The sequence below is a fragment of the Lepeophtheirus salmonis genome, chromosome 6, assembly GCF_016086655.4.
Source record: "Lepeophtheirus salmonis chromosome 6, UVic_Lsal_1.4, whole genome shotgun sequence".
NCBI lineage: Eukaryota > Metazoa > Arthropoda > Copepoda > Siphonostomatoida > Caligidae > Lepeophtheirus > Lepeophtheirus salmonis.
The window spans coordinates 17412638-17484726 of record NC_052136.2 but is presented as its reverse complement, the minus strand read 5'-3'; the positions used below and the strand labels follow the sequence as shown (position 1 = coordinate 17484726).

At 30.5% G+C, this 72089-nt stretch overlaps 1 protein-coding gene across 1 annotated transcript; it reads left to right on the top strand.

The window, feature by feature from the left end:
• The first annotated feature begins 18310 nt into the window (after window positions 1-18310).
• On the top strand, window positions 18311-70180 carry LOC121119955 (uncharacterized). Its single transcript, XM_071889177.1, has 6 exons — window positions 18311-18930; window positions 62694-62959; window positions 64521-64649; window positions 69408-69592; window positions 69666-69800; window positions 69865-70180. Exons 1-6 carry the CDS (start codon window positions 18774-18776, stop codon window positions 69992-69994), a joined length of 1002 nt encoding a protein of 333 aa, XP_071745278.1. The 5' UTR covers window positions 18311-18773; the 3' UTR covers window positions 69995-70180.
• Window positions 70181-72089: the final 1909 nt, after the last annotated feature.

The following is a 72089-nucleotide window of genomic DNA, read 5'->3' as shown; positions in this document are numbered from 1 at the left end:
GTTTTGTAGTGCCCATTCTAGATATATATCTACCAAACCCTAATATATATAAAAATTTGTTAGTAAATTCTTATTTACATAGTGTATGTAGACAACACATTTACGTTTATATTTATGGGAGTCAGATAATTTTTTCAATTATTTTACTTTTCTCATCTCTATGTTTTCAATCCATAAATAAAATAAATTGTAAAAATCTAGGTATTCCATAAGGATTTTCAGTACCTTTGTATTTGCTTACATTAAACTAGCACTATTTTTCTTTGTGCGTTAAGTTGTATTCAATATTCAAACTAACACTGAAAATATCGACTTGTACTCGACCTTAAAGACTCATCACTTGACTGGGACTAGTAAGAAATGACTCCTGCTGTTGCATGATCCATTCAATCAGCTAACTTATAGCTGATTGTAAATAGACGTAACTTTAAACAGATATGCAAACATTTCGCATTAAATAATAATAAAAAAATGTATTGGGAGGCAAGAAGGAAACGAAAGCTCAACTGATTCTCACTCTTTAAATGGCCTCAAAATTCATTACAAATGTTTCACGGACCATTAAGGCTCAGTATATTAAATAAGTAACTTTGACTCAACCGAGACCGAAACTGATTTCAAGAACTACGACAGTTCCAAATGTATATATTAATTGATTTTTTCTTGACATTTTCTGTAAATCAAAGAAAAATTGAAAAACAAAACAAAACTAGAGTCTGTAAAAGGTTGTTTTGACGTGAAATTACTTAAAAGAAAATTGTGCACTCCAACCAATACGACAATCCCCAAAACACCTACAAAGGCCTTAAATCCAAAGTAACAGTTTGATTTAAGTAAAAATTCTTAGATAAAGCTCTTGGGTTTAAGGATTCTATCAATGAAAACAATTATGTGTCTTATGACAATATTACCATATTGTCTAAAAAATGTCGTCAAACAGATAATATTTTGAGACACTCTTAATAAGGAAATTAATTTTATTTTTCTGCCTTATTAATGATATTAAGAAAATATAATACCAGTTGTACACAAACTCTTGACACTTCATGGGTTGTTAGCTCAAATATAAACAATATTATTACGAAATAGGATACAAGTATATACTAATTAGAGTTTCTTATTAATAATTAATTTTCCCATTTCGAAAACACTAGGTAATAAAGCTGAAGTCAGTAGCTTGTTTGCTTTTGTAAAGACAGAAAATTAAGTTCTGCCAAAGAAAATAATCATATAGATTGCGCTTCCATCTGTAATGAAAAAAAAAATCCTACATTATTTTTTGCCAAAACAGAATTGTATTACATCGTTAATAATAAATATGGCTAAATTATTTTATTTCTGAAAAAGTTGAGACAATGAGTTCTACTAATATCTGGAGTAAGCCAAGTGTATTTTTTATGGTTAAAAATCAAATGGCAAGGCCTACTTGACTTTATACAATATTATTCCATTTTTATTTCAACAGCATCATAAAATCTATGTGAAGTTATGTGTTACAATTAATATCAATCAAGGCAACATTTTTGAACATAAATAAAAATGTTTTTGTATTAAAAAAACTTGAGTAGAGTAAGTGTTTCAATCTAAAAGTGATAAAGAAACTACCCTTAACATTTTTCTACAAGTCAATTACAAAAAGTAAAATTAAGATCGAACATTTTATCCTTGAAAGTTATGAAACATGTCAATGACTTTTGAATAGAATAAAAGAAGAGGGGGAAGATAAGAACATTTTCGTTGCCCTAGATGGTACAAAAGATCAAGGGAGGTCAATGAAGGCAATATTGATTCGCTATTTGGAAGACCATTTATGTGGAAGACCTTACCTTATTGACTTGATTGATATTGAGATTGCAAACGCAAACAATGTAAAGAACATCGTCATGAGCTTAGTTTATAAGTTATTGGGAGAAAATTTTGTCCCGTGCATTCTTAAAGTGTTTATCATTGATGCCACCTCGTATTGTCTCAATGCAGGAGAAGATCTTCGAACAAATCTCCCGAAATTGATTCACTTTACATGTATTGCTCATGGATTACATAGGGTTTCAGATATGGTTCAACAAAAGTTTCCTCTAACAAACAAACTTATTTCCAATGTGAAAAAGATGTTTTTGAATTCTGGAAGAAGAAAGCGAGTATTTCCTGGTTAATACAAAATTCACCTGCCTCGATCACCAATTATGATAAAATAGGGAACTTGGTTAAAAGCAGTGGAGTATTACTACTATCAATTTGACGTCTTCAGAGAAAACTTTAACAGCTTTGATAAAGATTTGCCATCAACCAGATGAGCACAAGAAGTAATTAGTAATTATTCCTTAAGAGAAGAAGTCGTATTTTTGCAGGAAAATTTTCGTCAAATACCTTTGGCAAGATTTGAAAGAAGAGGCATTCAAGACCAAGTTAAAAGAAGTGCTTCAAAAGAACCCTGACTACAGAAAACTAAAGGAACTCTCAACAAGTGAAAACCTTATATGCAAAAATACTCCAATTGTCAATTATGATGATGAGAGAGTATTTAGTATGATGAATATGATCAATACAAAAAGGAGGTCCAAAATTAGTACTAAGAAATTGAGGGAATTATTGATCATCAAATGTAATGAATGTTTTGTAAACATTTAAATGTCAACATGTACATATTAACAAAAACTTTTTAAATAATATATTCCTTATTTCCTCATTTCTATTCTTTAGATTTTGTGCCAAAATTTATATAGTCATCCTTTAGGGTCACTAAGATGTAGTGAGTACACTTCTTTTAATAATGGTTTTGATGTTCTCTAATTAAACAACAATATATTTCGTCTAATAATACAGAATATATAGATTATAATATATATGTAGAAGTTGGACTTGTTTGGATGATATTAATTATTCATCATAGTACCTTGTAGTATTTTTCTTGTTTTTTCCTTTTTATTTTCGTATGAAGGAATGATCATTTTTACTAGGTTAAAATAAAGATATTTAAATCTTAACATACATATATGTTGTAATCAATATTTACTTTGAACTCTTTATCCAGCAAAAATACATTAATACATACTTCACATATTCTATTACCACCATCATACAATCTTAATTGTGCTTCTCTATACTTCCATGAACATTAATACTATTTCTATCTTACAATAAATTATAACTTTTCTTGATAGTATTATTTGGATTGAATAGTACCAAGTAACATCTATATTTTGGTGAAGGAAGTTAAACATAATATCCAACTCAAATATCCACTCAATGTGAAGTACTTTCATACGAAAAATGTTATGTACCTCTTTTTTATTTATTTTTTCCTTTAAAGTACTCTTGAAATAATTAAGAGCATGATAATCTTTTTCATTGAATACAAGAGAAATTAAATTGTTACTACGTAAAAGGGGCATAAATAATAATTATCTACTTTTTAAGGTGGTTAATTCACATTTACATGAATATTAATATCAGGGGCGTCTGCAGTGGAGGAGGCTTTAGGTCCCTCCCCAATTTCAAAAATTGTCCCCTAATTTGCATAGTCGTGTTTCTAGGATACTTATTCCGTGGACAACTACAATCCTTCCGAAATAATATGGGAACAAACAGCTAAAATCTCATTTTTAGCGTTCAGTGTTACTCGTTAAAAAAATATATTATATATATATATATCCATTCCATTCATTGAAAGCACGTTCTATGGAGCACCGTTCAATTTTGCACTCTGTTCACAAGTTTGCAATCTTTGCAAGCTTGTGAACGGAACGAAGTGCAAATCTATAAAAGAATACCTAAAGCTAGGTATACAATAAGTAGGTTCATTTAAGACTACTTTATTGTGGGTGCATATGAGTCATTATTGAAATTAATCTGTATATTATTTTAAAAAGATGTTTCAAGATTAGTTGATTTTTGTGCTGGTTATTTAACGACTTTATTCAAAAATATCATGATAAAAGGCAGAAAAAAGTTTAAAATGGTTTTCTTTGGAAAAGGGGATTTACATTAACACTAGATAAAAACTTTGTTTTGTATTACTTGTAGTCCATTTAAATTGGGGCAAAAATTTATTATGTTCATCGTGTTCCCATTGGTCTTCGTTTTGATCCTGGTGTATAATATGTCGGGCACGTTTATTAACATCTACCATCACCACTTTCTCTTTCTAATTATTCTTCCTTTTTTTTTCTCTCTCTCTTTCTTTCTATACCAAGAACTTTTTTCCCAAGACTCACTAGATACTTTTCTATGCTGTAACATAGAAAAGTATAGATATAGGAAACTAATGAATTAGATACTTCAAATTTTTATTTGTCTAATTTTTATTTGAATGAGTATGAATCCATGAAGTAGCTAAGAATGAATTATACTGATTTTTATGTATTCAATATAAACCCATGATATTTTTTAACAACCACTTCTACCACCCTGATATAAATAAAATAGCAATTTTTGAATTATATATTAAAGTTTAATTTATATCATAGTATTTAAATCAATTAAGTAAATTAAGATAAACGTTTAAAATATATATCCATAATAACAAGCAGATTTTTCTATAATATCCTTCAGTTCACTTCCGATAAACATCTAATATACTTCACCTAATGAGATAAAAAATATATAATCTTTGTACAGCAATAACATGATTTATTTTTACCTTATAATTACCCAATACTCAACTCCTTATTTTTTTGTCTAATTATCAGAGGTACAGAGAAGAAATAGTTACTAATCTGTATTTTCTCTTCAATCACTTTTCTCGTACAGACACTTATAGTGTATATACTTCAATAATATGATCAAAAATGTGATGAAAAACTTTATTGTTGATAATTTATTTTGCCACATATACTGCCCTTGAGTGGACTCCACAAAGACTCAATAGTCTGATTATGAGCTCCAGTCAAGGGGTCCACAAAATTTGTCTTATGCACCGCAGTAAAGTGCTGCATACCTAAGACTGTACCCACCTATAGGACGCCCAATCGTCAGACATGACAGTAGTTCCGGGTTCGACGTACTTTGTGAGTGTCAACAGAGTAGCCACTGTTCGGTCTTCCACCTCAACCATGAAACAATCCCCACTATCTTTATCAACCCCCCTCAAAAAAAAAAAACAAAAAAGTGCCCTTTTTGGTATGATACTTCGTCTTTCTGAACTTGGAATCGTTTATCTCAACAAAACCCACTTAATCTTACAGGATGGTTTTCAAAATATTTTTAACAAATTTCACTCAAAAAATTATACCAATCTACAACTTTGAATTTAGAAAGGCCTTGTTGGTCTGCAGTAGTAGAAGCCGTTGATAATATCGACCAATGATAAATGATCATAATAGAATGTTTAAAAGAAATGTGACTTATTTCAAAAATAGTTTTTTTTACATTCAATATATTTTCCTACAAGATGCCAGGGAACACCTATATTAGGGGATGCCCCCATGCCTTACAATTCCTGCTACACAAACAAATCACAAACGATAGAAAAAGTACTCAGGCTTGAAGCCCCCCCAATCGCAGCTTCTTAGGATGCAAAGAGCATTGGAGATATCTGTACGCATGTTTCCTCAACTAAATTCACGAACAGACTGAGACTATGGGGAATTATGAGTATAGTAATGACTGTTGGTGTACTTTGAACGATCCAGATTATCATGTTGATGTATTTATGTATTGATGCATTTTAATATATTAGGTTGCTGTAGGATTAATATCTAGTTGAGTCTAGGGAAAAAATAATTTTTTTCGATGAGCTTGCTTTTGATGTTTCTGTATTCTACAAATAAAATATTTTTTGTCAAATATTTTTTTGACGGAAGGGTATATTTCCTATCAAAGGTAAAAATAAAGTCCCTTAAAGATGGTTCTACAATAAATGAGAGAGGCAAAGTCCCTTTTGCCAGTATTTTTGAGAGGTTTTTATTAATGATTTTCCGTCTAGAGCTCTTAAGAGGATATTTAAGATCTCTTTTTTTAGTTGCTTCAACTTTTTCACGCTCAAGCCATGTGTATTTAGATGTCGATGTAGTGACGCAGTTAAGCTGTTACTGCAATTTTTTTTTTTTTTTGCAAAAAATGGACATTGATATTTTCCTTGTTTTATAAAATGCTCTCAAACAGAAGAAATTTTTGGAACAAGTCTATAGGAAGAATGAGACAAAACATCCGTTAACTCGTTCATTTTCTCTTCAGAGCTTAATGTAGTTTCCGCAATTACAGTAGCTGAATCATCATCCTAAATAAATTTAAGACTATGAAGTGATTAATATTTATGAGCCGAAAATTAACAAATCTAAATCATTTTCCATGTAAATACTTTCAATATCTAGGGGATAAACTTTTGAAGTTCTAGCAGGAATATTGTCTTCAAAATCGAATGAATCTATTTTAAGTGTTTCAATAACTTTTTTAAACAAAAAAGGAAATTAATAAGTCAATATTTTTATTCTTATTGACTCACTTACTTTAGACTGATGGAGAGTCGGTCCAGTTCATTCAGTCCAGACCGACCCAAAACTACCTAATATGTCCATGGAGAACAATAAAAAAGAGTAAAGAAATGAAAAAAGATTATTCTGTTCATCATTCAATTTTTCCCATTCAAATTAACGGTACTCATTTTTCTTTCAATATCTAGGCCTGAATAATACATGCATAAAAATATATCATGATAAGTTTAAATTTAATCTGGTTTATTTCAAAAATCGGATATCCAAGTTGGCAGTTTATTTAAGTCCTTGAACCTATTAAAAAGGACTTTACTGGGTGATTAAAAAAAGGAGAAAAAATAAAAATTTATAGCATTGATTAATTGTAATCAACTTACACTTGATCATGACTTTCATGAAGGCTTCTACTTTTAAATGAAATTTAAATCAATATAACTTATAATGAATACTGATAATCAGTATTTAGTTCTAAAAATTAGATGTAAATACTCTTTCAAGAAGTAAAATACATTATTGAGTTTTCGAAATAAATAGAAAACATAATTGCTCTTCTAATATATTTCTAATAAAATACTACGAAAATATTCAGTGGTACAAATTTATCCAAACACACACATTTTTTTAAACTTTGGTTAAAGTGCCTTGAAATAAAATTATTTTTTTAATGAGACAAAGGTTCTTTCAAATACTTTGGTCTGTTAGTGTAGTTTTTTTATTTAATCAATAGAGTTATTGCCAGAATTCAGGACAAAAGTCATACGTATAACTTGGACTCAAGTTCAAATCCAAATTTTTGATTAGAAAACTTGAGACTTAACTTGCCAAAAGGATAAAGAACTATGGATTATACTTATTTATTGACTTTAGTGACTTGATAATTGATTTGAATTAGAGTCCTTTGATTTTAAGTGATTAAAATAATAGTAATGAAAGTCACAAAATCCTGTTAAGTAATTTTAGCCTTAAATAGTGATACTCTTATAATATAATGGCGTAAATGAAATTCTTAGATTACTAGCTTTCAAAAGAGTTGTGACATGTGGGACTTGCTATTAGGACGAGAATAAGATTAAGTAAGAATATAAAACATTTACACTTCATTTGAGTATTAAGAACCAAAGGAGGACGAAACATGCTTTCTTGTAATTGTTTTTTGACAGGGCAATTCGAATCCACGTTCTTTTGACACCATATATTTTATCGCAGAATAAACTAAATAACAACAATAAAAAAATGAATATATCGTTATTTTCTGAAGTGTGTAAGAACATAAAAATAGTAACCTTTTCAATAAAATATAAGAACCTAATTATAAAATAATATTTTTTTCTATTTAAACTCACACCTATTGATAAATAATACACTATTTATGCATTGAGTATGAAAAATTCCTATGCAATTCCTCTCTGCTACAAGACAGAGTGGAATTTTACATTTGCTAAATTACCATTTACTTTTCATTCAACATTGTAGAATTTTCAACGCAACTGATTTAGTAGCTGTGGTTCTGGGAAGTGGACGATATGGTCCCATCAAATAGGAGCGTAAGTTATAGACTTCACCTCTTTTACTGAGGGTCTTCTTCTTTGCCCTAAAACCACTAATAGTTCATACGATAAAAACAAAATATAGATTGAAGTTCAACTTAGAAGAAAATCTCAAAAGACACTTCACATTCGTGTATTCAACTGAACCGGCAAATGAAAAAACACAATTTATTGGTAATTAATTCTCTCTTTTACAAAGTATTTCATTAATATAATAGATTAATCTAGAACAACATTAAACAAGGCCATAGTTCTTGAAGCACACTGGTCCATATTATTGCAAACCGATATAACAATTTTTGGGTCAGACTGGACGAATCTCAGATATTGATTCGGTCTCAGGACTGAACAAAATATAACAATTTCAGACTGGTCTAGGATTTCCAGACTGAACCCCAACACTAGATGTCAAAGCAACAAGGAAATGCACAAGTCTGGACTTTCTTAGGTATTCAGAAACAGATCTTTAACATCTTATCTGACAATTTACACTATTTTTTAGCAATTAACAATATTTAACTTATAATTGAACATCACGCAAAATAAGGGTCAGAGCTTCTAACTACTTGTAATGGTTCTATTGGCCTACATTTGTTGGTTAACCTTTCCATATTTTTTCATCATGCTTTGTTTGATATAAAACTTTCAGGGTCAGGTGACTATATTGATGGTTCTTAAAAGCTTTTAACGAAGCTATGTAATTATAAAAATAAATTTTATAATTATTAATACAAAGTGCAAATTTATGGATTGAAACAGTGTGTTTAAATGTAGATTATAACCTATTTAAACATAATGAAAAGTAGTTAACTTCTCCATAACGTTTATGAATAAAATGATTGATTATACTAAATAAATTACATATTTTGTTAATACTATCCTTTCATTTAGCATCTTAAATATTAAAAAACAGGAATAAAAAGCTCATAGAAACTTTTAAAAGTGAAATTTGAACTCCTGACAAATAAAAATGGAGGATCATAAAAGATATATTCATTTCTACTTTGATGTGTATTCAAATCTTGTGCATGATGTTGAAATTACATCTCAAAAATACAGAAGAAAGACAATTGTGATTTTTTTTGTCAAAAAATGGTAAAATTGAATTGTCTTGATTGGCAAAAAAATAGAAACGAAGAATATATAACATTTTATGCGACTTAGAATTACATCTTCTTTTTTTATCGGGATTGTTCATATTGAATTAATTATTCTTTAAATATAATATTATTAATTCATCTTGAACTTAAAATAACTATGGTGTTTTATAGTAAACATTTAAGAGTGGGTCATTTTGACCCGTAAGCCAAGGTGTGTGTGTGTATAAAAAGAAAAAACAACACATGGGTTAAGATAAAATCGGGTTTAGGTAATTTTGTTGCATATATTTTCATCTCTGATAGTTTTTCTCTTATAGATTTTACAGCATGACATATTCGCCGCATTTAATGCCTTAAATGTAAGAACTTTTATCTTTAGAATGAACGGTCTGTGATCTTTAGGACTCGTCCCATTGGACTCTTTAGTTAACTGTTGTAATAAAACAAACATTAATTATATATCTTTGTTATCAAATTTGTTAAAAAATTTTAGCGGAGTCACATCTCCTCCTTTATTAAGTAACCTGATGATTTTATATATTTCAAAAGTAAGAAAAGGAAAAATAAGTATCATCAGGTTAATAAATAATGATTGACGTCGATCCAGTGTTTAGCCTTTACTATTTTTTAAATTTATTCAATGCCAAAATAATATATATAACTATGACTTAGGTACCACAAATCAATGATAAAAGACTTGAGGGAAAGATGAGATAGATGAAATTGAACAACAATATCTCATATATACTTATAAGTCTATTTTTGGTGTTATCACAAATGGAATCCAAAACGGTCGAACAATTCAGTCTGAAATTTAGCAAGTTGACGTGGCAAATAAACAAAGATGTTCCTATGATATTTTATTGGGGCCTTGAATTCATTAAGAGGCTGTTTTTGACTGAAATAAAAACTCCCTTCGTTTTTATGTTTCTATATATATTTTCTCACTTTTTTTCAATTTTTATCTTGTTCTGATTTTTAGCACATATACAACAGTAAAGACTAGTGGTAAATTTGAATTATAATATTAAAAGACAGTGAATACATCATGCAGAAAAATCGCCAAGAGGCGAGAATGTATGCAGGTAAAATAAATGTCATAAAAATTAAATTTTTTTATCAATGTCTTCATTTTGAAACTTTACTTGCCGATATCTTCAAACAATTACATCGCTCTTATTACAAGGATTATATCAGTCCTTTATTTGAGACTAAAACTCTTGTCATATTCAGTCCTTTATTTGAGACTAAAACTCTTCTCATATTCAGTCCTTTTTATAAATCCTTAGAAATAATATCAAATTTTTAATGGCAGTCTATATTTTAAGCATATTTTCAAAAAAATTATAGTAAAGTACTTAAACTTACCAATTCAATCATCTAAATAAAACTTTAAGCATCTATCATGAACCAGAATAATGCGAAATGATCTTCAATTAAAGTAGAAATAAATCGGTAGACGACAAAAGTATTAATGTATTGATTTTGAAAACTTTAATGGCCGATATCACAAAACCATAGTATTTTTTGTTACTAGATTTATATTGGCTTATTCTGGAACTTAAAATCAATCCATTCTCTGTTATCTACACTTGAAAAAAATTCCAAAATTTAAAGCCCCTCTTTCAATATTTTGACAAATGTCATATTAAATTAAGTTATTCTAATAATTTAATTCGTATAGGAAAACTTTAAGCATTTTTCATGTACAAATGTAATTGCTCATAATTTAGTATTAATTATTACTAGGTACACGATCGAAATAGATTAATGATGACGTCATTTAGCAAATACAAATATCTTGGGTGGTTTTTTGAGTCCAATTTGGATGTTTTCTTTAATCATACAAGAGGTTAAAAATTTAGAACCACTCCACTTAAATTTTAACTCCATATCCACAATATATGACTGTGTGTTCCAAGTCATTAATGTCAGTAATCGTTTTAGAATTACAGCTTTAAAGGTATTTCATACACGTCTTTGTCCAGGGTCTGATTCAATTATAATTTTTATAGAAAACTGAAAAAAGAAGTGGAGATACTCTTTGATCACAACAACTTAAAACCTTTCATCCATTTTCTAAGCAAACATACTTTTCCACACATTATGTATGTACCGGGAGCGGGGATCTAATTGTCGCCAAAATATTTTTCTACAAAAAACAACACAAAATATACATTTTTTAACTTTTTTATTGAAAATCAAAACTATGACAAGCATATAGCTATAGAGTAGCCATTCATTCGATATAATCACCGTTGGTATCAATAACAGCCTCAATAACGGCCTCAATACGGCCTCTGAACCGGCCGCAGGCTCTTCTGACCATCTCATTGTCCATGTTGCCGAATACCTCCTTGGTGGAGTCCATCAGGCTGGCCTTGGTGCTATGGGGATGTCTGTTGGTATGTCTCTCGACATAGGCCCAGACAAAATAGTCCAAAGGATTAAGGTCGGGAGAGTTAGGTGTTGCGTCTTGACGAGGGAGAGACACAAGCTTATTTATAATAGGAGAGATCCAGGATGACCGAGAGAAATGAGGAGAAGAATTCACGTGGAGGAATAATGTAACACTGTTTATAAGATCATGTGTATTCTAACTATACTCTAATATATTTACAAAAGACGAGACTATTTATAACACGTAAAACACAGTACTTATAATACATGGACGAATATACAAGAAGATAAAAACATGTAAGGAAATATTAAATACATAACATCACCCCCCAAGCACCAAATCCATGGCGGTGCTTACACAGGTTCCTCTCCATGAACAGCAGCCTATAGATCCGCTCCATCCATGTCCAGGCGCGGACAAAACATTCTTCCTTGTACTGCAAAACTTTATCTCCATAGACGTGCCGTGCTCTCAGCACGTGCACCGGAGAAAGGAGGACAATACTCCTCATAAAGGTTTTAAGGACCCGAGCACCTTGCTCGTCCCTGGGAGAAATAACATTCACCCTTGTTGAGGTTTTAAGGACCCGAGCACCCAGCTCGTCCCTGGGAGAAATAACATTCACCCTTGTTGAGGTTTTAAGGACCCGAGCACCCTGCTCGTCCCTGAGAGACATCTTGCTCGATGTACCCTCATCCAACTCGGGATGATCCAGAAAAGAGACCGTTCCACATCCATTAACCAATGATGTGAACGGGAGAGTAGGAACAGTAGAGAACCAAAATTGCGTAGGGATAAATCCATTTTTAATTATGTGGTCCCTGACCCGGACACACACTTCACTCCTTGAAAGTGACCAAGGTTCTCTTCCTTCCTCCACGAGGCCCAAACTGAGGCACAGTCCATATTGCTCCGCCTTCCGCAGACGAACGAGCGTTCTCCCCATCGACGAAAAAGGGCTACCCAACTCCAACAGGGCTAGCTTCGCCGACGATCCCACAGCAGGGAGGTCACATGATCCTGATCCCATCCTCGTCGCCAATGTTGCGTCTTGACGAGGGAGAGACACAATCTCATTTATAATAGGAGAGATACAGAATGACCGAGAGACACGAGGTGAAGGAATGACGTGGAGGAATAATGTAACACTGTTTATAAGATCAGGTGTATTCCAACTATACTCTAATATATTTACAAAAGACGAGACTATTTATAACACGTAAAACACAGTACTTATAATACATAGACGAATATACAAGAAGATAAAAACATGTTAGGAAATATTAAATACATAACATTAGGAGGGCACAAATCCTTGGTTACGACATCATAACAATTCTCAGTTAACCACTGCATGGAGATTTTGGACACATGGCAGGATATTCTCAGATACACAGTCCCTTATTGTTTTCTCATGGCAGCCCAGATCCCTCGCCATGGCCTTCATGGACCTAGTAGGGTCATCCTCAACCATCTTCTTTACCTTGTCAACAAAGTCAGTGTCCCTGACCTTCCTGTCGCCGCCCTCCTCCTTGGGTGCCCTCTTTATGGTGGCATCAACATCCCAGGTGTCCTCTAGCTTCTTACGGATACGCTGAACAGTCCGTAAATTCACTCCTAAGATTGAAGCAATCGTTGAATTGGAGATTTCACCTCCATTATTAACCAATGCCATGACTACGGCGGACCTCAAAAGCTCCTCGTTCCACTTATAGCTCTTTATCTCCTCATATGATGACGGCATGATGCTAACTGAACTACGTATCGTCAGTTGACGAGAATGGCTTTCCTATTTAGTAACCAGTTTTTTATTTGATAATGTCGTGTTCAAGTTATCAAGGTTTAAAGTAAGCGACAATTTAATCCCCGCTCCCTGTATAGTGATGAAAATCTGTTGTAATTTTTTGCTGGCCTCTTCTTTTCTTTAATTTGTAATCTGAAGAATAAATCTTATTTTCCTTAGCAGTGGTCATAATTCTTTAATTCCTGAGTAGTGAACATCCTTTACAAAATAGATTCAATTATATTGAAAAACTGATTTGACATTCGTGTGTGCTCCTAAAAGACGGAGTGTAACCCTGAAGTTTGTTGCGGAGTTATAATTGTAAGTCCTCGTTGGACTCAGAGAAGATTTGGGGATAGACATTGAAGTCCAAGTAATTCTAGCAAAATTCCTTGTTCATATCCTTTTCTCCTTCCTCCCTTGTCAGAGCTAATTGTAGTTGATCTATTAAAATGTCATGAGCATTGTTCTTTCTCTCCTCCAGAACAATCTTCAAATTGTAAGGGTTACCAAGTTGATTTTCCGTTTTTTTAACATGCATTATTCATTATTTTCCATTTTTTAAATTATAGTAGACATTATTCTAAATATTTTTAAACCATTTTTCTAAAGCTAATCTATGGAGCAAACAGGGAAAATGACATACAAAAATTTTGATGTTTTCCTTCTGAAAAAAAAAAATAAATAAAAAAAAAAAGATACATGCTATACGAGGACCATAAAATATTTATAACTTTTTTCTTTTCATGTTTTTATTGGATAATTATAGAGAACAAAAAGAATACTCTTTATGAGTAAAAAAAATGTATATCAAAATTATTTTATAGGGTATAAAATCTAAAAATTTCTTCTTAGAATCTATTTTTACTAAATAAATACTTTTTGTCTTTTTTCATAATTTGATCGAAATATGTGTCCTAAGATGACCTCTTAAGCATAGGTCAATTTCATACCATATCTTAACAATCGAAATTCAAAAAAAGTTATAAAAACTAATCGTCCTATTGTTCAGGGGGGGGGAGGAAAGTTTTGTATCTATAATAAACATTCCAGGAAATTGTTATTATATCGTCATATAATAAACGTAATTATGTGGATTCATGTTAAAGCCACCTCATTGTGCCCATAAAAAAACTTCATATCGACCAAAGTGAATGGGATTGCGTGAGTAGCACACTACTCAGAAATATATCGAATGGTCTAAAAATTTAATTTCATAATTCGTCTACATAAAATATTTGCCTTTGTTTGCATATATGTATACTCGTATAAAAAAGTTTATGGCATATGTTAGTTTTATTGATTCTATTAATTCTTCTAATTTTTGTGTAAGTCTTGAGAAAACTTTCACATCACTAATTGGATTTAACGTAGGAGTTATGAAATAAGAATACTTTAATAATAATAAAAAATGAGTATAGACATTATACTTATTCAACCAACCAACCAAAACATTTATTTTCAAAACAATTTTACGTCATAATATCGGGTTTGTCAACACAAAAGTAAGCTAGAATAGTTTTTTACAAAATTATATTTGTATAGATTGATGAATAAGTTAACGGCAATTGATATTGACAAATATTTCTGATAAACTTTATGGAAGTGCTGCACATTGACCTTAAAAAACCAAAAATTCAGGGTCAAAATTAAAGGATTATAAATTAAACCTCTTTTTATGAAAGACCCAAGCATTGAAATGCAACGCAAAATTGAACGGCGTTTAATGAACGTAATGGATTTTGTTTTGTTTTAAATGCTAAAAATGAGATTTTAGCGGGTTGTTCCAATAGTATGTATATAAAAAAATCAAAGTTTATATATTTTTTTAGTTTTTTAAATATGATTTAAAGGGCTGATAAAGCAAAGACAAATGCTTGGGAGATCTATTTTGCAATAGTGTATACCCTAGGATGGTGGACGGCACAGGCTCTACATTGGACAAAGCTCCAGGTACCATCTGCAAAAGGATTTATGTAGGCTGAGAAGAGAGGCCACAAATCGTGTTTCCAGAAATCGGAAACATTCTCCTCGAGTATTGCAAAGACTCCTAGCATCATAACTGAGTGTAAGAACTTAGTTTGGTTTACTGGAGCAATCTCATCGACCGCGTAAGGGTAAGTAACGGTTGTTCCTATAGTTTGTCGACTACGTCTACGGTCCAGTTTTTCTTGTCTCGTTGCTGTGCTGGGCGCAAACAAAATCGGGTATACTTTATCTTTTGGCCTCCATTTCGACAATGGATGAACCGAATTTAGTCAGTTGTAGTTCATTTGAACGCTAATATTTACCGAAATATTATCTTGAAACATAGATTTTTATGAGGTTTCCCCAACACTATCAAAGTGGAAACTACGATTTACTGTATCTGGTACTACCTTATTATTTGAACACAGAACGAAACAAATAAATTGAACGAAACGCTGTACGGCACACCAAAATAGCGGAATGCTTACAAGTCTGTCGGTACCAATGACAGTATTATTGATTAAATATAGGGTTTAAACTATAAATAAAATTCTTAGGTATATTAATTTATCCCACAAATTTGAATAGAATCCCCATAATGGACTGAAATATGTATACAAAGTATTGATATGTACATATGTATCCATATATATATATAAGATATGATAAAAAGAAATCCATACTAAATATATTATCTCCTAAGCAAACAAAAAAGTACTCACATCATTGTTGGATTCCACCATTTCCATGTGTTATCTTCATTTTCGACAATTGGCCTTCTAGAGCGTAGTCCATCTTTGATATCAAAATTACCGGAACGGAAAAAATTAAACCAAAATTGAGTGTGATTGGTTGTCACAACCGTTAACATTACTTTCATTTTTACCTTTATAAAAAAACAACTGTAAAACTGGTGCCATCTTTGACGCAATTTCAAGCAATACTGAGTCGAACAATCACAAAACTGTTTGAGAAATATTTTTAGCAAGAAATATTATCTTTCTTACACCATCGAGTGTAAACTGTTCACACTTATACAAAACGAAATAAACATTTAAAAGTCATCTATTGGAAAAATAAGGGGTTTCTCGTTGATAAACCTATCATAATGAAAAAAATAAATTAGTCTTCTATCCTTATCTTTATTTTTGTTAAAAATCATTTTTGTGTTAGCTTACTACACGTTTAATCATATAGTAAACGTTTTTACATCAAAGAAAAGCCCTAGAAATTCACGAAAACCACTCCAAATTTCATCAAAAAATGGGGTAGAAATAAAAGTGGTCTCAGACTCTCAGACTAAATAATAAATAGATGTGTAGAAGGGATTGCATTATATTTAAAAAGAAATCCTATTCTTATGTACCGGTGCAAGTCATTGTTTATTTTTTGAACAATTATTGCAGCTTCTATAAATAATACAAATAATTACAATGCCATGATTCCTTTCAATGGCTAAACATATTTTTTTGTCTCTTTCTTGTGATAAAGCTTCAAGGCTATAAAAAAGACGAAAAAGTCTTTGAACAATGTACCTACATCAAAAGAAAATCAAAACTTGGATTATTTTCTGTTCTTAATCAAGTTAATGGTTTTTCTACAGTACAATTATAATTATATCTATAAGCCCAAAGGATTTTAGTATGGTTCTAAACTACATAGTTTCTAAATTAAGTATGGATATCCACATGTTGTCTTTATGTTATCCCATCAACACAAAAGATGACACTGTATCTATCAGCTGTTTTTTTTTTTTTTTTCATAAGGGTCAGAATTTGATAAACTTTTGAGGGGTAAGTGAAATTGCTGAAAGGTCATTAGTAAAATACAAGGTATCTATTGAATTTAGCATTATTTTAAAGTTTATAGAAATACAAGGTTAAAGGTTGCTAGAATTTTCAATTCGATGAATCGTACCGTCTGCTAAGTAAGATCGGCAGATTTTGACAAAACACGTAACCACTCATATTTTTTGACTTCACTATTGATAGAATTTTCAATTTAATGTATCGTACCGACTGTCAGGCAAGAAGAACAGATTTTGAGAAAACACGCAACCACTCATACACTACGATGTCAATATTAAAAAGTATGGTGGAAGTGAAACATCAGTTGTACACGCTGTAGGGTATAACCTTGTATTTCTATAAACCTTGCATAATGTGATAGGAATCTCCAGTAGCATTTGGGTAGCTTATTATTTTAATGAGGCGAGGGAGGCAAAAACTACCAAATTGAGTCATAATTAAAGCCAGTACAACACTTTATTTTTAATTATATTTCATCCAAAATATATTTTGGACTATATGATATAATAATATTTTATTTATCAATTTCAAAATATCCTCCCAACTAAGCCACGCGATTTCTATTTTGGAAATAAAAATAGGGTCACCCTACTATATGTACATTAGGGTTTTATTGGTCATTAATATGGAACTTAAAATTGGTTACGTCGCCTATCTGGTCCAGTCCTGTCTCGTACTTGTTGTCAGTCCTCACAAAACTTTCCAATTTTAAAAGTACCTTCCATACTAATATTATGCTAAAGTACACCAGTCGACCATTTAAATAATTTGGTAAACATTCAAGCATCTTTAAAACGTGTGGATAAAAGTCTTAAGACTATTAAAATCATAGAAGATTGAATTATTATGACGTCACTGGTATATGTATGATGACTTCATGTATCAAAGATTTTTCGATAGACACTTTTTGCGGCCGATTGGGACCCGTCCTTAAAATTTAGGACGGTACATCATATAATGGGATTTGTACATACCTAATGTACATAGATACAAACATAATTTTCAGACCGCACATTTCAACTAAATACATTCAAGTTACTCATAGAAGTCAAACCTTTGGTTGCCTGGGAATTAAGGGAGTGTGACACCCCCAAAATTTTCGCGTTCAAAAAATAAATAAATGTTTTCATCTTTTTTTTTTTTTTTTTTTTTTGTAGGAAGACTTCTCATCCTACGCACTCCAATCAGATGATGATGATTTCAACAATCCAACACACGCAAAGTATTACATACATATGAACAGAAAAAAGTAGGTCCGTGTGTGTATGCAATGAATAGCAAACGAAACGTAGGAGCGTGTGTACCACCTCAAGTCCACTAAAGTATAATCTTTTTTACAGTAGTCTTACTAATAGTAGTTTTTTCTATTCCCGCTTGTCAGGGACCGTGTCAGTTTGTTACCTACCTATGTGAATCTAAGGAGCCTTCATCCTCCTTTTTCTTTTCTATTCCTCCTTCCCCCTCTTAGTGTTGATGTACATATCCTTCGTAGTCATTTAAAGTGTATCTAGGCAGCCTTATTTTCGTACAACATACATACATAGAAGATACAAAGGCTATTACTCAAATTTCGGGAACTCATTTCTAGTGGATGGATTCAGCGAATTAATTGTCAAACTTTGGGCCATAGTATCATTTCAAAGTTAGACTATTAAGAGTTTTGAAAGCTTTAACTGAGACGAAAGTTTTGTCATACATAAAAGTGATTTTTCTAAGATTTTTTATTATTCCCATCATGGCAACATCCTTCGGTTACGTACTTCTCTGTATGAGAAAGGAATTGACCAAAAAGAGAAAAGGAAAAAGGGACAAACAGCAACAGCATGTTGTTAATAATAATAAGGAAGCCGCAGGTGTTGAGACGGGGACTCAAACTTCAGCTTTTAAAAAAGGTAGGTTATTTTTGCATTTTATGTAGATTATGCTGAAAGGTCATTTTTGATCATTGTGGTATTGTGTGTGGGATACTGAAGGACTCTCATTTCTAATCAAATACTTGGGGTTTCCTCCAATAAATATAATAATTAAACACTGAAATTGAATAACCGAGAAGGAAGTGTTCCAAATATGCAAAAAACAATTTCGAAGAATATCTCAAACCGGCCTATGACGCAATTCAAATGGATTCTATATTTAATAACATGTGATCATATTATCATGTACGACTCGAAAATACATTTTTCAGGGCATAAAAAAGACTAGACACTTGAGATTCATACATATCCTTGCTAGGGATTCCTACTCTCGCCTAATAACCATGAGGCATTTAAATGTTATTGAAATGTTGCTTCCGACTAAGCCCCGACTCCATCTCAAAGAATCTAGAGTCTAGACTTGACACAGACTTGTAGAAAATAACTCGTAAAGAGCTTTATAAAATATCAAAGCATATACTATATATTTTATGAAAATCTATCATGATCTAAAGGACTAATATTATTATCAAACTATCACCGATAGAAGTAGATGCAACCACGTCTCTGAGGTTCAGTGATCTTTTATGGTCCTATAGGCTGTCACGATTAGTTTCATCTTCAGTTAATGAGGATTAAAGGGCAAGTATCTTTGTATGTAGCTCGTAAAACAAAGAAAGTATTGACTTACTCACATCTTATCTTCTGAGTAAATATTTAATCAAATCAATTAGTTCCGTATAACTAAACAAAGTTATTTTATCTAATTATCACATGGTTAATTGAGTAGAGAGTAACTAATAACAATTGACTCAAGTATTTACATCAATACAATAAGATATATGACACAAAAAACTATACATTCATATATCCATACAGATCCTTTTTAAACGTCTTGTTTACTACAATTGAAATGTGATACAAATTAAGAAATTTACTTCAAAAATAGACTGTTACGCGAACATTTTCACATATTTAGATTCATACCTTAGGTTGTATGTACACTGTACATAATATGTAAGTGGGCAGAAAATACCGTTTGCTCTCTTATGTAATAGAGAATCAATTGTTCTCTCTTAGAGGTATTTAGCATCATCATGTAATTGACCTCTTCATGCTATGTAAGAAACTCTTTAGGAATCTGTAAAAAAAATCCAATATTTTTTATAGGTAGGTCAATACATTTAATTGCTTATTGCAATTAAGCATCTATCTTAAGCGTTTCGTAATATCACGCAGTTAATAGACAAACTATACAACACATGCACGAATTGTTTCAAATCTGTAACTGTTTGAACTTTCAGATATAGACTTACATATATTCATAGTACATAATTACTTGTGGATGATGCAACTTTCTGAATAGTTTGTTTGTACTTAGTGATGAATATCCTCTAATGTATATAGCAAATAAATACGCAAAAAAGCAAAAAAATTCACAAAGTAAGAGAGAATTAAAGCTTATGACATGAATTCATGCATGATAACAGGAGGAGGGATAAGGCAAATCCAATGTAGGTGCATTACAGTGGTATAGTTAGGATTTCAGAACTGGAGGAAAGGATAGTATGCATACTAGTGATGTGTTGGCCCCAAAATGCTGGCAACCCGACCTAAGTCATAAGGAAAAATTTGAATCAGAGGCCAAATTCATTCCTAGGGGCATCCGCAGGGAGTGAGCTGAATGAGATGTAGAGCCCCATAATAAAGGAACTTTTCTTTTTGCCAGAAAATTTAAACATTGATTTTTCTTTTTAAATTTAATGTTTGAAATTTTATTTAATTTTTCAATTTTTTTCAAGAAAATGTATGGTAAATAGGTATGAATTTTTGGAATTTTTGTAAACAGCTGTGGAATTTTGAAATTATTTTCCAAAAATGTAATTTTTTGAACAGCTGTGGCTTTGAATTTTTTTCGAAAAATTTAATTATTTGATTTTTTTTTCAAAAAATTTAATATTTGAAATTTAATTTAAATTCCAAACACCAAGCCAAACCCCGCTTCCCAATGATGACCTTCATCAACATATCTAAAAAATATCTTTGACATATTAATACTTATGTTAATGGGAATAACAATTTATTAACCAACTATTGGAAAGAATAGCGTAATTGTCAAACTACCATTTTATTTTGTGACTTTTCATTTCATTTTTTGGAGGTAGAAAGTATTAGAGATGCAATAAAGATACATAAGTATGCGACTGATATAACCATGTATCAGATATATTTTGGGATATAGTTAGTATTTAAACCATCGTTAAACCTTGCAAATAAAATTAAAAAACTTCACTCTAATTTTATCAAATAGAAACTTTTCATGCTCTAAATATACATTAATGAATACTTTAAGAGATTGATTGGGAGTCAAACCAACCATAAGAAAATATGATAGATTATGTTGATTGACGTACAAAAAAAACCTTCAATTATCTCTTTCAAAAACTGGGTAAAATCGGTCTTAAGATTATTGAACTTTAGGCTCCTTAAGTTCTACCTTTAATAAAAACACACCGCATAAAATATTTTTAAATTCTACTTGGCCACATTAAGCATTTTGAAATGAGAATATTATAGAATAGAGTTATAAGACTATGGAAAACAACGCTAAGCATTCATTTTTGTTTTTTCAAGAATGAATTGTTTAATATTATTATTGTTAACTTGCACTTCCTTGAAAATATGTAGTTGTCATTTTAGAAATACATGGTTACTAATGTAGAAATATTGCTCTAATACCTTAAGATAGCCAAGTGAAAGAAATTGCATCACTTCAATGGGATTCAAAACTTGTGTGTACTAGGCTGTATTAAAACCCCTCATGATATTCAAAATACTTTTATTTCAAGCACACTTCTTAGTAATATAGATTTGCTTTATTAATATTAAGATTAATCCAACTAATTATCTGCTCTACTTTATGAGCACACTCAATCATAATACCCAATAGTTAATACAAACAGCTCGAGAAAATAAAAATAAATGTTCATGTTGTCTACGACAAATACAATTGCACACTAAAAAAAGGCTTTAGTATATGCTAAATATATGACTCTTCTTTGTTTTTTTTAATATGAGGCAAAAACAGGCTCGTTAATAAACCTTACTTACAGTTACTTTAATTTTTTTTTTTTTGGTTCATTTAAAAAATCATAAAACGAATTTTACTTTTGATTTTTCAGGGGGAATTTGTCCATCTGGTTTAATCACTATATATTAACAACTCAGTCTTTAACAAGGTGTCCTTATAATAAAAATTATGAAACGTTAGTGGAAGCAATCAATAAAAATTGAACGATAGTTCCATGAAAAATATTAGTAATTAATTGTTAAAAATTATAAAAACTCATGGTATCATTATCTAGGGACAGGTTATTTTCTTTTTTGTACGTAAATTTATATATTTTAAATCTTTTCTTCAAGAAAATAATTTTGAATCCTCATTTTTTTAAGAAAATAATGTTAGACGCAGCTATTTTTTACGTTTCGGTGCAGGACCTGGCAACATTTTGGTTTTATTGTGGACTGAGATAAATATGTTATCTGCGTTTTTTTAATAGATATTTTTTTATTGTTTTTTTTTTTTTAAATTGTATCTATATTTTTAACAAAATACTGTGATAACTTGTTTTGAAAACAGTTTTCGACTCACGTCATTGTGTTTTGAATGCCTTCTACCTTGAAATTGTCAGAGCCATGATTAAATAAATAAATTGATACTAAAATTATGATCTTGAAAGCATTAGTAGCAGTTTTGAAGATCTGCAATGTTTTAATAATGACTTATTTCTTCATTTTATGAAATTTCTTTAGGATTGAGCCCTTCTTGAAGGATGATTTTTTCTAAAAATTGATATTAAGTTTATGCACATAAATCCAGATCTCTCTTGGACTAACAGAATGGAAATGTTTGTCAAAATTATTCCAATATATTATTATAATTTGAAGTTAACAACGTATCAATTTATCATTCTTTGACAAGATTAGAAGGGATCTATTTGAAGAATGAGTTTCTGAGTGTTTATTTTCAAAAATAGAAAAATATAATCAAAACAACTGTAATGAAGAATTCAAATAATTATTTTCTACAGGAAGGCTTTGTTAAATGGGATCAAAATGGTATCTTGTGTATGTAGTATAAGTTCTAAGTACGTTACAGTGAGAGGTCTACTCCCTAATTGTTGTCTTACATATGTATATTATATGTTTTACCGAAGAAGGGAAATTAAATGTATCCAATTTCTTTCTTTAAACCAAAAATACAATTTTTAGATAATTTAGAATTTTAAGTTTTTGAAGTTGTAAAACTAAATTGCACTTTTTTACCATATTTTTACTCAGCTCCTGAAGAATAAGTATCAATTCTGGATGTTTTGAATTTTTGATGGCACAATAAAAGAAAAAAATAATTGTTTAAGCATGTTGAGTATAAATTTATAAAATATATCACTTTTGGGGGGGAAAAGTTTGAGAGATTCAATAAAGATTATGGACTAATCTAAAATATAATTTCTCAAAATGTGTGCCAAAGTACATTGGTGCCCTTTTTGTTGTGTTATAATTACCTCCCAATAGTTACCTATTATAAGCTTTCAATTTTTTTTTTTAAACAATGCTGGGGATGTTTAAATTACCTTTTCAAAATCGAACTTGACTATAAATTTAAAAATAAAATATTTTGAGGAATATGTTGGCTATGTTTCCTTTGTACAATGTGCATCTAAGCAGCAGGAGAATTTAAACCTCATTGCCTAACCTCTGAATGTCTGGACGAGTGAGTTAATAAATATTTTCCATCGGAGTCTTATGTAAAGTTTAACTAGGACCTTAATACTTGGATTTCAAGCAGACTGGAAAGTGCAGGGCACTCTTGAGTGCAACAGTCGAAGCAACTGATAAGAGCACACCCTTAAAATGATATGTGAAGACATGGAACTTGACAGATTTTGAATATTAGCAGAAAATGAGTACTTAGTGGTTTCAAGTAAGGCATCTGTCTGTTCTGAGCTTTCCAACACTGATATATGTACATCAAAAATTAGTTCAAAGTCGACTAAAGGCAGTAAAACAAGAGCTCTGTCTCTGCCTATCATTTATCTTTGCCAATAAAAAACAACATTTCTCTGTTACACCGGCTCACGTCTTCAATGGATTGTGAATCACACTCCCTCCTCTCTCAGAGTTGTAGACATTGGCATTGTCCTTTTAATAATATATATAAAGGGGTGCCTTGAAATTTTAAATTGAAAAAAGTTTGAAAAACACGAGTCTTAAGCAATCAAACATCTCTTTTTCTGAATTACTAATATACATGCGGTTCAACAATATAGCGACACTTACATTTGTGACGTGTCAACATAAAGCAGGCTGAAATTGGCATTTTTAAAAAAATCAATTAGTTAGAATAAATAAATTAACTTATTTTCTATAGAAAAATCCTTTATTCTCAATTTCTTCTTTCTTATCTAAGCCTTCTTTTATGTTAACACGTTATATTTTAGTATGTTTACAAATCGATAGCATACTTCTTTTTTCTAAGTATACATAGAAATCATCCATCAATATGCCTTCTCTACTTTTATTTTACAAATTAGATTAATTACATTCTGATGAAGAATGAAAATTAAAACAAGGAACTATTTTTATGATTTTTTAATGTTATTTTTACATTTAATGGATAAAAGTTTCAAAATTGTAATAAAATTGAATGAAATGTGAGCTAGGTAGTTTTAAAGAATTATTAATATGTATTAAACGTAGTTATAAAATGAGTGAGTACAATTGATGGCGTAACTAGTTATAGACAAAAAAAAATATGATACAATCAACTATCAATCAATAAGGTATTTGTGTAGGTAGATACATTAAAAAAAACCATTTTCATTCCAAGGGATATATTACGCTTTTGAAATACAAACAGACATCAATTTTAGTATAGAAAATTGGCTAATCTTTATGTTTTAGTTCCCACTAATAAAAGCGTATTTTAATAAAATAGTTTTCGTTATCATCCATGAGCTTAGGTTTATATATTAATATACTTCATAGTAAACTGATACCCTTTGTACCGGAAGTTGCTGGCGAATGCAGATATATATTTCAGAGGAGATTTATCTTTGTTTGACTTTAATCTTCTTGATGACAGCATATGGACACGTATTGAGGCTAAGGACTGCGAGAAAAGGAAAGTCTGTTTTCAAAATTTTGGTTTTTGTCACAATTTGAAATAAATAATTGGTCAATTTCTTAAATTTGTCTTCTTTAATTAAATAAAAACAAGTTACTCCACCCACAAAAAAAAAAAATCCTAGTGACGACTCCACAAACGTCATATATGAAATTTATATTGGATCCTAACCTCTAAATAAAATAAATTTATGTATTCATCATTTTTTTTAGTTTTCCAACAGTATAATTTTTATAAGCATGTCTAATTGTCCAAGGTCTTCTCGGAACCCAAATAACGTTCGGAAAATTAAATTAAAAATATACAGAAACCCCAACATATCAATGGCAAAAAATGGCTTAGGAGATCAACGTGTCAAGGACTTTGATGAATCGAATCATCCATAAAGACCTAAGGATGGTTTCTCTGAATTTTGCTTCGGTCAGAATCTCATGGAAGATGCACGGATGAAACAGATTCAAGGAAGTAAACGTTATTAGAACTTTGCATGCGGGCAGGAAATATTGTATTTTTGAAAGAGAAGAAATGGGACCTGGATCAAAAATTCAACGTAAAAACGACCGAATCTTACCTTCATCATCAAAAGATGTATATTAAGACAAGAATCCAAAACAGATAAATAGTCGATCCCTTTTGGTTTGGGCAAGAATTTCAAGTAAAGGAGATAAGCTTCCTTTGGTTTTTATTCTGGAGGGCCTCTGTTTGAAGACGGGTGACTACATTTCATACGTTTTAGAACCTCTCGTCGGTCTGTAGCTTAAAACAAACTATTCTAAAACGATTAAGGTAACCTTTTAGCAAGATCCAATACATACCTGTATTCAATGCCAAGAGTGGCTTTAAGCAAAAGTTCTTTTTTGGGACAAATCTATGTGGCCCCTTTGAGTCCAGATATTAACCTCCTCGACTACTTTGTGTAATGTTACCTCGAGTTTGAATGTAAAAACTCGTCTATATTTAAATTTGGAAGATCTCCGTGCCTTACAAATTCAGATGGAATGGGCGAAACTTCCTAAATCTATGGTGCATGCAAGCTATGAAGCATTTCAAACACGTCTAAGGGAGGTAGTTGATAAAAGAGGCAGTTATAAGGAATAATTTATACCACATGGAATAAAATTTAATACATTTTCTAAAATATTTAATAAGAGTGTTTTTCTCTATGAAAGTTAAGAAAAGATAATAATAATAAAACAAAAGAAAATTCATAATAAAAATGCTCGAGGTTATACGAGAAGGTTTTTTTATTTACAACTCCAAGGTGCTCCCCCCTAAAATTAATGTATAATGTATAAAATGTATGGAATTGCAATTGCTTTTTCAAATTTTTCATTTAAAATACACTTAACTCCATTTTTGGGGAATCAAAGCCTTGCATTTGAAATTTAAGCTCTCTTAAAGCTGCTAGTTCGGAATATCATTGGTACAAAAAGAGTGAGATATAGTGAGAACTATCATTCCTCAAAGATGAAGAATAACCAATTATCTTTATCGACTGTCTATAACAGATACAACTAGTATTGAGTTGGTCACTATTTAGGACCAGGGGCTGTGGTCCAGTCCCGCTTTTTGGTACTTCAAGAAGCTAAAATCGATCCCTCGTGACGCCGTTAAGGGTATTTTTTACTATTACTTTATATAATAGAATATATTATATATATCTAAGTAAAAATATAATATGTTCCTATTATAATGAAAAAAATATATATTGTTGTAAGATATGTGCAATTCTCTTAATTCATATTTGCATATCATTAGATACAACTAGGGATTTATGGAATTAAAAACGGTTCTGTCTCTATTTTCAATCCTTAAAATATGTTTAAAATTTTAAAAAATCCTCTAGAATACATGTTTTTCATTTTGATTAGAGTTTACTAAGGGTATTTGTATAGTAAACCTTTTAGTACCAATGGTATGAGATGAGTTAGTCATTATTCCTTTAATTTATAATTAATTATACTGATTATTATTCTCATAATCATATATATTACATGTTTTTATTTGCAAAATAGCGGAGATGGATTTATGTGAGCGTTATTATTTGATATTGTTGTGTGGAACAGCCTTTTCCTCCCATACGAAATATTTTTTAGAACTTAAAACTAAGGATATTAACATTTTGAGGCTGATACTTCCATATCAGAAATATTAGAAATGAAAGGTAAGAGAACCCCACTAAAAATAAATACAATACCTCCTTTTTAGGCTAAAATCGACTTCTCCACTAATATCTAATTACTTAACTACGTTATATAAAAAAAGATTTTTCTGTAAATAAAACCTTTTTTTACGAACGTCATGTAAAATATGTCATACTAAAATATAATGATTAATTTGCTTCTGATGACAATTTTATTTCGTCAATCCCATTTCTAGAAATACATATAATTAGTTCAGCATTTTGCTTAATCTGAATGAAAAAGGGGTTTTTATTCTTAGCACACTTGGCTGTTGAGGCCTCCACCAAGATGACTGACATACAGGGAGCGGGGATCAAATTGTCGCCCAAATATTTTTCTAAAAAAACAACACAAAATATACATTTTTTAACTTTTTTATTGAAAATCAAAACTATGACGAGCATATAAGTATAGAGTAGCCATTCATTCGATATAATCACCGTTGGCATCAATAACAGCCTCAATACGGCCTCTGAACCGGCCGCAGGCTCTTCTGACCATCTCATTGTCCATGTTGCCGAATACCTCCTTGATGGAGTCCATCAGGCTAGCTTTGGTGCTATGGGGGTGACTGGGGCTATGTCTCTCGAAATAGCCCCAGACAAAATAGTCCAAAGGATTAAGGTCGGGAGAGTTAGGAGGCCACAAATCCTTGGTTACGACGTCATAACAGTTCTCGGTTAACCACTGCATGGAGATTTTGGACACATGGCAGGGTGCTGAGTCCTGTTGCCACACCCAGGGCCGGTCTCCGGCCTCGCCATGGCCTTCATGGACCTGGTAGGGTAATCCTCAACCATCTTCTTCACCTTGTTGACAAAGTCGGTGTCCTTGACCTTCCTGTCGGCGCCGTCCTCCTTGGGTGCCCTTTTTATGGTGGCATCAACATCCCAGGTGTCCTCTAGCTTCTTACAGATACACTGAACAGTCTGTAAAGTCACTCCTAAGGTTGAAGCAATCGTTGAATGGAGACTTCACCTCTATTATTAACCAAAGCCATGACTACGGCGGACCTCCAAAGCTCCTTGTTCCACTTATAGCTCTTTATCTCCTCATATGATAACGGCAGGATGTTAACTGAACTACGTATCGTCAGCTGACAAGAATAGCTTTCCTATTTGGTAACCGGTTTTTTATTTGATAATGTCGTCTTCAAGTTATCAAGGTTTAAAGTAGGCAACAATTTGATCCCCACTCCCTGTATACTATGCTGACGGCACATCAAAACGCTCTATAAATAGATAATTAAGTACCTCTGCATACAAGGAGTTGGAAACTTAACTAAGATTTGTATGGAAGTTTATATGTAAAAGAGACCGTTCAAAGGGGTCAGCCCATAAATCATTGTATGTTACATTAGGCTAACGACTTACGGACTTTTTTGTTCAAAATTAGTTTACTTTAATGTCAATTAATAACCGTGTGTAGTAGAGAAGTATTTCTCAAGTGGTGGGTTATTTTGTTTATTTAAGAATGCTTATTTTGTTTCCTGGGTTTTAATTCATAAAACAACTAATGTGCAGAAAAATATGTTTTGTTTCTCTATTTGTAATAAAGAAGGCAAAAAAAAAAAAAAAAAAAAAAAAAATGTGAATGGTTGTTTTAAAGTTATGCAAAGTCAAAACAGGAAGTTAAAATTTGTGTGTTATTGCCTTTACAGCAACAAATCAGGAAGACGACGACCAGAATGTATGACTTAATATAACTACATATACTGTGTATGAATAATATTTAAAAAAAATTACCTTTATTTCGGTATGTAACGGCCATAACTACCGCGTTCTAATTTTTTCCCCATTTTTATACTAATATTAAACAATAAGTCATTTAATTGCATAGATTATGGCATACAAAATCTATTTTTGAGAATATTTAATGAACCCATTCAAAATATCGTTATTTTCATTTTATCTTGCAACCTTTCCTTTAAAAAAAAGGAGGAAAATGGGGAGTGAATCAGTAAATATAATTCAATTCTTACCATCTATTGTATTATTCTGTAATAAGAGCTTATTCGATTTCAAATAAGTAGTGAAACGAAGACCAATAAAAATACTTCATTGTACGCTAGGGTTATTGTGGGGTAAATTAATTACTTTATAAATAATTAACTAACGTCCATGTATTCACACTTTTAACTGAATCAAATAAGATGAATTCCGCAAAGAAAAGACCAAATCACATACGTCACGAGATGCCATCCGTGTCATATTGGGGAGATAAATTATTTTCTTTATTTATATTCTCTTTCAAAGGCTAACAAACACGTTTCGTCACTTTGTTTTAAAAGTTTTTGATCAAATCAAAGGACAGAAGTAGAAAAAATGACAATTGGGAAAAGAATAATCTTCAAATTTTTATGTATGTTGGGTAATGGGGATTCTACCGGCATGACAATTTTCTATTATTTTTTATCTGCCTTGGATTTTTCTTCTACATTTCTTCCCTTACTATTCTTCTGAACGTTGATGGGTTGAAATCGAATTAATTCAAGTGTCAGGCCTTGAACAATTCCCTACAATCGGAAATAATTTTGACTAGTTAATAGCTGATTTTGAGCTATGTTAATTACTTATTTGAAGGAAAACAGATTGATAGCTACAATAAAGGTAAATCAGAGTTGATTTTAATGATATAACTAAGTAATGTCTTCATTCCACTAACATAATAACTCACAGTGTATTTGTTTGTCAGCTATTATTTTTTCAACTAGTCTTGCCCCGTATTAATGTAAAAAACTTGTAAAACGTTGATTGGTTGAAATCAAATTAGCTTTAGTTAGGCTTTAAACAATTATTTGAGTAGTTGGGAATTATATTATTTTTTGCTAAATACTTATTCATTTTTTCAAAAAATGCAAAAAACTTGCGTACATCTTTTTTTTAAATGACCCCTTCTCCTTTTGGAAGAAATGCTCATTAAGATAACATAGTGCTTAGAGTAAAGTTTAGAGGGGGCCATCTATTACATAATATTTTGCAATATCACGTTTCATGTTGTTTTTTTCGATTTGTTACAACATCTCATAATTTGACTAACTGAGCACATGACATTTCTTAAACATTACACCATTTTGGTAAAAGCAATACTTTTTTCCTCTTTGTATTTAAAAAAAAAATCATTATTATTATTTTCAATTTTATTTTATGGGTTTGATATTTTTAAGAGCCTTAAAATATAGTAATCATGTGGATATTTTTTAATAATAATATAGAAATGCATGTTAAAATTTTCCAAAATCTACCTTTAAGAGGGAATTAATAATATTTTGTGCATTTTGTGAGATTTTAAAGTATTTATTTAAATAAATGAGTTTGGCATTATCGTAACTTTTTTTAACAACATTTAAAATACAAACTTTTTTGACATTTATGTTCAATCAAATAGTAAGGCATTGATGGGGAATCAAATTGGTTTGAAAATTGATAAGTTATATTCATATAAATTATGTTGCAAGTATATATATTAGACTGTACCGCAATGACAAAAGTTGGCAATTTGATATCGCCGGATATTTTTTATTTTATTCCTTTAAACAAGAAAAACAAACGTCCAAAAAAAGGGTCCTTCAGGGACTCGTTAAAAATCTGTAAAATATCAAAAAAAGTGAAATTTTGATGTTGTTTCTTTAAAATTATCGAATTTAATCAATTATTTTAGTAAGTATTATAGATTAGTCATATATTTTGCAACAATAAATGAAAAACCAATCTCTAAATGAGTTAAATAATTTGGAGTACTTTTGATGGGAATAATGTAATGTTTGTATATTCCATGTAAACTTTGACTTTTGAATGAAGAACACTTGTTCATACGACATCGTCGAAGGTACATCATAAAATTCAAATGCCTACAGTTATATTACTTGCGAATACATAGTAAATCAATATATAATTTTAACAGATTAAAATGAAATCAATTAGTAGTCGATAAAATGACCGATGTTGTAATTAAATATAACATTATGAGACGTACAAACTGTGGCTTTTATAATCTGCTGATACAAGTTTCTTCCTGTACTAAATTAATACATTGTACACAAGTTATTATAGATTAGGTTGGAGACAAAGTAATTACGTCCCTTTTTTTAAACTAAATATATCTTGTTTATTATTGGTCACATGGGATCATACTATAAGGCGCTGTAAATTTGTGAGCGTATAGTACTACAACGCTTTGTGGGCAGTACTGTGCATGGCTGGGTCAATCGTGAATTATCGTGCGTCGAGCATGGAGGTCTCAAAGGTAGAAATTCGCCATATTTTACATTTTTACTATCTGAAAGGGAAAAACTCGTCGAAAGTGACCTATAAATTCAATTTATACGGGACATATATTTTTTCGGTTCGTGTTGCATAGCAGTGGATCAAACAATTTTTTCGCGCTCACTTCTCTCCTTAACTGTGAAAAACTCGACCATTTGAAGCTAGCGATCGAACAAATGCGGCCAGCATTGGTGAATATGAGACATTAAGACATAATCAAGAGAATACCAGCCCGCAAACATCTTTGATTATGCGCAAGAAACTCTTGGAGGTCGGATTTGATATTCTTATGCATCCACTCTGCACTCTGTGCCTGACAAAAAGTGACTACCACCTGTTCCTGTCTATGTACAACGCGTTCGTAGATACAAATTTATCCTCAATAAAGGCCTGTGAAAATTGGCTTTCCGAGTTTATTTCCAATAGGGATATGGGCTTCTGTGAAAAAAAACATTATGAAGTTGGATTCTCATTGAAAACAAGTTATCCAACAGAATGGGGCACACTTGGCCTAAATTGGATGATTAGAACATTTTTTATAAAGCATTGAATTAAAGTAAGAAAATACGAAACTACTTTTTCCCCAACCTTTATCTATACATACTAAGGTTTTTCAAATAACTAACCATAATAATTATTAGTCAATTTTTTTAATGAAAGTCCCATATAGAACGTCGAATTTCGGGGGTTCTGTGCATCGCTATTTAAAAGTTACTACATTAACATATAAAGAGGGTCTGATTTCTGAGTTTAAGGCATGAATATCGTGAATGCGCTGTTTGTCTTTTCAGGCAAAAATTAGTTTGACTTCAGCATCTATGCAGTTTGAGGTATCCAGACGTTCAGTTCCTCGATTGTGGAACCGATACAAACAAGGACATAGCCTTGAAGACAAGTCTCCACTAGGACAGATTGAAAAGCTGAGTAGAGTTGCAAAAATTGTCATTGAGAAAATCTCGTCAATCCCTGCGTAAACTTTAAATACACCTCACAGTGAAAGGGTATACAGGCAACAAAGATAAAGCTTTTTTTACGGTGTTATTATAGTTATTTTTCTACTGAGGCAGGGTTAATGAGACACCCTTTATAATTAGTGAGGATGGGATTGATTGTTACACTTTATAGTTACTACTAATTTTAAGTTTAAAAAGTATTTTCTTATCTGAGTCTTATTAATTAAAACTTCATTATAATTCATATCTATTTGCGTACTGATGTAAAATATAACTCTTAACCCCACAAGTAAAAAATCCTATAAAAACAGCATCAGTCGGGGGTTTGTCATAGTACAGTTGTTTATTTCAAGAGCTATGTAAATAATATTTCTCATATTATTATTATTTCTAAATAATAATAATGAAATCTACCCTTTACATGATCAAAAATATATATAGAATGAATTCGTATCACGGATATATTATCACTTGCATCTCGAACAGTTTGTTATACCCGTGGAACCAATTACAAGGATTATTTGGGGTGTTTATTTTAAAAAATGATTGATAATAATATATGTTTAATACAATTTTAAAGCAACTCCCTATGAATTACCCTTCAGTTATTCTCTTTATGAAATCTATATTAAGAGAATTATGTAGGTACATACAACCCCTATTGATTCATTCATAAAATTCTTTTTATGAACCCCTCAATTACATCCATCAATATCATTCTAATTCTCTGAGTTGTTGTTGTTTTTCAAATCCATCGATGGTATAGTGTTCTCTACCTTTCACGAAGAGGCTTCCTATCAAATTACATACGTAAATAACAAGGTGTCTGGTGTATACCTACGTATTTTTAATTAACTAAAGACGCACCCGTAAAAAATAAGTTAATTAATACTACACGTAGTCAAATTAATAGTATTATTTTTGTTTTTTTAAAACAACGATTAAACCTCTGCATTGAATATTTTGTGAATCGTTAATTATATAAAGTATGCGCATGTGTGCAATCGAAAGAAGGGATTGCCTATAAATTTATTCGTATGGATACAACTATTTGTCACTATGGACTGTGTGTATAAATACCATTTTGTTATTTATGGTATTCCATGGGAGTACCCACGTGCGTATTAGGATATCTTTCATTTAGTAAGTCTTTGACACATTTTCATCACTGAGCCTATTTAGAAACAGACTCTAAATTTTTCCATCGTTCCACAACCATCGTTTTCCTGAAGATATTAGGAAATATATTATTGTTACATTTTAGAGAAACGAACTTTCTACAACCAATCTCCCAACTCTTCTCTAGCATTAATTTGCCTAAAATTCCTCGTGATATTCGTATATGATTTTACTTTTGAGACTTTATTTTTTTTTTCTTTCAAATTATATAGCCATTTATTTTTCTAAACATAATATAGAATCATAAGATTTGATTTTTTTTTGTAATACGCTTAATACACTTAAGAAGAAAGTATAACATAAATAAAAACAATAATTAACATTCAATATATACGAAATAATGATGTATCCCTTCCTTGGCCTCATGAATATACATACATATTACAAATACACACCAGTAGATCTGATAAGCAAGCTACCACGCGACTGAAGAGAAGAGAGGATCTCGCTCCAGTTATCATAAATAATTATCTATCAACAACATTGTCCAAAACGGTTGAAGCACCCTCAGTTGTCCGTCAATTAAATCCTCCAGTTCTGTCGTCTTTATTATAGATCCCACAGTCCGTGTGAACTATAAAATTTAGATAACTTTTGTGACGACTGCGTCAGCCTTTAGGCGAGCCCGTGTCGTCCATGGTATAGCCACCAGCCAATTTTCTTTTTTTAGTTGAAACTTTAATGAAGAATTTTATCATATGTTTATTTGAGAGCAAGGATAGATTTACAACTAAATTCAGAACAGAATTTAGAAAGTAATCTCATGCATTGGATATATATACATTTAATCTAATTTTGAATGCATTGAATTTTGAATGTCTTAATATAAATTACTAATACCAAAATGTACTCATATATATGTTCAACCATCGACACTCTCTCACTTCAAGCCTGATTGTGACAAATGCATGTTTAATGGCACAGGTCTTAAATAATTATAATATTTGACTCACAGCATATCCCTGTGTTCTGAATGAATTTTTATAATTAATATAACTGATATTTTCTCAACATATTTCTGAGGTCAAAATATATTATATATTAATAAAATTCTTGCAAAATACCAATTTGATACAAATTATAATTAATATATTTAAGTAACATATGTTATTAGATTGTAGATATTTATGTTGTATGTACTCATACCCTTTTAATACCAACTAAACACCATGTCGTCTTGCCCATAATCCTTTCCCCCATAGACGTCGTGTCTCTGTGTAATTCTCTGATTACTAAATATGTACATACATGATTACTTATTATTACTTAACCCCCAAAAAAAAAAAAAAAAAAAAAAAAAAAATAATCATACATATATTAAAAAATTGGAACAAAGAACTTCCCAAATACTATACTACAGCTATAGATCCATAACATAAAAATGTAATGCGCACTTTTTACAACTGTAAAAAAGTATTTATAATTAAAAAAGTATACTCTTCATTATATTAATAAAATACTTAAACTGAACTAAAAAAATAACTTGGATTATGAAAATATTTTTCAGTGTTTTATCCAAAAATTAGGAAGTTTAATTATAAAAAGTAAAACTAGCTCTATTCTGTTATCGGTTATTGGTTAAGTCCCAAATTCTAAAGGGCGCCGCACTACAATCCATCCTTCTCACTTGAACTACAGTTTATCCAATGAAATTATTTCTGTAAAACTTGTATTTTATCCTTATACTTATTTGGACAGACCAAATATGTGTGAAAAGTTAACCTTTATTTTTAGTTAAGGCAGAATTAGAGTATGTATTTTTCTTATGAACATTGGATTTTAATACCTTCAAAGACAGCTTAGACATATTGATGATCACGTCACTGCCTGATGTCTATGATGATGCAAACTTTGTTTTATGGAACGACGTTCCATCCGGACGCATTCTTCAGATTTGGATGTTTGTAACTAATAGTCTTTGTAATTACCTACTCATGGTGTTCTTATACTAAAACTGGTCTTGTATTTCTTTCAATGAAATACTTTTGAGGTAAGAGTATTTGGCCTTTTTGTAGTATATAAACTAAGGAAATAACATATAGCGACGTAACTCAGTGGATAATGCGCTCCAAAAAAATTACTATCATGAATTCTAAGTGCGTAAGTGTACAGTCTCTCCTAGAGAAGGACATATACATTATGACTTCAAAGGCCATTCCTAGGTCACATGGAGCATGGACTCTTCTAGAGATTCATGAATGGAGTAGTTGTATTACTATGATACACTAACTTATATTTAATTATAGTTCAACTCCATCCAACCAATTATAATAACATCTAAAAAAAATCCCCAAAAAATACTGACCTATTATACAAGATATTATCCAAATTGTAAATGTACATTTAGTGTACATAAAAAACTAGCTAAACTAGTGTTTGCAATTTGAGGTACTATGCTGCTTCGTTTTACAATGCAATGGTTGGTGATTTGATTTTCGATATCCGGCTTGGCCTCTAAACCACTGTTTGAAGGTACCAAAAAACCAAATCAATACAGTTCAACTTATATTTTCTAAGGAGGAAAAAATCCCCAAGGCAGTGGTCTTCAGTTTTTGTAGAGTAAGAAAGTATTGAATACTATAGTACTATTGTGAACACAATTTTGAAATTATGACACATAAAATAATTTATTGGATTATACAAAAAGTTTTCAATATTCCTGTCTAGGTCTTTGTTGTGATTTTAATTAAATAATACAGTTCAATATAGCTTAGTTAAAATAGTTCTCAAAACTTTTTTTAATTGTAGAATTTTTTTTTGTAATAAATTGGTTGTTGGTTGGTGCATATTTTGCAGGTGGAAAAGACAATGATCAACTATGTTGTGTAACTATAAATACATACACTTGCCCTAATTATCAAGTAAGATAACTGATTGGCTTATATCTTAGAGTCAAATATAGTTGGCACTTTTGATATGATATTAATCTATTTCCTGCCAAACTGGTATATCAAATCAATTTGACTCGTAAGTTAAAGGGAGAAACATGTAATTAAAGTTCCGAACTAAATAAACGCGTCCATTAAGATTCTACTAAATCCTATAATTTGAGAATTATGTCAGTATATCAATCAATAAAATTATACAGAAAAGATATTGAAAGATATAATTCATATTTGGACTTTATACCTAAAATTTATCATCCATAGTATGTATTTCACAAGGTTGACAAATTAAATTTGTGATTTTTTATTTCTATTTTTTCCATAAGGGAACGAATGTTATTCAGTACAGACTATAAATGTATCGATGAATTTCGATCCTTATATAATACCTATGATGTCTTTTACCTTTATTTTTAAATCCAAGGACGTTCCCCCACTCTATGAGTACGTACATAATATGATGGCAGGCAACGATAAAATGAAAGGGTTTATGGCAAACAAGATTAATAATTCTCTTAATGAGGAGGTCGACCAAGGAACTTACTCATTCTTCAAAGCGGTGTTGAAGCCTTGAAGTCTCAATATTGAAACTTGTTTTGTTTTATTCATTTAACCAGAGGCATATACATTAATCCAGTAGCGTGGTATTTGACAAACAAATATGTTTATTTCTTCTACTAAAGATGCTGATATAATTATATAATATGTAGGTATAAAATTATAAAGTGATTAGTCGATTATTTCATAAAAAGGGTAACGCCATAATTATGAGGCCTCAATGATTTTCAAGGTCAAATTTAAGTTTTGTTTACATATAAACCAAAAAAAAAAAAAATATTCATATAAGACCTTTTGCTTTAAAAAAAACCAGTTTGTGTTTTGTAATCATTTTTAGCCAAATAACCTTTGTAGTTGTGGTTTGTGTATATATAGTTTTGCTGTTACAAATAATTCTTTTAAATTACAAATATAAATACAAGTTTGAATGTAACATTGTATACAATACATTTACTAATTGGGACGACGTATCATTGAGCAGCTTCGTATATGTAAAATGTACCTACATATAAGTTCTATACACATTTGAATGATAATTAATTAATCTTGATGTAATGTGCAGTATTTTTTAATCATTTAATTAAGTGTTGTTAACATGTATATGAACATTATTGTATCTCTCAACAGTCATACGAAAAAAAATATATAAAAGAAGATCAAAAATAAGTTTATAGTTTGCAAAATAGTTATCCACATCTCTCAGACGATTCTTCATATTAGAACATTTCACGTGACTTTTACATTTTAGAAATTAGCCATCTTTGAGGAGGCATAAAAAATTATTATATAAGGATAAAATCACTTGCTCCTTTTTAGTCAATGAAAATGGTAGATTAGGGTCGTCATATTAGAACCGACATAAATTAATATAATGTTTATTTATATTTTTACTCAATATAATTTTCCAATTTATTAGGATGTATTATAAATTGTAAAATAAAGACCTTTAAAAAAACATTCAGACGGACATTTTTACCGTCTGTATATTTTATAAATTAGATATTACATTTCTAAGGGTAATATGGTTTTTCTCCAATCATTCTACTTTTCCAATCCATGCATAACAAAGTGGAATGTACAAATATACTTTTTCAATTTCTCAAGCATGGTAGGACCTCGTTAAAATTACAAGATTTATAGTTAACTATCAAAGAGATAATATTAATTAGACAACAGGTGTTTCTATTGACAAAGGTTACAAAATATCTATAACACAAATAAACTTAAATATGCAAATAAGTAATTGGGAAGACAATCTTGACTCCAATTTAATTGAGATATTCACTGCTTATTAGATTGATTTTTTAAATACCACTGTCTTTATTCAGCATTAAGTGGGTAACTATGCCTACATATATTCAGTTATTTTTTATTTTTAAATGCAAAAAAGGTTCAAAATGCCTTTACGACTATTTTTTGTAAACTATACAATTTTTTCAATAACCTGAATTCTGTGACGTCAGTAAAAAACTTTTTATAGTAGTGAATTATCCACCGCTTAAGATTAGTTTATTCGAGGTCAATCACCGTTCAGACCACTGATCAAAGAAAAAAATATGTAGAAGAAAAATTCATAGCATCCATTTTTATGATGAGGTATAATAATATATTAAAGTAGGTTTTCCTGGTGTTGCCTGCGACATTAAGAAATTAAAATTAATTAAGAACCCTTCTGCCTAATATAAAACGAAAAATAAAGATTCTAAAATTTTAAGAATTATTCTCTTGTTGGTATTATGAGTATATTAATAAATAGGCATTTTATAAGCACTTTTCTTTCACGAGATAAGGACGTAGTTACTTTATTCTGTGTCAGACGCCTAACTCGCAGTTTCGTAGCTGCTGTACTAAGCATCTAGGAAACCTTCTTTTATCCCAATATACAACCTAGCTCTCAGGTTGTACAGGTGAAGTAATGGGCAAAATATAATTTAAACTCTACTGCTGCCGTGTTTCTATACACCAAGTAACCTTTCTAATATTCTATAATATACGTCAGCCCACGAGTTGTGTAGGGGAACTGCTGAGCCCGAGGCAAGTTCAATTTCTCCCCTGCTGCTTCCCTGAGCACACAGGAACCCTCCTAATACCCTAATATACACCCGAGGCTTAGGTTGTGCAGGTGAAGTACTGGTCGTCGAGGTAGTTTAAACTTCACCGCCGTCTCATTTATAAGTACTAAGAACCCCTTCAAATATGCTAGAATACACCCCAGCCCACGGTTTGTGGGCTACTGGTCCCTGAACCAGGTTAAATTCTTCCACTGTTGCTTCCCTCAGCATAAAAGAACCCTTGTTATACCCAAAATACACCCCAGCCCTCAGGTTGTACAGATGAAGTACTAAAAAAATGCTATTTTAAGGTCGCTATGTCCTTGTAGACCAAAGAATTGTTACCAGAGCCGTTTCTGGAGCATTGAAAACCTACATGAAAATGTTTAGGAAAATCCATCCGTTAATTTGGCTATGATTGAAGGACAAACACACACACACGGACTTTCTTATTTAACATATAGATATATGTACTGTTATTAGTAAGAGATGTGAAAAGCGTCGAAATCTTGGCGATTTTAAATCTAAAAATACTCAATGTTAGTAACTGGCAATGTTCTTACTATTTATTCCTCCTCGTTTTTAAAATTCTAACATATCAAGGAGTTTATTGGTATCTCTCCCAGCGAATATGTCGTTTCTCAAAGTTATTATACTTTTATGATGTTCTCTCAAGCTTGGTTTTCTGGATTTTCACCATTTTCCCATCTCTAGTTATTAGACACCTACCCATTCTTTTGAAAGGTGTCATTTAGCAACGTATGGTTGTATTATCTACTCTTTTTGAAGAAAAAAAAATGTACATATTACATACAAAAGAAGTAAGGCAATTGATTTGATGCATAACCCAAGAACATGGAATATAATCGCAGATAATTATTATCATGTAGGTAAATGTGAATAAAATTTGCAAGAATATACATGGTCATATATATATATAGACACGTATACATACATGATTTGATTGCAATTTCGGGCAAAAAAATATTCCCTTTGTTCCCATCTCTCTCACCATCCCTTGATTTGATATTTACATAATTTACAAAGATAAATAAATCATGAAAAATATCATGTAGGTACCTATTATATATCTTTTCAACAATTCAGAGTGCTGTGGTGACCCACTGTTATTTTTTTTTTGACGCTTTGTAACCCTTTACGTGTACGCACATAAAGGGACCGTTCTGCTCGTGTTATACCCAGACATATTTTTGTTAAGGAAGTGAAGTAATGAAGAATTAAATACATAATCAGGTTTTGTATTTAAAGATGGTTATCGTATATTTAACAAGCATTTTTTTTTCTTGTGAGGTTCATAGATTTTTATATTTAATATTACGTAATTGCAAGACAATGTCATGTGTAGTTGAGACTCTGAGCAACTACGGAAGGCACCTCAATTATGGAAAGATGCAAAAGTATGACATACATGAAGAAACAGATGCTTCAGACAAAGAATTTCCGGATGTTTTTAATGTAACTAAATTAGCGTTGGGTTTCGATTGGGAAATCTTAGACCGGTCTGAAAACACTAAAATAATTGTTTGGATCAAATTTATTCGGACCTTTAAAAAAAATTGGGCCAAATCAGTCACATAGAGTTACGTCATACCTGTTTCCAAATTGAAAATATCGCTCCTGAGTTTATAGTGCTTTATATATATATACAATGGGTATAAATGAAACAATAAAAATATCAACAAAAGTGAATCTATGAAATAAGAAAATCGATCGGTAAGAAATCGATCCATAGAATGAGTCCAAAAAAAATCGATCTACGATTTCAAACCAATAAATTTGATTTACGGTCTAAGGCTGCGTTGGAGACAACGATCTCATTTAAAAAAATCTTTTTAGACAGAATTAGGAAAAAATTAATCGGGGAAGATTTGTAACACCTGTCATTATTAGTATCTATGTATGTCATTGTGGGAATAGATGATCAATAGACTTATGCCCTGTATCCTATATATGGAGCAATGCATATTGAACTTAAATACATTTGAATAGTGAAACAATAAAAAATTACATAAATATTTACAGTAATCCGATCCTTTAAATACAATTTAGATCCTTTGATCTGATATATTCCTTCACTTTCATACACTTAAAAGCAACTTCAATGAAAATATCAATATTTGATTCTGTTGAATCATCCGTCAAAGCTTATATCAATGACGTAACAAAATATACAATTGTCAATAACGTATCTTGATATTCAATCTTAGGCTACAAATCTCTCATTTTCGTGTTTATGATGTTATGTTAGCTGTTTTTTTATACGTCTTATGGTGATGAAACTCTGTATGTGGGATTGACTTTTATAAAAAATATATGTATTTATATATACTGTTATGAAGTCATTCTTCCATAGACATATTTTTACTTAAAAACTCAAAGAAGATTCTGGGAGTGGCTGTCTCAAGCAAAATATAATTTTATAAAAAAGATGTCGACAAAGGTAATATATATTTATAGGTATACGAACTACAAAGCTATTCATAAAACAATTATTTCTATGAAGATACAAATATACAACTAAAATATTGTTAAAAGTTATAGCTTCCGTTGCAAGTAACTGCATTCTGGGACAGTTAACCTTTTTACATACAATACAAAAGTCAATAACAACTCCATATTTCAGATCTAAATATTGCTGGCTCTTTGTAAAAATATGGCAATTAACATCCGGAGTATATTTAATGTATACTTATATGTGAATGAAAATAGTCCATATCAGATTAATGATTTGGTCTACAGACAGACATAAGTCATGTAACTGAAATGCACAATTTAACGCTCAAGAAATGCACCATAGGTTGTTAATCTCTATTAGGTATTATTTCAAAGAAGAAAAAAATCACATTCCAATCTTCATTGCATCCCTTAATCTTTCCTCTTCTAAAAAAAGAATTAAAAATTCTTAAGTTAGTTAATCAATGACGTCATTTTCTGTACTGTTGGGCTATTATTTATTTAATAGCATGAATAATTTCTTCAAAGATTAAAGACTTTGATTTGAGCTCAACAAATCATAATTCTGAGAACTATATAGAGCAAGAGTACAAATCGATAGCTGACTAAATAATACAAAGGAGTTCGTATCCGCAAAACATCTGTTTTTTTAGCCTTCGTTTCTTTCATGTCATTTAATTTTGTCACATTTCGACTCGTCTCTCCGAAAGTGCAAAAGATAACGATAACAAACATGGTATAAAACGACCTCTAAATATAACCGAATTGATGCAAATTGCTTTATTTTTTGCCTCAAGCTCAGGGGCACCTACCAATGACCAATGCTTGAATCTCTATTCTCCCTTACCTATAACGGTTTTTCTTTTTGTGAGTGGGAGATAACTTTGTTATCTTTTAGATCAGGGCCGACCTGTATTTTACACACAATGTACTAATTTTACAATAAACAGTCTGAAATACGTCATACTATCTTTAAATTGTTGTTTTTCTTTGGAAATTTGTCTATGGACACTAGAAGTAGGTATACTTAATTTTAATTTGGATGCCTTGAAAATTTTTAACATTATCATTACAATAGAAGATCATTTTACTTGCCTAGATAAGTCGCATCTAATAAATCAATTCCCCAAATGATGTCTACCTCTGTTTTAGATTACCACCAACATATAAAAGTTACCTTACTCCATCATGACTAGCTTTTTTCCCCACTCTCAACTTCGTCTGTCAAAATGGAAAAGAAGAATTATAAAAAAAAACATATAATAGTTAGTCTTCTAGATTTCTCTTGTTGACAACTATCAATTTTTATTTAGATAATAGTAATTAACTATAATCTACCTTGAATTGATAATCGTATCAATGACAGTGTATGAAATGACACAAATTCAAAAAATGAAAGCCCTTGATTGACAGAAATCAATATGAAAATATAAATCCTATGAAATACTATTTTTGAGTTCATAATATGTTGAGACAGCTACTTTAAATCATACAAAAGTCAACTTATGACAATTCATTAAAACAGCACAAACGAAAATGCACTACGTTTTTGTTTATTTCAAAAGCAAGCAGTGATCCTTCTTTTTAAAGGACTCTAGGGAAAGGGATCCCCTCTAAAAACAAGGAAGGCTATGTTCCTAACACCGACCTATAATATTGTGTTATTGTTGTGACGTAGTCGTCCTTATTCTTCTCTTTTCACTAGGGTGAGACATCCTGTTCAAACTGGCTGCGTTCCTGGAGGAACATGTAGCAGCTTCTAATTTTAAGCCTATCGGAATGGAGAACTACTAAATCCTGCCTTCCTTACCTTTTGTGACCACTCTTTGCTAGAGTCATTTACTTCTTTTCATCTAATGAAATCGTCATACAGTCATTTAATCAATTAAACTGACGTCAATTGTTAGTACACTCCCATTCTCAATTTGGATGAATAATTCATTCAAATATTATGTATGTATAGTAATAAGTATGATAGCTCTAATGAAGGAGGAATTGAATTGATGCAAGTATTTTTTAAATAGACTCCAAAGGACAAAAATGTACTAAAATTTGATTTATTAACCATTAAAAATAAGTATGTAGGTTAGTTCAAACTTATAATACAATTCGTAAGGAAATAGCAAGAAACAGAGGTAGATTGGAACCTGTTTCAATACGTATGTAAAACATCAATAAATCCTGGGACATGACTCATAAAATGATTGAAAAATATTTTATTTTAAAACCTGCATCAGTTATTATCATACATTAAAAAGAGATTTTTCAATGACGTTTCCTACTAATGTGTGACTTGACAAATCACTTAAATCTCTTGAGCTTGTAAATTTCGGAACCATTCCTGTTCTTAAAACAAGTTGTATTTGTTCCTTAAATATGTAAAGTCATTCATTTGGCGGCAACGTTGGTAATAAACAAATGATTCGATAAGGAATATTTAATAAGCCCTAAGGATTTACTTAGACCACATTTTCCACACATTAAGCGTAGGTAATTCATTAATAAACAACACATTAACTAGTGAAAGGAATGCTTTTGTGGACATAAATATGCCAAAGTGGGCAAAATATCATTTTATAAGATTAGTTATACAAAATATTATTTAGAACTTTTGGTTTCTTTAATCCATAACTTTTGCGGAAAAAAGTTACTTTGTTACACAAATTGTTCACCCATTTTTTATATGAGAAGATGAGCATTTTTTTTGTTTGCAAAACAGGAGTTAGTAAACGATTAGCCAAATATAATTATATACCTACCTGCCTGTAGAGACTTGGAGAATAAACCTTTTTACGTAGAGTTTTTTTCTTAAATGGAAACGTGAATCATTTAGAAAAAGAAATTAGTAGAAATACTGCCATAAGAATAAAGAAAAACATTTTTTGCAAAATATAATGTTTGGATGACCTTTTGTTATTGTTATTACTCAATGTATTTAGAAATGAGATGCAGAAAAAAAAACTTTAAATAAAAGAACAAAAATAGGTGTTTTCAAATATCCTTTATGTGTAAATAATTATTTCTGATGAGTACAAGTCATTCAAAAATGAAAAAAACTTTTTTCGAAAAAAACAAACACCGAGCACATAAACAGAAATACACACACAAAAAAAAATCTTATATTATCAAATAAAAGACGATTAAACATCTTGTAGCAGGCTACTTCAAATAAATACTTGCTAAAACTACTTCAAATAAATAGACTATAATCCTCTCTCCCGAAAAGGTATTACTGATAAGTATTTAAGAAAGTGTCTATGAAAATGAGTATAACAAATGTGCAGATATTCTAAATAATGAATCAGTATATTTTTCCATCGATGGTTGGTTGAACATTCACGAAGTACTTATAATATTCATCACTTTAACAAAATTCATTAATTCATTATTCTGATGGTCTTACTTGACACAATAAAAACATCAGCAAAACAACAAACCGCTGAATATCTCCTACATTTGGTTCAAAATTCAATTAAAATGGGTAAAAAGGATTTCAATTGTCATGTAAGAATTCTTGTACCAGACAATTCAGCTAATTTAAATAAGATGATATACTTGCTAAGAAAATCAAAAGAGCCTAACAACTTTGTACTTACGTAATACCTATGGATACACAGCTCACTTATTAAATTTTTTAAGTATTGACCTCTAAATTGAAGCTGTGAAAAGTAAGGTAGTCCGTGTTTTTAAATATTTTCGGAATAATTACTATGCCGGAGCAACATATCGGCAACAAGGTAGTCAATTTCTCATCATACATCGAGAAAAGTTATGGAACACAATGCCAGATTGTCTTGAGTCATACATAAATAACTGACCCATTCCCGTGAAGATCAATGAAGTCGACAGGAAGTTATGGTCAAAATTAATTGAATAATAAACTGTATATTTTATATAATTCTTGATCAATTTGCATTCAATGAAAATATATGTATATAAAGTTGAATTTATGATTTAAAAAAAAATAAATGATTCAAATTACGATTAAATCATCAATTATATAAACTTGATTTAAATCAACAAACTTTGTTCTTTATATATATATTTTTTTAAAAGGGGAATCCGTAATAGATTTTGTTTTGTCGAAAATGAAAAAAATATTTAATATTGGGCTTTTCAAACTCTTTGAAAATAAAATATTTTAGCTAAAAATATGTCATTTTTCAAAAGTTGCAAAATGGCCTTTGACGACTAAGACTTTACAAGTATAATTTATCATCTATACGGAGTTGGAAAAAAAATGACAAATCATTCTAAAAAAGGAATTCCTTAATGCGGATCCAATAAATAACTTTATCTTATTTTGTCTCTTCTTGTTATGGAGTTTGTTTCATAGATTTGAATAGTAGAAGCCGCAATAGTGTATGGCACTGTGTCCATTGTTAAAAAATATATTGAAATCCCTTCCATTTTCCAGGGACGAGGGATGAAAGTAAGCCTGACTGACCGTCAGCTTACCGTATTATATTATTATATTACTGCCGTATGACCGTATTATATAGCACAAAAAGGTTTAGTTTTGTTTCTCAGTAACAGACAGATAATATTGTGAATGTCTACTACTTATTATTAATCACGACCGTGTTCCAAGTAAAAAATACATTTGCTTATAGTATTTAAGACAATAATTTAAAAACCTTTTCCTCTCTCTAAAGATGATAGGCGGAGTTTGCAGGAGGGCTGGGGGAGCCGAAGTCTCTGTTTCTATAAATTAATTATATGAACATGTATATTTTATTTACTTAGTATCTTAATAATTCATTTTCCCCCTCCCTCGACGAGAATAAATTTCAAACCCCTGGCCCCTCTTAGTATAAGTTTTAATATCCACCTATGCTGAAGATTCATATTTTTCCGGGAGTCCTAGGAAAATTAATGTTGTGTGAAAATGTGTCAAAACCTTACTAACTCCAAGGTATCACTATGACGTTGGCACTCCCATGGAATACCATAAATAACTCAAATAATTTTTTACACACACGCAATAGTGACAAAAAGTTTTATTCGTCACTCATAAAGCCAAATAAAGCAAATATCTACGAAAATTTTAGAAAGACACTGGTTGGAGAAAAAATGGAAGAAATATAGAAAATGATTTATCTGTCTAAAAATAATAGTAAATGGCTTTTAGGGATTTCAAACCTATGTATTTCTAAATACCTAGGTTTCACATTATAATAAAACATTTTTTTGTATTTAAAAAAAAATTATTAGTTATCTTTTATCGATAAAAACTGTTAACTTTTATAGATGCATTTATCTAGTCAGAATCTATGAAGATACATAAATTGTATATTGATTTTAATATATACATGCACCTAAATATTGTTATATATGAATGTATATACTCATATCTTAAAAAATTTAACGAAGTAAAATTTCAATTAATAATGCTTCGTTTGTTAAAAGTAAGAAATATATGAAATATATCATATATCACATTTTAAAAAGTAATCATAAAATATAAGATGCCCGTCTACATATCAACAGTCTTAAACAGCATAAGTAACTCATTTACCTTTATGTATGGTGTGTTTTAGTAAAATTTGTTATGAAAATCTACATAGACGTTTTGGTGCTTGGAGCAGAAAAATGAGTAGCGTATACTAAACAATACTTTAGATTGACCAACTTTTATTTTATTATAGAGCTTGCTATATTTTGACATAAACAAAAAAAAAAATGGATAATATTTTAAGTACATATTTTTCCATTTAAATATCCCCAAGTTCAATCAAACCCCTTATATCATATAGGAAGTTTTTTTTTTTTTTTAAATAGAGATCTTAAAGTTACACCTATAGTATAAGATAAAATGGAACGAAAACTTAAAACAAATAGTTGCTTATTTTGAGAGTAGTGTTTCAAGTGCGTCATATGGAAAAAATCAACTCAATCTGCCCAGTAATTTTGTAGTTTTTATAAACATAGTAGACCTTTACGGATGTAAGTTCAAAAATAGATGTATAACAATACATTTGATGTATCGAGTGGTGAATTAAAATCTGAACACTTTGAATTTAAAATTTCAAAAATATAATTTATTAATTAACAATAGAATCTCAACAAAATTAAATAGATTATTGTGTGAGCTCTTTTAATCATAAATAAAGCTACCCTTAGTGGTAAATCAATTATATTTTTATACATAGTTTTAGTAATCTGCATCTGGCGTTGTATAATTCCGATCGGATAAACTTGATGGCATTAGAAAGATAAGATTAAAAGTACTTCTTACACAATTTTAGTATTGCTTGACTCAGTATTGTTTAATCGAACATCAAATATCGACACAAGCAAAGAGAAAATCTGCTTTATTTTACAGTTTTTCTTTGATAAACGCGAAAGCACAAGCCAGGCGGTTAAAAATAGTAATGATACTTATGGGTCTGGATAATGTAACAGCCAATCATGCTCTATTTGGTTTCGCCGATTACGTTCCAGTAATGTTGATTTCAAAGATTCACAACGCTCTGGAAGACCCATTATCGAAAAATCGATAAAATTATGGAAATAGTATAAGTACAGCTTAAAACCACTTAAATAAGATTGGATTAAAAAAGCAGCTCGATGTATGGGTACCACACAAGTTAACTCAAAAAAACTTCATAGACATAATTTGCATCTACGTATCCCTGCTTAATTGCAACAATATCAATCCATTTCTAATGTGTATGGTAACTGATTTTGAAAAGTTGGTCCCTTACGACAACATCAAGCAAAAATAGTTGTTATACAATCGTGGTGAGCCGACGCAAATGGTGGCCAAGCTAGAATTAACGGCCGGAAAGATTTTAGCGTGTGTTTTGTGGGATTGGTAGATAATCATCTACTATGAGCTGCTCCCCTATGGCCGAACTCTTAATTCGGAGTTGTGTTGCCAACAATATTGCATTGGCCATCAGAAGGAAGCGATCATCCAAAAGCGGCCATCTTTGGTCAATAGGAGAGGAATTATGTTGCATCAAGACAACGTCAGACCACACCCATCAACATTTACTCGTCAGAAGCTCCGAAAGCTTGGTTGGTGAAAAATTCGTCTTTCTATAAAAATGACATTATGAAATGGCAACAAGTTATAGAAAAAACGAAACTTATTTTACCTAAATCGGAAAATTCTTACTATGCAAAATAAAACATTGACATTAAAGAAAAAATAATTGACTTCTTTTTACCAAACCTGATATAATATTTTTTTTACATTTATTTTGTTAATATAAACAGCCAACGGGTATCTTTGATGAAATTTTATTTTCATTTTTTAATGTATAAACGACGCTATGGTTTTTACAAATAACACAATTACTTCTAGTTCCATATTTTGACCACTGTTGACAATTTTTATAAGTGTTGTATGTTATATAGTTAAAATTTTATACAAAATCAAGGATAACATTTAAAATTTAAAAAACAATGAGTTGATGGTTAAATTTTTATTTTCATAATAAAAATTTAAAAACATTATATGATAAATTTTGTTAAGCTAGCTAATAGCTTTTGAATGATATACGATACTTGACTTTCATTGCCTTGAATTAAAATATATGCTAAATCAAAAGTTCTTCAAAGTGCTAATTTCTTCATATTTAAGACCTCAGAACTCATGGTTGGATGGAGTTATAGATCCAAAATTTCTACGTAGGAATACTATCAATAATACTCATGGTCAAATTTCAGTCAAATCCGTTTCTTTTGAATTTTTTTCGTGGAATGACACAGATACGAATATTTATACTCGTACAAATAACAAATAACCAATAATGGTGGAGATTTAAATCTGGAACAAGTTTAGAATTCAAAATCTTGGCAACACTGAGATTAATACTTATGAAAGTATAATCATTAGATTCAGATGACAAAACTGTGTAAGATAAATTACAAAATCCTTGGGAACTCCTCCGAATACGAATGCAGTGTGGTCATTTTTGTGTACCCTTGTGTTGGGTGCACGCCCAAGGACATAAATATCTCCATAGATAATTATGCAAGAGAGCTGAAATTGATGTTAATAGATCAGGTGTCATGCTAGTATTTTAAATTGCTGCGGTTTATCCAAATCCGGTGATCGGAACCGGATTTATTGCGGAAAAATAAACATTTTTAATAGCTTTAGGTTGCGTGAAAATGAAATGTGGCCTCTTAGCATGTCCCTACGAGCTATTTTGAACATTTGAATCTCTGGGACTAATATGAGTGGGTCATCTTGGTAAGAAATTTCGATAGGAGACTGTTGATTCCTTGCAGGCTTCCCTTCAGGAGGCAGTGGTCAACATGAACAAGGAGCTCCTCATCAAGACCTGTGCCAGGTTGGAGGCGGTGGTTGTGGTTGAATCCCCATCCTGGATATACAATATATATGTGACACTTATTTTCTATGATATTATTTTTTATCTAAAAATAATAGGATTATATCTTGTATGTATACTGCTTAATTGTTTTTCCTAAAGACGCTTATGTCATCAATAGTTTGATTATTATGGTCCTGTTCCTTCAAATATTACTATGATTAAATTAATGATCTTTATATACTTATGTAATATATAAGATAATAGGTTCAAAAGAGAAAACGATATTTGAAAAGAAATAATATTTACCTACATATCAACAATATTGATAATATGTCATTATGAAATGCACATAAGATAATAATTAACTCATGTTTCATTTTTTTTTATTGGACATATTGTTATTTTTTATGACAAGTACGAGTAGCCATGAAAGGTTTTGTGGAATCTAATTTATTCTGCTGCGATTTTCCCTTATTGTTATTTATGTATATTGAAGACTGACGAATATTGTTGTGGCTGTCCAGTCCAGTCTAGTTAGATCTCACTTTGTATAAAGCTTTAAACCAAGTAACAAAACGCGACCGTTAGCCTGGGAGATACAATGGTGCAGCGTTTTAACACCTTCTTCGTAAGATGTCGCTTTTGATATGACGTCATTTTTCTTACTACTGACGTAGACTGGAATATAACAAGGAATAATAAAAACAGTTCTAATATTCTTTGTATGTAATAAAGAGAGTGATTGATGAGGCACCCCTAGCTCAAACTCTAAAATTGATGTGGGGAAAGAATAAATTATTTATTCTTTGATTTTTCATTTTTATAATTTCTCAGCAAAGAGAGGAGGACAGAGTTGACAATTATACATTAATGATTAATTGATTGTTATTATAGTAATAAATGAATAATTTAAGATACAAGGGTAAAAAAAATACAACTCAGAATAACATCATAATCTTTGAACTTCAATAAACAAATTATTGGGTTAACAAAACTCCATATTATAAAATCTTCTCCAGTTAAGCTAAGTCCATCTTCCGGACTTCGAATGAGCATCTTCTAAAAAGTAAAATTTATTAGATAACATCATAACTCCTAATTATATCTCCAAATAATAACTAATAATAAAGTTTTTGTGTACCAATACATTTTTCAGCTATTGATCACGTGGGTCCTCGTTTCCCTGATTGGTTTGAAGTTTAACTTTGTCATCCTTAAAAAAATCGATCCCTCGTTACGTCATTCAAGCTCTTAGTAAATGTTGTTGTTCAGTTGTTTCTGTGAAACAGTTCTTGGGACCCATCTTGGACTGGATGAAACCAAAGAAATTAGGACCGAATCACCACTACTGAATAATAGATTTAACAGTATACACAAAATATGTGGATTTATTTACTACGAGCGTTTTTTTTTAGGATAAACTTTTTCCCAAGCCATTTAATAAAAAATTCTGACCCGTCTCTTTGAGCAAGAGTCCATGTTAGGGCTGTAAATTGTAAGCACTTTCGGTTTGTAAGACCTTCCATGCTAAACAAATTGGGTAATCATGGCATGTTAGATAAATGGAAGTCTACTCACGTCATTTAGTACTGTTTTTTACTTACTCATATTGAAAAAAAAAATTATTTGGAAATAAACATATTAAACGACATTCGTGTTAATACTAATGAGGTATTGGTTGAAAATTGTAAAACATAAGTTTTTGTCAAAAATAACTTTTAAGATTATAATTTGTAATAAAAAAAGTGAGGAACATTAAATCTTGCTGAAATTTGTCATTTCACAAATGAAAAATCTTAAGCACAATATATTTGGGCCCTATTTTACTTTTATATTATTGGAGAAAAGGAAAAATGCTGTCATTATTCGAAGTATCTAGAATTCCATGCCATAGTAACCCTAACAATTTGAAGAATGTTTTTGAGTTGAGCCGCTGAGATACCCCGACGTTTCATTAAATTAACTGCGAACGGCGATGAGAAGAAAGAAATAAACCCAGACACCCCTCTGTATCTAATAATGATAAAGGCAGGGATACTCCATTATCGATCCTCAATTCTACTCTGAGACCAACAGGGGCACTTAAAACTTTTCAACAAATATTGATTGTTACTCTACGTCAGTCAAGAGCAAACTCATTCTTGGTTACTTAATATTAATTTGTTCTCATTTTAGTTATGAGTCATAGAGTTATGAATTATAAGCAGTTTTGGTAATGTATAAAAAAGAAACCGAAAATTAACATGGCAACCCTCACAGTTAAAGCAACTCTAAGTATGTAATCACAGTTTAACTATGTAACAATATGTGCTTAAAGGAAGCTAACTAGACTAACATATATTCAATTATCTTTATTCATAAAGCAAAGTTTGGCTGTCTAAATGTTTTATTTTTGAGTGTATCTTAGAATTGCATAACAACTTGATCTGAGAAAGAACAATGTTGCATCGAGTGTACGATTCATATCATAAAATAAAATAAAAGGAGACTACATACATATTAGATTGTAAATCCTAAGCATTTTTTAGCGTGTGATTTTGTAGTTTTTGGCAACCTGAACAATGCTTTTTTTATGTTCTCAAACGTTATAATAATTCTTTCATTGTTGAGGAGAGAACATCTAACTATTAAGTAACTACGTATGAGTATTCACTGAGGAGTTATCTTCTATATTAATTGAACTTTATAAAAGTATGTTTGTTCGTCGACGCCTATTAACTCCAAGCAATGCTGGGTACTATAGCTACTTATAAAGTTTTTCTTGATAACAAATACTAACAAGTTTTATGTTATTTTAACGAATTTATTTGGAAAGTTAGAAGCTCTTTTTGTACGTGTATACTTGATTATGTAATTAGTTTGTGTTTTTCAAAGACAGTTGTCATGTTGATATAACTAATGTTCAAAAAATTGTTAATTAGATTTGCAAATCAGTTTTGTTGATATTTGATAGAAATAGATAATATCTTATATGTAGATTGTATAAATTAAATCAAATACTTATTAAATATTTAAAGAATGGACCATGGCAAGTAATTTAACTGAACTTATTCTCCATTTTGAAGCTGCGTTGAAATACATCCTCAGAAGATAAAAATTTGCTCACAACGGACATACTCCCATAAAGAGGTAATTGAATAGCACAGGGGACCAATTAGAGGGTCAAAATTTCTACCAATGAAATTAAACCAAGAATATAGTTTATCTTTGAGCTCAAAATCCAAAAACTAATCTCAGTTTTTCTTTGGGTGGGTCGTCAGGTTTCAAAAATATTTGAGATTATAGTAATTCAAAACTATTATCGTTCAGTGACATTTTTCGTCACTAAGACAATAGGCAAATTGAAATAATGAAACTGATGTAAAAAGGTAATTTAGGATCATAAAAGTGTTTTTATTGATTCTGCATCCTCTTCTGAACTCGACATATTTACATTTTTAGCCTGAAAATGATACAAAATGACACTCTTCTTCAGACAATTATAACTTATTCATCATTCAAAGTGATCAGAAATATCATAGCTCATATTATTGAAAAATATTCCATCTTTTATTTAAAAACAGACCTATTTAAAAAATATGCATCTCCAAGGACTTTAGTTCGCTTTGGCATTTTTTGAGTGATCCCATTTTTTAGGGGGGGTTATCTTAATATTGTTTACGATTTGAATGTCCTAATAATGACGTCACGCCCCATGGAAGGAAAAAGTCGACTCTACTATCGTATGAAGCTTAGCTTTATTCAGCTTTCTTCTTCGGCGAAATTTGTATCCTGTTATCACTCCCATAGATATTGAAATACTAGCGTCACTTGTTGAGGGTAACGTATCTCAGGTCTCTTCTTTTGTCCTAATTCATCCAGAAATTTCCGTCTTTAATTAATAGCAACCAATCTAAGCAAATGGGAAACACTTTTATATTTATAATTTGTCCCTTCATTTAACCAAATATTTTTGCATGTTATTTTTAATATATTTAAATTTTATAATTATGGCTTACGTAATCTAGAATATTTTTGAAGCCTGACGACCCAGGAAAAAAACTGAGATCACTTATGCATTTTGTATTCAAAGATAAATTATATTCTTGGCTAAATTTCCTTAGTGGAAATTTGGTGTTCCCCTGTGTAACCTTAGCAGCAAGGATAATAATCCTGTAGCAGTCTTCATGAAAAAGTGTCGTATTGAACTTTATCACGGCGTTACTTCTTTAACATACTAATTTACTCTCTACTTTTGTGTTAGCTGTTGATTTTTGCTGCTTCTTTTCCTCTTATGAGTGTTCTGAACGTAGACTGGTTGAGTTAGAATTAGCTATTGTTAGCCTGTGAATTTAATCATTAAATAGTAATTACATAGTTTGAAAAAATTGGCTAACCAACTGACTCTGGGCCTTTTTCGCTGATTACTTTTGGCGGAAAGATTAGAAGGTACAATAAACTTGTTATCTTTCAAAAATGCATAGAAAAGTTATTTCTTAATTGAGACATTTCACCAACTCAGAACAAAAAAATTAAACTGGTTCGTCGAATTCAATAATAATTCCACGAGAAACAAAAATATTTAAATATAAGATGATTCTCCAAAGGTAGTCGGATCAACATATTAAAGGTTGAAGTAAAAGATGGCGATCTTATGTTTTAACACATCAGGGGACTTAATTCTTATATATATACAAAATAATGTGCTATATATATATATATTTGAAGCCTTGTTTTTGAGGAACCCTGAATAAAAATAATCTATTGCCTTGGTATAGATTAATCAACTAATTTCAAGTAAATTGAAATTCGAGGTTGTATTTTTGGTTAAAATATGTTGCAACTAGTCTTCATAAATTAGGTTATTTTAGGTTATTTGCAAAGTTTAGGTAATTTGACAACCCTATTGGCTTATAGTCATAACTAAGGTTAAAATGGTAAATTTTACCAAACAGTAAAGAATATGACTTTGCATTAGTACATATCAACATTTTTGAAGAATTATTCTTGGACTAAAAAAATTTTAATTATTTTTTCAACATTTCGAATAATCCCTTTTCATATCATTTGCAAAGAAAGCTCCTAATCCTTCAAAAGTATATACTTATTTTTAGAAAATATCATAGAATAAATGAATTCGATGCTTTGAACTTTTGTCTTAATGATTCATAGATGCAATGATAATTATCTATTGCCCTTATCCATCTAGATAAAAACTGGATTTATTTCGAAACAAAAATAATTCTCTTAACATTTTATAATGTTATTAAATCATCAATAAACTTGATTTTTCTATTTTTGAACAATGTAAATGTCAGAATCCCCAAGGATCGAAAAAATAAGTACTCAGAGATGAGAAAGAGTAGACTCTTTGATGTTGCACCACCTTCAGAAAAAGAAATCACATTTAATTAAAAGGTTGTAGAATGTACATAACAAAACGTTATTTGGTTTCTTTGATTATAATAACTATTTATTATTGATAATATTAGTCTCATTCAATTATGTTATTGACAGTCTTCAATTTAAAAAAAATACATATTGGAGCATTTATTGCAAAGGAAAAAAATCTAGAAAATATGTTTTGAGTTGTCTAAAAATATACTCAGGAGATGAAATGTTCGATAAGAGTTATTCCAATTTGAGGCAAAAAGTTTACATTTATGAAAACCTCGAAGTGAATCATTATTCATTAAAATTATATTTTTTGATAGGGTTGAATATTCAAATTTAATTGGCTTTAATTAGTGTTGTGTCGGTTATTATGTATGACCGAGGATTGTGGTCCATTCAGTTAAGTCCCTCTAGTCGGTCTTTAAAGAAGGTCAATTCAATCCTTCGTGACTTCAATGAGGGTCCTTTTCTTTTTATAGTTATTATGATACATAATAAATTAAATTTTATAACTAAGTAACAATATAATATGTTCCTATTATTTTGTAATAAAATGAAAAAAATTATATTTTTTTGCAATTAATGAGCTAATAATCTAATGTAAGACCGAAGGACCGGTCCTAAGATTGGACTTGACTGGATATAATAAATATGGACAGACACACCAAAGTCAATAACCATTTAATGTGTGATGTATTTAGTTGTAAAAAATGTAATTATGTAATAGTTAATTTTAGAACAAAAATCTATAGATATTGCACAATGATATCTTCAAAATATCAAGAATTTTATAATTTTTTGTTCAGTTGTCAACTTGTGTACTGCTCTTACTCTTTTTGAGTATCTTAAACGTTGATTTGCTGAGCTCAAATGATTTATTATGAAGTTGAGGATATTCCTTTCATACAATATTGAATAATTCAACCATAATGAACGTAAGAGTGCTCAAGTTGTGTGAACCTAGGTTGCAGGAAGTATTACCATATCACAAAAATTTACTTGTAGGAATTTTAAAAAAATGGATTTTACATACAAAAATATTAATAAAATTTATTAAATCAAAATAATTTTTTTAAATTATACAACATTAAAACCTTCTCTTTTCATACAATCAACAACTGTAATTGTTTAAAATGTGAAGTAAATGTAATTTATCAGTGGAAGTAGAGGTTGTCTATGTTGGAGATAATAACTTAATTAGCTAATTACCAACAGATTTATCTTTTGGAGAGGACATATTTCGGGATGTAATGAAAACTTCTTAATGATTTATCAAGAAACATTATCATCCCTCTTAGATTCATTTTTCTATGAGTTATTACGAATCTAAACTCGTACTAATTAAAATAATTATGAAATACCAAAATGCATTTGATTATGTTATATTACACTACAAATTCCATGAAACAGTTACACAATTTGGGGTTTTAATGAGTCATCTATGAGCATATTCAACGTATCAAACTGTTTTTTAACAAAAACAACTAATCCATTGTAAAAAAAAAATAAGCAATTTGAAATGTGTCTAAGATAATAAATCATAGATATGTTCAAATAATAATTTAATTTACAAACTGCAAATAGAACAGAGATGATCGCAGATATACTCTTACAATTATGAAAAGAGGTGATGAATTTTATTTAAATAGGTCATTTGTGCATTTAAAAAGTAGAATACTACGAATTAATCTTCTTTTTATGAAATACAGTAACATCAATCCTTTATTATAATTCAGTATTCCTTTCAAATTATAGAAAAATGGTGGTCTTGTCATACAGACGTACATACGTTTGGATATATGTACCCTATCCTCCTACGAATGTAGATTTATGGTATTATTTATACACTACAAGGTTAGATAAATTAACTTTTGAGAGGATTATGTTTGGGACTTCATTGTGTCAGGTACCTCCTGGAGGCTGACAGTTTTACTCAAAAATATATTTTCAAATCTTAATAATCTTATCATTTGGGTATATTTATACTCTTGAATTGATTCTCTAATTGTTTTAAGGCACTTCCTTGAATGTGTGATATCTATGACTATCCAATTATGTTTATATTTAGAATCTTAAACTTTCTAAACATTTGATAATGTGGAGTATTGTGTAAGTCCTTATTTATTCGGTACAGTCCACTCTAGTCTTAGAACCTATCCCATCAGGTCCTGGGATGGGTCCTTAAGACCCTAGATCTTTCGGATTGACCTCATTAGAACTGTAAAAAAGGAAGAAATAATGTTGAGTAACGTCATCAAGTACTGAACTTAATCAGGATTAAGACTGGTATGCAGGACTGAAGCTGGTCGGACCAAGACTGAACTGGACGGGACTGCAGTCATCAGTTTTAAATAAGGACTATAACACAGCACACCTAATGTGCATGATGCATATGCCACGTTGTTGTCATTAATGTATTTGTCTACCTTTAATACTCCAAAAAGAGAAAGAAAAAAAGGCCCAAATTCATTTGGTAGTTTTATGGTTGTCTCAACTGAAGATATTATGGAACCATTTTGACTTGACTTAAGTTGTGTTTTTATCAACTCGATCTAAAGTGAGTCGATTTTCAGGTTTCTCAAAAGTTTTTTGAGTCAGTCATTTTGATTTTTTATCCCTTCACTTCAACAAATAATAATTTATAATTATAAGTTTAAATCCTACAATTTTTGCTTTGAAATCATATTAATATTATAGGACATTTTCTGATCCTTTATTGTTCCTTTAATATTAAAACCCGACCCTATATTTATATTAATATTGTCCATATATTTCCATTTTTTTAATATTTATATACTTGTTTAAAGCGATAAACTATAAATTGGATTGTCAAGAGAAAGTCATCATCGTTATAACTCATGCAAATACGAAAAAAATTTAATAAGCATAGTTCTTAAATTATACAGCTGTTTTTTTTGTGTGTAATACGAATAAAGTATAAGAATAAACAGAAGGACATAAAATTGGTTTTCCCTATTTGAATTATTAATAGAAACCAATCATTTTGTCTATTTAGAATTGCTTACAATTTGGCAGTAGACAGGTGAGCCAGATTTATCTTTTTCTTATTTATCGACTCTCGGCGATCTTTCACAAATCAAACCTACATCACACTAGGTAGTTAGTCAATTCTTCCCAACTGTGGGACAATACTTTATTTAATCACTTTGGATATTGTTGACAACTTATAAAGATATAATACGAGATTAACCTAACAATATTATTCATTACACTTATTAAGGGGGTGAATAAAAAATATGAACACTGACTAAAAAATCCTAAGCAAGCAAATTGACCTTCAGAGTATTGCCATCTGAAAATTGGCCAAAAAAAATTATTCGCAATTATACTAAATCTATGGTGATTAATACTTACATTTCCTATCTGAGGGTCCGCCAATATGTGTCGATAAAATAGCCTCCTACATTCCCAAATTACATCTCAGATACTCAAGATTTGTATAAAATATCTCTGGAACCTCCAAAATGGTTAAAAATACCACCATTACCTTAAAAAAAAAAACCCCAAATGAATCATACAGAACAACAAGTTATGGAATATAAACTTTGGGGTTTGAGGTAGATTAAACCCATATCCACCACTTCAAAAACCATAAATAACCCTTTCTTATTTCCTTATACTTTTTTTGAAATGGAAGCATTTCAGTCGCATCTATGTTCAACTGTTTTTCGGATTTTTATTTCAAACAGTAAGCTGAAATATATATATATATATATTTCAGCTGAAATTTCAGCTCCTCCATTTGTGCTCCCTGAATAGACCCTGATAGGCATATATGTGGGTGGGAAAAATATCTTCGGATCTATAGATGAACTAGTCCCATTTGTAGATGGGAAAGTTTGCTAGATCAATCAGTACTATATATAGTATATTTGGCGGGAATTTTCCGTAGATGTCAATTTTTCGAAGACAATATTCCGGCGGGCAATATTTGAGCGGACAATCTTCCTAGAACTCTGACAAATACAATGACATTTTTTATGTTTCTGGTATAACGCCATGATGTATTTACATAGAATCCGGAAATAATTATTTATAAACAATATTGTTAGTTTTCATGTATATAGGATATATTCTTCTTTTTTACAAAGCATTGGCTTGAATAACAAAACCAATTCATTTGTATATACGACATACATAATACATATAGTCTCATCAACAGTTAGTTTCAAGAACAACAATATAAATAAAATTAATCTTGATACAAAAAGAATCCTTGAAAATGTGATGTTTGATAAAGGCATTTCTTAAGGAGTTACGGCTACACACCCATCTACTCCCATACGTCCGTATGTATGTATATACTAATAGGCGTGTTTTGTACTTATGGTTGTGTATTTGGATGGGGAGGGGGGATGGAGTACATATTTGATATGTAGGATAAGTGCTGTCAACATAACAATATTTTTGTAGCGGTACCAAAATTAGAATCGTCACTTATGTGTAGGGGTGGGCATTTTGTAGAACAAAAGGAGAAGGTGGAAGCAAGACTTATGGTACTATCAAATTAAGACAATTGTTATCATCGTCTGCCTGCTAAAATATTTACGCGAGAGAAAATGCACTACTGCTTTCAGAGAGTTGAACTTTCAACCAGTAAAATAGAACTAGAGCAAAAAAAATAATTTACAACGGCAATCTATTAAAGAATGAACAAAGATAAAAAAGAACAATTGCATCATCGTTTTTCTCAAAACGGATATTATTATCTTCACTTTTCTCATCCATAATTATGGCAGTGCTCTTGGGATGGGTCATGAAATTAATAATAAAAGACAATTTTTATTTTAGCCCACCTCCGAAACATTGACGTGTATATCGTATATTTATATGCAAAAACGGCATTGAGAGTACTGGTTCTAATACTAATTTTAGTATCATTTTATATGTGTTATTTCCTATGTATCACTATAGTACATACATGATAAATATGGAACTAAAGGGTTATTGTGATTTGTGGACATGAATATCTGATTGGCTTAAAATTGTTCAGAGTAGATAGTTTCGGAATTCGAACATACTAATTATGTAACATACAAAATTCAATTCCTATCTCCCAATTCGAAAAATTATAGATACATTGATTTAAAAAATTAAAATGTATTTAATCTTATATCCCATGTTTTATAATGTATTTTTATGAATTACAAAGGACGTCCAGTACAGGGAATTTTAAGTCCTAAAAAATCAGCGCAAAGAAACATTTGTGCTATTATATATATGAGAGCAAAAGTTCCCTGCCCAAAAGTTCCAATGGCAAAAATTCTGGTCACCTATTGAAATATGTATCTTATTATTTTTCTTGAGCTCAAAGCTGAGAAAAATTTGGAAAAAGTAATGGAAACTATAAAAATCACATTTATCAGTCGTTTAATTAATAATTTTTGAGTTGCAAATATTTATTTTAGAGTAAAATATAATAGTTAGAAAATATTAGTATATTTTTTTCGAAAAATCATCACTAAATACCAAAAAATGAAAGAGAGTTTCAAAAAAGAGTCAAAATTGTCTACCATTTTTTTATAGAGACCAGAGAGTTACATATCCATGAATTTAAACAGTGTGTAAAGTGTCGACATTATAGCCTCCCTTCTGCAGCTATGAACTCTTATTATTGTCGGATTCATCGCCATACATATGATATATATCAGATTTTTTTTTTTTTTGAAATTATACTTCTTTCCGTAGATGTTAATATCAAGATTCAACATGAATCAGGAAGTAATTTCATATCTTGAGTCAATCTTACATTTAGAATAGTTAGTCAACATTTTTTTTTAATATTTTACCCTGTATTAAAACTCTTTTGGAATATGAATTAGCATACAATTTTGACACTACGTATTTCAACATGATATGATCACCTTCAAAATAAATTATATTTCAAATTCAACTTTATTTTGAAAAAATGGCTTTGGTATATGTATATATACTAAAGAATTACGGTGTATCAAAATAAAAATGATTATTTATGGTGTTTTTACAAAATATGAAGCCTTATCTTTTAAAAGAAACATAGAAACATTTTTTAAAAATTGGTAGAATTTTCTTATTTTTACAGGTTGAAAAAGTATCATAATTTGTCATCCATCAATTTCCTCTAAGTTTTCTTTTAGTTTTTTAGTAGGATATTGAACTATACAAAAAGCCAATGAGTTTAATGAAACTACTGAAATTTCACTTGTCAAAAAAATTTAATATTTTTGCGAGGAGCAAATTAGCTAGTGTGGTACGATATACTTCTACTACAGTAGTCCGTAGAAATAACGCATTTGAAACGGTACTTTATTAAATTGATATTGAAACCGGTATTTGCAGTGCAATTATGTGGACCACAAACTAACGTTTGTAACACTAATAAAGGGAATGAGTGTATAAATCAGGAATATATAAGAAAAGTACATGATTTGTCCTTGTAAATGTTCAAAACATCATCAACACCTATGTATTTTTTTGTAATTTTTCGATTTTCTGACTATCTTGTGTCTTATTAGTACTCTGAATCTTGGTTGGATAAACTCTAATTAGCCGTTATAGTCCCAAACCAGTCCCAAAGTTAGGAAAAATTGCCTAAATAATTTCGAGTATTTTTTCTTTTCTTTTTGGAGGAAAGGTACGATGATTATTGATAAATTGTCGATTTAGCTTTCATCCCCAAATATTATTTTCGATTAAAAAGCTTTGAGGGCCGAAATGAATGTAAATTGCAGTATATCAAATTAGTTATGTATCTAAAAAAATATTAGATTACCATTGATAATTACAAAATTAGTTTGATAATAGTTTACGAATGGGATAATTTGGGGAAAATCCCTTACTCTCATTAACAAAGTTTTTTTCTTTCTTTTAACTTAAGATAATAGTGAAGTTATTGCTTCCATTATGCCCACTTTTGAGTAATATGCAATATTTATGTACTTCGGTAACGAAGTAATACAATAGAATTTACAATGCTAATGTGACTAAAATCCTTTTTTAAATATGATTGTGTCATGAATAACTAAAAAAACTTGAGAAATTGTGTGACAAAATAGACTAACAGTTTCAATAAGCTATATTGAATTTTTTTGTAGTATTGTGTTTTTGAATTAAGTTATGCAAAATCAAATAGAATTTGATATAACTGTGTAGTTCCATAAAAAAAATATGATAATAATTAAAGTGGTATCAATTGTTTATATGTTATGAGTATCTCATCCTTCACAAACCATCCGCCATTCTACAAGTATTACAACCCCATTACTTTTAAATATAAATGTTTACTATACTATACATGAATGTTTATTCAACGCTTATTATTTTATTCTTTTTGATCTTTTTATAGAGTGTGAAGAATGTCCCAAGAAGGAAAATCAACTAATTTCCCTTAAAGTACGTTTGGAGTCTCTGGAGACAGAGAATCGACGGATCATCAAGGACCATCGAGATAATGAGTCTGTTATTCTTACTAAATACAAAAAGAGTAACGAGCGCCTTGGTGAAGAAAGTCAACGTCTCCGAAATGAAGCGAAGAACATAAAATGCTCTTTATCAACTGAGCTACAGTTAAGGGACAAGGCACACTCATTGAGGATTAAAACCTTGGAAAATGTAAATTTAATATAATGTCCTATTATTTTCTTCTTAATGTTGTAAGAAGCCTTTATATGTATGGACTCATTCATTGTCATTGCATAGTCAAATTCCCTCTTTTCGACAGTCCTTTAAATATTATTGCAACTCTTGAATATATGAGAATATATGAGTTAAACAACTAATATTATTTTATGTCAAATGATTGAGTAATGTAATGGGCCTTTCCCATCACTTACAAACTTTAGACAAATGAGTGAATTTAATTTATATAGGATTACAATTTGTTTCGAGCGTTTGTTTACAAAATATTAATCAAGTCTCGACACTGCTTATTTGAATTGTGCAATCAAATTCATTGATTAACATATCAATGCTCCAGTTTAAGTCATAAGTAAATAATTATGTTTATTAATGTTTGAATTAATATTTCGCAATAAATTTTGTATTAGTGCAAACATTACTATTATTAAAATAAAAGTATTTATTTTATATAGACAATAGTAATATTAATAGCTCACTACATCTGCCGTCATTGACGCATTAACAATACCGTATTAATGTTTAGTTATTAAACACTAAAAATAGGGAGAATACTTTTTATTGATATGCAACCGTAATTCATCTATTTGACAAAGTTATAATTATGAGAAATTATGTACTCGCAAGAAAAATACAGAAAGACCCAAAATAACCTGAGAATGTTTAAATACAAAATGTAAATATTTTGCAATATTAAATTTTATTTATTATATAAATATTTTACATTTGGACATACCTTAAAAGATGTCAGTTTTCATCGTTTTAATATTAAAGGAAAATGCCTCAGGCTAACAAAATTATTTTTCTACGTATTTTTTAGGTCACATTAACTACAAAAAAAATATATATATAATTAAATTTCGGAATTTTTTTTTTTTTGTCAACAAGTTCGATTTAATTAATATCCATGTTTTTCAGTGCACAAATTCAATATTAAAATTTAAATTAGTTTTGTTTTGTCTCCTAGCGCTGCTAATTTAATTCATTTCTTATGTTTTCTTTCTACCAATAACATGAAACTCTGTCTGTTCCAACTCAATTTAGCTATAAAATTAAATTCTCATAAAATGTAAAATCGTGATTTTGCCGATTTCTTAATTAAATCATAAGTCCATTATTTATGATTTTTTTACAAATAGCTTATCGGCCTTTTTGGCACTGAATAAAGTGTTAGCACTGACGTGACCATACTTTTATAATAAACCAAAGGAAATTCCATATTGGATACAACCGAACCCACATCGTCATGTGATAGCGTGCGATTTACTTAGTTGATCTTAAAACCATAAAACCTTCCGTAAATATAAACATTTCTTAAGCAAAATTTAAAATATAGATATAGAAATCTTCTTATTTATAGCTTTTAAGATTATTTAAAAAAACAAACAAACAGCTGATTGCCTTTTTATATTAATACAGTGTGTTTCCTGATATGCATCTCTCAAGATGACCGACTTCAAGAATATTGACTTCACTTAAAAACGCTCAATACACACTGACATTTGTTATTGGTTTTGATAAATTGAATATTTTTTAGGTAATGGCAGACAAGGAAAAAGACTGGATGCGAAAGACGGATCAGTTGCGAAACGAACTCCGAAATGCCCTACATTCAAGTCTACAGGATACGGACAGAGAATGTTCTACTATGTCTACCCTACAAAAGGTATGATAATTTGAATATGGCTTGGAGGAGCAGTAGCCCCCTTCCCCTTAAATTAAGGATTCTTTTTGTCATTCAGGCCAATTACGTTGGAGAGTAAAAAATTTAATATTTGAAATTTTTTTCCAAAAAAAATTTCATTTTTGGTGAAAAGCTGTGGGGTTATAATTTTTTTTCCAAAAACTTAATTTAAAAAAAAAAAAAATGTATATATATATATATACTCCTGCATACGCCTCCGAAGATGCATACGGTAAAACCTTAATTAACGAACATTTAGATTTATTTGCAACTCGGTGAAGAAATTATCTAATTTTTTTAGATTTTTCTTAGATCCACCTCCCTCAATTAGTAATGTCTTGGCTTAAGAAAACAATTTTTAAAAAGCTATGATTTACGAACTAAGGTGTCACTATCTGCGAATGATACTAATATTCAGATTTTTTAATCGGGCTACTAAAATTTTAAGCTACCTGTCCGACAGGCTACCCAAGCTCATAGAAATATAAGGTTATGTGATCATCAAAGCAGGCTTGCCAGAATTTTCAATTTGATATACCCTACAGAGTGCTGAACAAGACAGACACATTTTGACGTCATAGAGTATAACAACGGTACTTTAACATTTACAGTAAAGGAAAGAGATATTTAGCTACTCTTGATAACTGTTAAACTCTTTGACGTTAGTATGAAAAAGCATTGCGGAAAGGTAATCTCAAAAAGGAAAAGTGTATTGATATTACCTTGTATTTCTATTAACTTTGGAGCTACCCAAAAATATGCTCCCTATACCAGCTGGCTTTGGATGTGAGAAGACGACAACTTCCTTTTGTGTGTTATATTCACAGCCAGGTACAAGCACTCTCTCCTACTTATCCCTCAAGATATCCCTTTAAATAATCAAAGGAAATTTTTTACCCAGAGACAGCAATTCATTTCTGAATGTTAAACACAAAAATGCACAAAATGACTCTTGTACATTTAACTTGAAAAACAGTAACTCTTTTCTGACAGTCTCATCTTCTATGAGACTGTCAGAAAAGAGGAAATGTTTCATCACCATTTCATCAACAGCAACTGACATTTTCCAATTTGTCAGGATGATATTTTGTCTTATTCTTTTTCTATGTTCATACGAGCTCCAATTATATTATTTAGGTTAAATGAGCTATATCTTGCATTAAAACTTTAAAATTAATTAATGGGCCTGTTCATTTTGGGCTACAAAAACCTAAAAATACTTGTACATCGGGCAATTAAGGATTTTTGCGAGTCCTAAATTGGGGGGGGGGGAGATACTTTTATTTTGGGTTCACTTGAAATTCAATTACTTAGATGTAATTATTTAACCAATAAATAATAATTATTCATAATGAAGATTGGAGTATTACCTTGAATAATTAAATATCCTTAATCAGCAATGAAATTGCCTTCAAAGTAAATAACAGGTCAATATGGAAAATATTTCTACACCTAAACTCCCTATAGAATTCAGTGGTCAATATTTTTTGTCCTAATTCTATAGCCAAACATAAGATTGTACTTAATTAGCATTTTAGTTATAAAATACTTCCCATATTCAATTATTTATGATAATCACACTATCCAATCGGAGTGAAAGCTTTTTCTATAATGAGTTTTAATAATGATCCAAAAGACCTTTTCTTGCAAAAAAAAAAAAATTTAAAAAGATATCATCCCAAAAAATGGGGCATTATAATTCCCGTCAAATGGGAAGCTTAATAGAGTTCCCAATTCGTAATTAAAGCCTCTTTAAGAAATGACCATGTACGTAACTTTTTTACTCCAAAGAAATAAATATTTCTGTTTACATCTAAGCCTTTTTATGAGTTATTAACTTAATTTTTATTAGATTACTATATTTCTTTTAGCAAATGTTCTAAAAATATAAAATCACTTTAATTTTATTATATAAAATGACCTTAATTATATTTATAAAGTGATATGATTATTTTTCATAATTGCATTCTCCTTAAACCTTAATATAATCATCTGTTGAATGATCTAGTATGATCACAGACTACTAATTATATGTTGTTGTGAAACTGTAGATAGATATCAAGCATCTGTTTATATATTGAAGTTAGGGGGGCATTTCAATAGTTGACGTGGAATGTTTTAATTAACCCTCCATTAGTAAACGTTCATATTATAGTACGGTTAGTGAACTGGATAAAACAGAAACTCCCTCTAAAATAAAGCGAATTTAATTGAATAATAAACGGTGGAACAATTAAATTAATTACGTAATTTACATTTGATATCATTTTTAAAACTATTTCACCCATTTTCCACGCGTAGACCTCAATCAAAATCGTAAAAATAATTGAATAAATATGACATGAAAAAAAAATCCTTATTTTGAAATATTATTAAAAATATGAGTTTGGGGTTTCAACAAGATATATTTTTTTATTCTTAAAATTATATTTTGGATAATTTTTTATATAAAATATTCATTGCTTTATGCAATTTTTTAAAGATAATAAGATTTATGATAACTTAAGTAATAAAATGAACTATATAAAGAAAATTGCCTCACTTTCAACCAAGCTAAGTCAAACACTATAGTCTTTTCAAATGCATACAAATTAAGATCTAAATAATTTCCACGATTATATATGTATGGAAAAGTAATGGAATATGCAACGCAAAAATGAAGTAACTGGGTGTGGCTTTCGACAAAGAACTCACTTGGACCGAACACATGAAAGAAAAAACTGACAAGTGTTCCCGTATATGAAACATGGCTAAGGCAATCATAGGACAAAAGTGGGGGTAAACCTCAGATAAAGTGATCTAGCTTACCAAGATCAGACCTATCATCACCTATGAGCGTCTTATTTTATTGCAAAGAAAGATGGAATGAAGATATTAAACACAATTCAAAGAAAGGTAATCGTGGCAAGACTCTCAACCTTTGATCAACGCCGACTGCTGGAATAGATTCCGTTTTGGTCGTCACGCCCCTAGACCTCTATATACAAGCACAAGCAAAGGAATCAAGATAGAGAACAAGGCATTTCCTACGGGAAACCTAGGAGGGTATTGGTAATCTTCCCTGGCGCCGTGGGAATCGTTTTTCCTTTGATAAAATACTTGATCAAGCTAAATTGAATCAAACCAAGGGTTTGCATTAAAGGTAACCTTATGTGGGTCGATGAACAGGTGCTGGATGTGCTATCACTGGATGTGATATCTCAATTCACCAATCATCAATCTCTTTACACAACCAGGCATCTTTCTTTAAAACAGAAATATTTACCATCGCACAGTCAGACGGAAACTCTTCTCGAGTAAGAGAAACCGTTTAAAAGAAAGGTTCTCATTCGATCAGATATTCAATGAGCAATTGCTACCATTCTCAATCCTCTTACTATTACAAGTGATGAAGTCAAAAAGTGCAAACAAATATTGAACAAAGGAAAAAGTGAGAAAAATATATATCTTCAAAAGTGCAAAGGTCAGGAAATGAATTTGCCAATTACTAAAAGTTTCATGAAGTAGGTGATACATGGATTTTTCTACGATGTCTGGTACAAGCAAGACAAAGAAGACCAAAGTATGAAACATATATCAAACGAAAGATGTAAGAAGATAAAATTAGTAGAAGCTTACACAGGTCACGGGTCATTTCTCGCCCACCTGAGTAAATAAAATATGGAAGAATCACAGAGTGGATACCATCATATAAACAATACTTGTTTATAAAGGATATTTTGTAGTGCAAGAAGAAAATTAAGAAGTTATTGTTCTAAAATTTATAAAATGTTCAAAAATGAAAAGAATTGCTTATAATAAATTAATTGCCTAACTAGTAATCAGGATCTGACGTAGTAGCACAAAAACCCCATTGTGTAGTCATGTCCTTTACCTTAATATATATTTTTTTAATTTCACATGTATGTCTACGGTAAACTGCAATAATTTTTTTACTAATTAGTTCAGGAAATATGATAAAAATATTTTAATTCCTTAAATTTATTAGAAAGTTTTTTTGACTTTCTTATTTCAAAATTTTCTAGTAAAAAAAAGTAGCCCTTAGTTGGTCAAAAAGGAAAGGGGGAAAATTAGTGCACGTACCATCTAAAGTTTATTCCTTTGATTATCCGTAAAATCTATTTAAATATTACTTTTTTAATTTTATTAGTGAATAAAAACTTTGTTTCAGGGGAAAAAGTTGATCATATCTTTAAAAAATTGTTCTTATCTAAATTTGACTTCATAGTGAGTTTTAGATGACTTTACAGAATTCATAATAAACTGAAAGTAACACCATGTTGGAAGCATAGTTAATAAACACTTTTGACAAATTTACAAAAAAAAAATATTAAACCTTACGTCTTTAAAAATCAAATAAAATTCAAAAATATTATATATGTCTCAGCTTGAAATTTCATTTTTTTAAAAAGAAATTGATATAAATTAGTCTTGGGGGATGAAAGAATTATATATCCGTATATTATTCAGTGTTTTAATTGATCAAATATACATATATATATATATATATGTTCCCTCAATGTATGTGGAGAATATTCATAAATGTAAGTGTTTCTTAAATGATGATAGATATTTCAAATCGGATTAATCCCTGTGTTTTTCTTTTGAAATATAGGGTTTACAAAAATTATAATACTTAATTTAATAAATGGAAAAATTACTCTTAAATTCGTGCATACCTACATATTTTTATCATTTTTATGTATTTTCTAATTAAAATGTAATCCTTTTCATTTAAAGGAAATCGATAGTCTACATATAGTGTTAGATATGAGAACAGACGAAATCCACAGACTAAGAGATGCCAACAATCGTCTCAATACTCGACTAGATAATTATTGTCGCCTTGAGTCAGATTTGAATAAAGCGGGACAAAGGATTCAAGAAATGGAAGTGATAGTACAAGGGAAATTAGACTCTGAGAGGTTGTGTTGTTGAAATAATAAATGATTAAATGTTCCGATCTTCAACGAATCTATTTTTATTCTTTTCTTGCAGAGAATTACTTCACATGATTGAATCCCTCAATAACGAATTGAATCATTGTAAAACGGAACTAGAGCAAACTAAGCTCAAATTTGAGAATCGTCAGTATCTACGAACTCAGAAAAATGAAGACTATAAGCGACATGAGTAGGATTCATATAAGATTTATACTAATGAATGATATTGAAATGCGTACATGTTTATTTATTAGGGAATCGAATCGTGATTCTGGAATTGTATATGATGTTGTTGAAAAGATGGACTCCGTATCTTGGATGGTTCAAATCCCTGCAGCTGTCAATGGCAAAATAAAGCATGGGGAAATCATGAAAAACATTTAGAGACATTTTTATTACTAATATCTCCCCTTCTACATATAATTAATGAACAATCAAAATTATATCTTTCATATTATTAATCAATTATATTAACAATACTCAATGTATATTTTGGTTAAAGCGGGCATTATTTCTTTATATCTCTATGTTGTAATATGTAAAAAATATTAAAAAGAAAAAAAGATTATTTATATAAAGGTCCAATGAGCAGGGCACTCCTGTTTTTGCTCCAACTCACATTATTCAGTCATATCCACATTATACTAGCATACCTACATACATTTTTATGCATATCTTTTCTTTTAACTTTTATTTTCTAGATTCCTTTGAATTTAGGAGGATTTCTCAAAATGAAAAAAAGCAAAATGTTTAATGAGTTTCATCTCTACATAACCCATACATAGTTTTGTAAATCGTGTGTATTTTGAAAATGACCCGCTCTTTGGAATTAGTAATCTAAAGAATGAACTGTCTTTTCCTAAAATGGTGTTATTGTTATTTAATTCCTGAGTAGTGAACTTCTTTTCCTACTACATTCAATTATATTCAAAGCCTGAGTAAATATTCGTGTGTGCTCATAAATGACATAATTTTCCATAGGCGAGAACTGTATATTTTATCAAATATACGGTTAATGATTCCGTCCTTAGAAACAAGATTTTCCATTCGTTCACTTAAATAGATTTTGTTGACTCAGGAAATACTTCATCGACATTCAAGTGTCTAAAAAATGATAAAGTTGTATAAATAATTGGATGAATGCTTGGGTTCCAAATCCATAATGAATAATAAAAATCACTCGTAATTTGATAATTATAATAATAATAAAAAAATACTCAGAAATTGGGGAATATTTTTTCCGTTATATGACTTTCTAATAGAAAAGCTTCGAATCAATTTGGTAGTTCTAAACAAGATTGGGATATCTCAAGGTTAATATAAATACAAGGTTATACCCAAAGATATTCTAAATCCTTTATATTAAAAAGAAGAAGCCGAAAATTAACGTGCTAACCCTGACAATTTGAAGAACGTTATAGAAAATAGCAGCTCAATGTCATTATATTTTATTAGTTTAGCTTTGAACAGCCCTGAGAGGGTTGGATATATAGAATATAGTCTAATGGACTGTCTGACCATTATTTTCTTCAGGCAAACATTGAGAAAAATAAAATCAAAAGGAAAAACTCTATACGGAAAGGCAATTCCGACTTACTCACCAAGGAAGGAGTATAATGGACTATAAAATGCACGGGGCGAGAATGAGGCCCAAAGTTTTGAACTATAAAATTAAGTCTAAACAATTTAAACCTCCTTAAATATTTAGAAAATAATAACGGAAGGAAGTTAATGAACGAGATTATAATAGACCCATGAAACAGTTACATCGACAGTAAGGATGGCAGATTATGTTCTTAGCTTGTATGTATACGGGGTGAGGTGTTTGAAAAAAATGAAGAAAACATGCATGTGTTTTTATCATGATTTAGAAGAAGAAGTTTCTCTTCTCTTTCCTTGATGCAAAGGTATCAATGAAACTGTCCATGTCTTCATGGAGTAACTTATCCAGAATCACCCTCTCCATATTCAAGAGGGGGAGGGACGAGAGTCTCTCCTGACCCATGCTGGTCCTCATGTAATACATTACCCTTCTGAGATAGGAGAATGAGCGTTCCACCTCACAGCTGAGGATGGGCATGGAAGCCATGATCACGATCACCTTGTATAGCTCCGGCATCAGGCAGAACACCTCCGAGCTTATTAACTCCTGAGAAATTTGTGACGAAACCATAAACATAAATTTTAAACATATGATGCAAAATATAATATTAACCTTGAATTCCCATGCAATCTTCCATGGTCTGACTGGAGCTGCTCAAGATCCAGTCTGTAGCACTTGACGACAAGCTCCATGACACAGACTACCTCTACCGATTGCAATGGTCCATTTTGATGCCTGTATAGTTGGTGGGAAATCTACTCTCAAGCTCCGACACAATCTTATTGATTGCAACATCAAAATGTGTTTCACGGAACTAGGATTCAGTTGTTCCTTTCCACATTACTCTCCTTGGAATCTTCGCCTCCTTAAAGACTA

What these genes read in the sequence shown, in the direction of transcription:
- LOC121119955 (XM_071889177.1), top strand. Translation starts at nt 18,774, where the DNA reads ATGGCAACATCCTTCGGTTACGTACTTCTCTGTATGAGAAAGGAATTG. An exon ending in GGATTAAAACCTTGGAAAAT is followed by an intron (nt 62,960 to 64,520) that starts GTAAATTTAATA and finishes AATATTTTTTAG; the next exon opens with GTAATGGCAGACAAGGAAAA. An exon ending in GGGAAATTAGACTCTGAGAG is followed by an intron (nt 69,593 to 69,665) that starts GTTGTGTTGTTG and finishes CTTTTCTTGCAG; the next exon opens with AGAATTACTTCACATGATTG.